The sequence below is a fragment of the Oryctolagus cuniculus genome, chromosome 2, assembly GCF_964237555.1.
Source record: "Oryctolagus cuniculus chromosome 2, mOryCun1.1, whole genome shotgun sequence".
In the NCBI taxonomy this organism is placed as follows: domain Eukaryota; kingdom Metazoa; phylum Chordata; class Mammalia; order Lagomorpha; family Leporidae; genus Oryctolagus; species Oryctolagus cuniculus.
Window position 1 is genome coordinate 77,981,085 of NC_091433.1, and position 71,837 is coordinate 78,052,921.

Sequence of the window (71,837 nt, forward strand, 5' to 3'; positions counted from 1 at the left end):
CCATCAAGTTTAGGGGAAACAAAAATGGAACAGTTACAGAATGCCCCTTGCTGCTCTGAAAGGTTTGATCTAAATCTCAAAAGCACTTTCTATGGAGGAGGCCTGAATTCTTTTAGGCCTGAGTTGATGTATCAGGGGACAAGGATATAATGATACCTGGATTCACAAAGACTAAAGGTCAAAGGTCATGGTAACCAAGTTACCTGGGGAACGAATGTGCTCCTGGTTCCCTCCAGACAGGATTAGAAGTGCTGCCAGCTAGCACAAGAGTCGGGATCGGGGGTCTCAGGCCCAGCATTTTCATAGACAGTGACCAAGGTCAGAATTAGATTCAGGTGGTGACCAGAACTTATATGAGCTGATCAGCTGAGGAGGATGAGGCCTCTCAGGTTCTCATGCTTCTCATTTTCCATAGACCTCTGGCATCAAGATATTTCTGATAGGGGCTGGCATTGTGGCTCAGTGAGTTAAACTGCCACTTGGGATAACAGCCTCCCCTATCGGAGCGCCAGTTTGAGTCCTAGCTGCTCTGCTTCTAATCCACTTCCTGCTAACACACCTAGGAAGGCAGCAGAGGATGGTCCAAGTAATTGGGTCCCTGCCACACATGTAGGAGACCTGGATGGAGTTCTTGGCTCCCGGATCCTGGCTTCAGCTTGGCCCAGCCCCATCTGCTGTGGGCATATGGGGAGTAAACCAGTGGATAGCTCTCTCTCCTTCTCTCTGTGTAGGCCTCTGTCTCTCCCTCTCTCTCACTCTGTTTTTAAAATAAATAAAACTAAATCTTTTAAATAATATTCCTGATCAAAAGTGATTTTATTCAGTTACGTGTTTGTGATTTTGTTTCACAAGGGAGTTGATAGGCTCATTAAGCAGAGATCTCAGAATATGGGGGCCATCCTACCATGTTAGTCTTAATAAGAATCTGGACCATTCAGCCCAGTGTTCTATTAACAGAGCCAAGGAATGATGGTTCAAAGAAAAGCGTCATTGTTTTTCTCAATGAACCTAAAGTCAACATCACTTAGTGACATTTTAATGGAGCCACCATTCTCAAACCATCATTGTTCAAGACATTTTAATATATATTTTCTTGTTAATTTTTGTGTTAAATAGTTGCTGTAGTCCAGATATTCGTGTCTCTCCAAAACTCATACATTGGAACCTACATATGTGATAGCTTTCAAGAGGTGAGGACTTTACCAGGAGATTATGTCCAGAGGGTGGAGCCCTTGTGAATGAGATTAGTGCCCTAGGAAAAAAGAATGGAGGCCGGCGCCGTGGCTCAACAGGCTAATCCTCCGCCTTGTGGCACCGGCACACCGGGTTCTAGTCCCGGTCAGGGCGCCGGATTCTGTCCTGGTTGCCCCTCTTCCAGGCCAGCTCTCTGCTGTGGCCAGGGAGTGCAGTAGAGGATGGCCCAAGTACTTGGGCCCTGCACCCCATGGGAGACCAGGATAAGCACCTGGCTCCTGCCATCGGATCAGCGGCGGCGTTTGGAGGGTGAACCAACGGCAAAGGAAGACCTTTCTCTCTGTCTCTCTCTCTCACTGTCCACTCTGCCTGTCAAAAAAAAAAAAAAAAAAGAGAGAGAGAGAGAGAATGGAGCAGATGCCTCTTCCCCTTCACTGTGTGAAGACACAGCAGCAAGTCTCTGTCTAAGATGCAGAGTGGCCATGCCAGACACCAAGTCCACAGGCACCTGCGAAGAATTTCCACCAGAGGTACTGGTGCCCTATGCTAGATGAAATAGTCCTGGATGGTGTTCATGTAATTAATTTCACTTGAGTTTGAAAGACTCGGCTCTCATTTGGTGATGAAGAATTGGAGAAGAGGGGCTGGCGCTGTGACATAGTGGGTTAAAGCCTTGGCCTGAAGCGCCAGTATCCCATATGGGCGCTAGTTCTGGTCCTGGCTGCTCCTCTTCTAATCCAGCTCTCTGCTGTGGCCTGGGAAAGCAGAAGAGAATGGCCCAAGTCCTTGGGCCCTTGCACCTGCGTGGAAGACCTGGGAGAAGCTCCTGGCTCTTGGCTTCGGATCGGCGCAGCTCTGGCCATTGCGGCCATCTGAGATGGCCAGTGGATGGAAGACCTCTCTCTCTGTCTCTACCTCTTTCTGTAACTCTGTCTTTCAAGCAAATAAAATAAATCTTAAAAAAAAAGAATTGGAGAAGAGATGTGCATCCTTCTCTTTGGTCTGTGATCCTAAACATATCTAAAGCATGCAGTGGACAAAGACTAAAAAGTTAACTGTAAAGCACATTAGAAAGATGTTCTCCCAAAAAAACAAAATAGATGTTTTCCACTCATCTTGTCTCTCTCTCTTTCTCTCTCCTTTTTTAAGATTTTATTTATTTGAGAGGCAGAATTATAGACAGAGAGAGGGAGAGACAGAAGGAAAGGTCATCCATCCACTGGTTTACTCTCCAAATGGCGGCAACAGCCAGGGCTAAGCCAGGCAGAAGCCAGGAACTTCTTCTGAGTCTCTCATGTGTGCAGAGGCCCAAGCACTTGGGCCATCTTCCACTGCTGTCCTAGGTGCATTGACAGGGAACTGGATTGGAAGAGGAGCACTGGGACCCGAACTGGCACCCACAGGGGATGCTGGAGCCGCAGGTGGAGGCTTAGCCTACTACACCACAGCGCTGGCCCCTCTCCTGACTTTCTCAGCCACTGACCTGGTTGCTTATTTTCACTTGTCTTGATTCTCAGATTTGTAAATTTTCATCTCCTGGTTATTCTTATTCAAGTAAGCTGATACTACAATTTCATTTCTACTTATCCCTCTGAAATATAATTATTATCTTATTAAATCCTGCCCTTGGAAACTGTGTTAGGGCTTCCATTCCACATCGTTAATTCCATAGGCTTCACTCTCCCCTCTAATCATGGTACAAGTGAGCATAGCCCTCCCAAGGAGAAGTTGAGCATTTGAGAAAATATGGTTTTGGTTGCACTAGAGTTTCTCTTTTATATATTCGACAATTTTTTGTTGTTGAGGATCTATTCTATGTTCTGGGCAGTGAATATTCAGTAATGAATAATGAAGCTAAATCCCTTGTAGGATTTGTATTATTTGGGGGAGACAAACAATAAATAAAACATACAGTAAGTTCGGAAGAGATGCTAAAGAAAAAAATCAGGAACGGCGGTAGGGAAACGAGGTGAGCACCACAGAGTGGGTGACATTTGCACAAAACTCCAGGAGAATGGAGGAGGCTTCTCTGCCTATCAGAAAATCATCCCAGGCAAGGGAGACAGCAGGTCAAAGGCCCTGAAGAGGCCAGTGTGCCTAGGGAAGAGTGGAGGAGGGGTGGTAGCAGAAGATGAAGTCAGAGAGAGGTGGGGGGTGGAGACAGAGCAAGTGCTGACTTCTGGGTCGCAGTCAGGAGGCCGGGGATTTTCTTCAGAGTGAAATAAAAGCAAACACTAGGTTTTGAGGAGCACATTGTTTATACTCTAAGATGAACAGCCTGGATGTTGTGCTGATAAAGGAATGAGGAACAAATGCCAAAAGCAGAGGCTGCGTAGAAGGCAACCGTTGTCATCCAGGCAAGATTGCTGGTGGCTTGGGCGAGCGTGGTAGTGGGGAAGCATAAGATCCGTCAGGTTGGGCTACAGCCTGAAGGTAGAACCCTGAGGATGGTCTGATGGACCAGATGAGAAAAGAAGGAATGGAGGATGCCTCCAAGAGTTTTTGACCCATCTAGGCAGCCCACCAAAACTTCTCAGAACTTCAAAGACTGTGCTGACTTTTCTAGGAGTTTAGGAATCATTTAAAACAATCATGCTATTGGTAATACCATATCATAAATTCAAAGTATGAATGCTGGGGCCAGTGCTGTAGCATAGTGGGTAAATCTGCTGCCTTCAGTGCCGGCATCCCATATGGGTGCGGGTTCTAGTCCCAGCTGCTCCACTTCTGATCCAGTTCTCTGCTATGGCCTGGGAAAGCAGTAGAAGATGGCCCAGATGCTTGGGCCCCTGCACCTGCGTGGGAGACCAGGAAGAAGCTTCTGGCTCTTGGCTTTGGATCAGCACAGCTCTGGCTGTTGCAGCAAACTGGGGTGTGAACCAGTGGATGGAAGACCTCTCTCTTTCTGCCTCTCCTCTCTCTGTGTAACTCTGACTTTCAAATAAATAAATCTTGAAAAAAAAAAAAAGAATACTTTGTGTTTCTTGATTTATATATACTAAAATTATATGGTGTGTGTACATGTGTGTGTGTGTGCAAGCACGTGTTTTGCAGGTTGAAAGTGTAAGGCCACCACAAAACACACCTAACACCGGAGTAAGGGAGTTTTATTATTGGGGGGGGGGTGAGGACCAGACAGGCTACCTCCCCGTGCAGGAGAGAACAGCAGCCTGTACTGGAAGAACAGGTCTTATATAGCTTTGCAGAGGAGAGGAAGTGGGAGCAGGGAATCCATTAGGGTGGGGGTGGAGCTGACGCTTGTGGTTGGGCCATTTGGTCACCTGATTTCTAGTAAGCTAGGCTAGGCTTAGGATACAAGCTTATTGTACAAGATGGCTACGGCGCAGAGCTTAAGATGGTAAGATAAGACAGCACCATTTTACTAACAGTAAGTCTGAGCTCAGGATGGCAGCACGGCCAGATTCTAGCGAGGGCAGATGGCTCACTTCTTGCTGTGTTTTCACGTGATGTATGTGATGGAGGCAGCTCTCTGGCCTCTTCTCAAGACAGCACTGATCCTATCGGTGAGGGCCATGACCTAGTCACCTCCCAAAGGCTCCATCTAACACCAGCATATAGACGGATAGAGGGATAGATAGATGGATGGATATCTAGATATATAGATATAGATATAGATATGATGTGTAATGATCTGTTTCTACTTGCAGAATTATTTCCCATGCCTAAGGAATACTAAAGCCAGTTGTCTTAATTTTAAGACAAGAAATGCTGATGGCTTGGGCCAGGCTGGTGGTGGTGGTGGGACTCAGTGGGGTGGAGATGGGAAGAAGGGGTCAGATTCAGGACATATTCTAAAGTCCAAAAGACTTGTCTGACAGACCAGGTGGGAAGTATGAGAGATGGAGAAGATGTCTTAGCTCAGGATGCGATAACAAAGTGCAAACAAAGCTTACTGATGACAAACACTTGTTTCTTACACTTCTTGGAGGTGGAGGTTTGAGATCAAGGCATGGTCGACTGCTAGTGAGAGCAGATAGCTGTCTTTTATAGTGTTTTCCCATGACTGAACACAATGGGAGCCATCTCTGGCCTCTACTCCTATTCCCGAGCATTCCAGCCTCATGACTTAGGCTCCACTTAATACTGTCATATGGAGAATTAGATTTCAGCATATGAATTTTGGGGGGAACCTCCAGTCTGTAACAGAGGAGATGGGGAGAAATGAGTGTGCGAATGCTAAGTAAGCTGTTGTCACTAACAAGAATGAAGAAGATGATACCTCAACAATGATCTCATGTCTTCTTGGTGCCTTGGTGCTGGTGACACTTCAGGGAAAAAGCTGGGCAGGCACCCCAGATCTCAAGAAGCTTGCATTGTTGGGATGCACACAAACAGTCCATACTCATGTATAATAGATCAGATGATGGTAAGTGCTGAAGGCGTGGGCAGCAAGGAAGGACAATGGGCAGTGCCAGGGGAATTCATCTGTGGCCAATTCTTAGAATTTGCTAAATAATATATGAGGTTTTATTTCTTTTTAATAGCTCGATCCTGGGAAATGCATTCATTTTATCAATTTGACTGCCAATGAAACAGAATATGAGTTATACACTTAGCATTTCTAGAGTCTTCATTAGAAAGGGAGAGTTAAGACTGATACCCTTCCAGCATTGTGGTGCAGTGGGTTAAGCCACAGATTGCGATACCAGCATCCCATACTGGGGAAGGGGTACGATTCTCAGCTGTTCCACTTACGATCTAGCTCTTTGCTAGTCCGGTGGGAAAGCAGCAGAGGACAGCTCAAGTGCTTGGGCCCCTGCCACCTACCTGGGAAACCCAGATGGAGTTCCAAGCTCCTGCCTTCAGCCTGGCTCAGTCCTGGCTGCTGCAGATATTCGGGGAGTGAACCAGCAGCTGGAAGATTCTGTCTCTGTCTCCCTCTCTTTGTCACTCTGACTTTTGAATAAATAAATAAATAAATCTTAACAACAACAAAAAAGAAAGGTGCCCTTAGCAAGGGCAGCGTCTCTTGAAACCCTTGGTCATAAATGCCATAGGGATAACAGGATATTTTAGTATTGAGTGGTAAACTGTACTTGGTTAGAAAGTAGTCAATGCAGGTAACTGGGTTTAGATATCTACTTAAGATCACTTCTATTTAACCTACCCTGCTTGTCCTCATTAGGGCTTTTCACTTGGAACGCTATTATAGCAATCATATACTATATTTTTAGCATCTTATATAAACTTCCCCCCAAATGCCTTAGTTATATAACCCCCCTCCTCATGAGGTTTCCTCCAGCCTCTCAGATTTACAGCAAGGGTGAGGAGGTGTGTGTGGTAGGGGGTCCCTGTCCAAGGTCTGCCCATGGTCATGACCCACAGACTGACAGACTGGTTCTCCCTCCTGGGAACAGAGCTCGGGCCATGCCCATGTTGTGTGTTTCTTGGTACCCCCCCCCTATTCTCAGAATGCACCTTATGCTGTTAGATTTTCATCAGGTGCCCCATTGCTCTGTTCCTGGGTCTGGGAGACTCAAACAAACCCTAGGGCTGGGCCCCACAGGCAGAAGGCACCTTGGAGGCAGTTTCACTTCTCTCTATTTACAGATGGCAAATGTCACCCAGAGAAGCCAGGTGACTTGTCCCCAGGCAGAGAGGCAGAAACAGGCAGCACCAGGGTTCTGGATTCCCTCTCCAGGATGTTTTCTCTTAGACCAGGAGCTACTCAGATCTCAGTTTTCTCCTAGGCGTAGAAAAGGCACTGATGACGGGAGATTTGAGAGTTTACCGTCCTCACTGCACTGAACACAATGCTATCCACTGGCATGAATGAGGAAGAGGACACGCTTTGTTGCTCGGCTCTTTAAAGCTTACATTCAGTCTCTCTTTTTCAATGATAAGAATGTGAAGAAACAAATGGCAGAGTCAACCATCGCCAGAAAAAAAGAAGGTTCCAATACAAATCTTCAGCTGACTTATGAGCAAGAAAAGCACTGTGTTATGTTATTCTTAAATAGGAGTTTACCGAACTATATCAGGAAGAGTCTTACCGTGGGGCAGTGGGCGGGAGGAATAAGCAGGGAACGTGGTGATAAGCATTTTCCAAATTAGGAAACAGATACGCTTTTCTTCTCACTCTCTTACATAACTGATCTATTTTAGAACACAACACGAAAAAACTGAAATGAAATACAAATCGCGGGATTTTACTACTTCGTTAGCTAAGAATGACACAAGTTAACACTCCTCAGAAGAGAGAGGAGAACTCGTCCTCCATCTCTCCTGCTTTCCCGGGCTGACTTGCAGGATTCCCTCTTTTCCATCACAGCCTGCTGGCTGAGTCAGAGACCAAAGCCTACATTTTAAAAAATGAATGAAGACACTAATTTCTCTGTCTCTTTTGAACTGGAAAAAAAAAAAAAAAAGGGCAGTTGCATCAAAGCGCAGGTTCCTTTCTGATGGTCCAGAATGCAGAGTGACCTGTTAGGGTGCCAGCGACTGCTTTGCTACACTTCCTGATTCAGAAGAGGTTGTGCAGCATCCAAAGGCCACAGCGGCTGCACAGCCTCTTACATAAATAAGTTACATAAATGAGAACAAGTTATGTAAATGTATAAACCAGCAAACACGAATCATAGCCATTCACAAATGCCAAGGAGAGCTCAGCAAGATTCCTCCCACAGTCCCAACCTCCCCTCCCTGCCCTGCCACAGTCCCAGTACCATACTAATTGTGCCATTTTATTTCACATCCGAATCAGATGTGGTTATTTGTCCTATCTGTCTATTAGGGAATGAAACTCCAAAGGACAAATGATATTTTTCATGATTTTCTGAACCACACATTTTACTTTGAGGGGAAATCCCAGAATGGATTTAAACTAGTGTTGAAAAGACATCTGAGTGTTTATCAATTCGCTCAACTCACTGTATGATCACGATCACATTTATTAGCTGTTTACCACTGCACGTTTGGCAAGCTGCTGTTACGGACAAGAATGCATCCCGTAAGTCAAAGGGCACGTGCATAGGGATACTCAGTCTTTGGGATTTGTAGCTTCAAGCTGGTCTGTGGGCATGTGACTCAAGTCATCGTTCTGCTGGCTGAGAGGTCGCAATTCAGGGGGATTAGGATTGGATTTAAGTTCATGCCTGTGAATACACACCGAACAATTAGGCCACGGGGCTTGGATCCCACTACAACTTGCTGTAGGCGCAATGTAAATGAAAAGTGACCTTGTGTGTCTCTGCACCTTGTGTGTCTCAGTATTTTCTCGGTCAGCTTTTTGTTCATTCCCTTTTGGGGAATGAATCTATAACTATTATCAATACCATAACATAGCAGTTAAATCCTCTCTCTTCATTACTTGTGTGAATTCGGACAAGTAAACTTTTCTTTTCCAACCGTCTGCAAAGTAACTAAAAAGTTTTAAGTCTCTTCCAACATTAACAACCCAGAACCCTATATTCAAAACTATAAATATTTTCAATTGAGAGTTTTACACTCGCTGCTGTCAACTTCCAGGAAGTATAACCCATTACCTACAAGTGGGATCATTTCTTTTTGTTCTGTCTGTAAAGCTGCAGACCCAACTCGGGATGTAGGGAGAGAGTACCTGCCGTGGGCAAGGCATCTTTCCTTGGGGAATACAGACTTCCCCCAGCTGGAAGGGGGATACAGCCGGCACCCCAAGAACCCGCGAGCTAGGAAATGAGTTTTGAACTGGAAAGGCCGCGGCCACTTGGCACCAGAAAAAACTGGAGGGAGCTGCGGACTTTTGCGTTTGTGTCTAATGTAGACCGACGGTAGTCGAGTCACGAAGTCGTCAGACGGCACTTGTCGCGGGCCCGCCACCTCTGTAACCTGAGGCATACACCTAAGACGCCACCCTGCACCTGACGACCCGGACTCCGCGCAGGGCGAGGGCGCAGGTCCCCAGCCCGATGGGGCAGTGCGTCGGGGGAGCGCGGGCGGCGTGGGCCTCCGTCCCGCGAGGAGGGGGTCCACTCAGCACAGCAGCGCCCACCGAGCAGAGGCGAGGGAGGGGGCCGCTGCAGGCGGGGTCGTCGGCGGGGAGGCCAGCCCCGGGTGGGTGATAAAGGATCCTTCGGGCTTTGTTTAGTAACACGCCAGGCCCTGCTCTCCCGAGAAACCAATTAGATCCCCGCTGCGGGATCATCTGACCTGCGTCCCCCACCCGCAGGGGGCTCGGAAGGGGCGGGGCTAGGCGGGGCCGGGCCGGCGACTCCTCGGGAACGCGGCCGCGGGTGGTGCGGGGGAGTCCCGAGCGCTGGACCCGGACCTGGGCCCGCCCCTCGGCAGAGGCCCCGCCCCACGCAGGCCCCGCCCCCGGGGCTTCCCGGGCGCGCGCCGCCCCGCCGTGTCCGCGCGCCACGCCCCCCTGCTCGCGGGCCGCGTGCGGAGCCGCGCGCCCCGTAGGCTCTGGGACCGTGGCGGCGGGCGGCGGCGGCGGCGGCGGCGGCGGCGGAGCAGCCGTCCGCGGGCCATGTCTTCTCCGGCCGTGGCGAGGGGCTCTCCGGGAGGGAGTCGGGAGACGGCCCTCAGGCCCCGGAGCCGAGGCCGGTTTTGGGAAGTGGGCGGCGGCGGCGGCGGCGGCGGCGGCGGCGACCAGCTGGAGCGCGCGGCCGCGGAGTCGGAGCGCTGGGAGCTGCTGCTCCGCCGCGGCGAGCTGCTGGCGCTTGGCGGCCACCTGAAGGGAGCGCTGGAGGCGTACGCGGCGGCGCTGCGCCGGGGGGCCCCGGTCAGGCCCGAGTGCCTCGGCACCCTGGTGGACTGCCTGGTGTTCAACTACCGGCTCCGCCACGGGCTGGGCTGGAGCGCGGCCCCGGCTGCCGGCGCGGGTGCGGGCGGGCTGCTCAGCTGCCTGGGCTGCCGCGGCTTCCTCAGCGAGCCGGTGACGGTGCCCTGTGGCCATAGCTACTGCCGCCGCTGCCTGCGGAGAGAGCTCCGCGTCCGCTGCCGCCTCTGCCGGGACCGGCTGCCGCCCGCCGCCGTCGCCAGTGCCGCGGGTGCTGAGGGGACCGGCCCGCGGCCGCCGCCTCTGGCCGCCGCCATCGCGGCCTCGGACTTCAGAACCAGCGTCGTCCTCAACCACCTGGCCGAGAAGTGGTTCCCGGGTCAGCGCGAGCGAGCCCGGGCGGCCGGCCGGCTCGGGGAGCTGCTGCTTCAGGGGCGCTACCGGGAGGCCCTGGCCGCCGCCTGCGAGGCGCTGCGAGCAGGTGACGGCGCGGGGATGCGGCGCGGGCCCGACCGACCCCACCCTCCTTTCCCGGGCGGGCCGGGTACCCAGAGCGGGTCTGCGCCCTGGGGCAGGCTCGCCCTGCTTCCCCGGGGGCCGCTGGGCACTCGGCGTGCGGGATCTCGGGGTGCTCGAGGGTGTGGGAGGGGGCGGCGCCCGGGGTGCTTCGGTCACAATGGGGATCGCCCTGGGAGCCCACTGTGACGCGGCGCGGGGAGGGGCGCGCGGGCGCGGGGTTCCCTCGGCCGCGGCCTGGCGCTCGGGCGCGCGCGCGTGCGGCGCGGAGCTGCGGGCCCCCGGGCCGGAGGCCGCCCTGGCGCGGGATGGGTGGGAGCTGGGGGAGCCCGAGCGGCCGCCCGCTTCCTGCCGCGCTCTTTCCGGGAATTGGCGGCTCGGGCCCGGCAGGGCCGGGCCACCCCGGGGGTGGGAGACGACATCGCGGCGGGGCGGGGATCCCCAGCCGAGGTTGGGCGGGCTAGGTCTACCTTCCCGACCCGCAAAAGTCACCGGGGCAATTGGAAGCCGCGGGAGGGCAGAATTGCATAAGCTGGGGTGGAGGGGCGTTGTGTAACGGGTGACGTCCGGTGGGCGTGGCGGGAGCTCGGCGCCCGCACCCAGTGCCGCGAGGCCCCTCCGGCCGCGGTGGTCAGCTCCTACCTGGAAGTGCCCGCGGAGTGGGTGCATCTTGAGGCGTCCACCTGCTCTTCTCAGGTCACGCCGGTTTCATTGTGCTGACTCCGGAATACGCCCAGCCCAGGGCAGGGATGCAGAGGTAGTCTCTAACCCAGAGTTACCGCCTCGCTTCCGTTCGCCTTTCCACTTAAGATCGAGCCCAGGGGGAAAGGCCGTGTAGGGCTTTTGTCTCTTCCTTTGTCTCCAGGACGCACCCTCGGCTTCCCAACTTCAGTTAGCACTTTTCCCAAGGCGGTTTTACATTGTGCCAGACGCGCCTGTAAAACTTCCGTTAGAAAAAATGAAGTTCTTGGATCAGTTCTTTTACTAGGGGGGGGGTTTCACTACCCCCTCCCCAAGGACATTATCCAGGGCAACATATCTGGCAGTGTCTAGGGACATTTTTGGTCCCCACCTCTTGTAGGCGTGATGCTGGTCCCGGCACTGTGGGCACTGTGCGGCTGACCTGCCACCGCCAAGAATGCAGGCCCCAGACGACCATCAGTGGCACTGTGGGCGACACTTGTATGAAGTGGATTGCAAGATTTTCATGTCGCTGTGTTGGCAGGAAATAATGCTTGGGGGAAATAATCCCCAAGGAAATAGACATGAAATATTAAACTGACTTTGGGTGTTAGGTAAGTTTAGACACTGTGGAACTGAAAATACCCTCCTGTGGGTGCTTAGTCATATTGAACCAGTGACAGTGTCTTGAGTTATTTAGAACCTTCAGAGTTCACAGCACAAACTTGCCATGTTTTTGAGGCCTTTTAGTGTGTCTGTGGAGGAGGCAGTTGTAAAATATGGTAATAGTCTCAGAACAAAAGGAAAATAATTGGGTATTAAATTCTGATACACCTGACTGCCTCTTGTGGGCAAATAAGCCAGAATTGGCTGGATAGAACACCTATCACAGACCATGTGAGAAAGCAAGGGCTGGAGCAGTGCAGTGACTTGCCCCAGTCACACAGCTGGCTGCTTGGAGAGGCAGCTGTGTGTCCCTTTCTAAAGTGGGCCTTGTGTTCATCTGGTCTTTATAGGTCATCCACTCAAGTGCTCATGCACATTTCCCAGGAGGGTTTTCTATCACTAGTATAAAATAGAGGATAAAACTCACCAACAGCACTATTCAGTATCTACGCCTGACATGGTGATATGACATTCTTTTAAATTAGGTTCTTTATAAGCTTTGAGGTCCTATTCCTTGGAAGAATAGTGAACACATTACAGATTTAAGTCTAGCTTCATGTTCTGTGACTAATATTTTTTTGAAAGTTTATTTTGTTTATTTGAAATGCAGAGTGATAGAGACAGAGTGAGCCCTTCCATCCTCTGGTTCACTCCCTAAATGCCCTCAGCAGCTGGGGGCTGAAGTCAGGAGCCAAGAACTCTATCTGGCTCTCCTATCTGAGTGGCAGAAACCCAAGTACTTGGGCCATCAAATGCTGCTTCCTGAGTGTGTAAGCAGGAAGCTGGATGGGAAGCAGAGGTGGGATTTCATCCCCAGCATGCAGATACGGGATGCCAGCACCCCAAGCAGTGTCTTGCCTACCTGACCAATGATGCCAACCCCAAAGACTAATATTTAGTTAAGGAAGCTTCTGGGCCTTGTATGGAAAACAACACACACACACATATACACACACACATGTGTACATATGTACATACATATATAATTTTTTAAACAGAAAAATACTGAAAGACCTACTCTCTTTTTTAAGTTACATAAACTGCACATAAGGATTTTGCTTGTTTAGCTACTTAATCCTGCTTTTATATTACTAGAACCCAAGTCCCAACTTTCACCTCATTAGGCCTTTGAAAAATTAATTCCAAACTTGAAAATGTGCCTGATTGGTATTAATGATGACACGTTTCTTTACCTTTTGATTTCTTGGTGTGAAGTAGGAGGAAAAAGATTAGAGTTAACAAATTATAGTCAGTAAAGGGCAGACTTATAAGTGATTTACAGTTTATGGGTATAAATAGAAACATTAACTAGTAGAGTTGTGTCTATTTGTATAGTTGTTAGGTTTTAACTTCTTTGGAGTTGGCAAGTTGGTGAGATAGGCACCTGAAATGTATGTATATCATTGTACAGTTGTTGTTATTAATGAAACTGCCATTGTTGGTAAGGAAAAAGACCTTCACTCCAATTTCTTAACACAATTCTTAAAATGAATCAAGTAAATGCTGTTAACTAGAAAAAATAGTCTGCAGTAAGCCCACACACATTCTAACGTATCCCTGTCAACAGCAAAGGAAAGCTTGAAAACCTTTGCCAAAATCACAAGTTTCCCATTGGGATTACATAAGTTCCTGTTGAATTGAAATATATTTAGATAACATTTAATCCATTGATCTTTTGGTATTAACTCTCAGATGTTTCATAACTTTCTTTTAGTATTCAAGGATATTATGTAAAAGTCTTGTCTGCATTGGAGCTTTATACTCGACTTTAGTGAATGATCCTACTGTGTAATGCTGTCTTCCTTTTCTTTTTAATGTATGTTTATACTGCCTCACCTCCTGCCTGTGTTTACCCCAGTCCCCAAAAGAAGACAACAGAACAGTATATTTTTCTGTATGACCTGGAGTAAATAAAGGTCATAAAGGGGAAGACATTTTATCTAAAATATTTGGGGAAGAAAAATTTTGTCTTTACTATTATGTGTCGTTTGACTATTAGCCAGTGTTTTTACAATCTTTATATCATTTGATCTCCACAGAGTCCTGTGGAGTCACACTGTCCTCAGAAGGAAAGTGAGGCCCCTCGAAGGAGAGTGAAGTGTAGCATAGTTATTAAAGCTGGGCTGGCTTCAAACAGGCTGCCTCTATCTTCTCTCTGATCCCAGGCATGTTGCCTCACCCGCTCTGTGTTTTCTTTCTCCATCCAGAGAGTGAGAATAGTGTCTACCTCAGAGGGTTGTTGTGAGAATCACACAGGTTCAAACATGGATTTCTTCAAATGGCACCTGGCACAGTCAGTGCGCAGCAAATATTAATTAACATACTTTTTAAATGTACAACTTATAGTATAGATGAAAGATGGCTTAGTGAAAATTTAAATCCAAATCTTGTGATTTTAAGTCTTCTGTCACATTAATAATATAACCAAAGTAGAGGTAAAATCTTGACTTTAGTTTGCACATATTAAACAGCAGTGATATTTTAGCATATATCATTTTTTTAAAATTTGTTTTGTTCAGACTAAACCCAAGGGAGGCACAGAGCAAGGTCATTGCAACTGTTATGTGGGGACTCTGTGGGGATTTCACTGTCTCTAAGAGTACACCTTTATTCCCAGCCCTAAGTTGCTACCATATGTTTTTCTGTTGTTTTATGGTTTATTTTATTTTACTTGAAAGAGTTACAGAGGCAGAGGAGAGAGAGAGAATGAGAATGTCTTCCATCTTCTGGTTCACTTCCCAAATGGCTGAAACGTCCAGAGCTGGGCTGATCCAAAGCCAGGAGCCAAGAGCTTCTTCCGGGTCTCCCATGGGGGATCAGGGGCCCAAGGGCTTGGGCCACCTGCTGCTGCTTTGCTAGGCCATAGCAGATGGCTGGATCAGAAGTGGAGCAGCCGGGTCTTGAACTGGTGTCCATATGGGATGCTGGCACTGCAGGAGGTGGCTTTTACCCGCTACGCCACAGCACCGGCCCTATCATATATCATTAAAATACAGATACTATAAAGCTTAAATTATAAGATTAGTCAAACTATAGGTAAATGTGAATGTATTTGAAGAATATCTTTAGCAACTTGATCAAGTTAAAAATGAAGATACTTGAATTTAATCAATAATATTTGTGCTTTTGCTTATTGTGCAAAGAACTTGCAACAGTAAACATTGATATTTATATGGTGCTTTATAGGTCACAGTATTTTCACTTCCATTTTCTTAATACTTACAAGAAGATTTGAGATAAGAAAGCAAAGGTTGGGACCCGTAATTAACTAGAGGACTGTAGAGGACAAAAGCCCCAAGGATTTTAGAACTTTCTCAAGGCAAGTAAGTCACTAAGTTAGAAGTCAAAGCCAAAATATATGTTGCTTCAAAGCATAAAGTTGATGTAGAATTAGCATATGAAGCATAATCTTACGCATTCTTACCATCACTCAGCAAATATTTAGTAAATGCTTACGGTATACTGAGAGTTTTAGGTGCTGAAAATACAGAAGTGTGCAAAATAAAGTTTTGTCCTTATTGATTTTGCAGTTTTAATTTCTATTATAAATGCAACAAATTGATGATGAGTCTTTCCAGAAAATGGGGCTTACTGCTTAATTGGCTTCTTATTAGCAGAGTATATGCAGAATATCTATCTCTGCTTTTTTATAAGATGCTTTAAGGATTTTTGCCATGCTTTAGGGCTACTAAAAAGACCACTTATAATGGCACATATTATTGATGTAGAAGATGAAAAAACTCGATTCTCTTTTTTTTTTTTTTTTTTTTTTTTTGACAGGCAGAGTGGACAGTGAGAGAGAGAGACAGAGAGAAAGGTCTTCCTTTTGCCGTTGGTTCACCCTGCAATGGCTGCCGTGGCTGGTGCACTGTGGCCGGTGCACCGCGCTGATCCGATGGCAGGAGCCAGGTGCTTCTCCTGGTCTCCCATGGGGTGCAGGGCCCAAGGACTTGGGCCATCCTCCACTGCACTCCCTGGCTATAAATGATTATTAAGTGCCCTTTTAAAATTGAGTAACTTCCATGTTTTTAATCTTTTTATTTATCAAATAATGCAGAATTTATCAAAATTCAGTTATCCTAGGTTTTTAATTTATACATTAACTTTTTTTATTCAAATTCACTTTTATTTAGTTGAATACTTTAAAGAAGGATTTATTTTATTTATTTGAAAAGTTGCAGAGAGAGACAGACAGAGGAGTCTTCCATTCCCCCTGGTTCAGTCCCCAAATGGTGGCAAATGGCTGGGGCTGGGCCAGGCCAAAGGCAGAATCCAGGAGCTTCTTCCGATCTCCCACGTGGATGCAGGGCCCAAACCATTTGGGCTGACCTCCACTGCTTTCCCAGGGACATTTAGCAGGGAGCTGGATTGGAAGTGGAGTAGCCAGGGCTCAAGCCAGTGCCCTTATGGGATGCTGGTTTTGCAGGCTTCAGCTTAACCTACTACGCCACAGTGCCAGCCTCATTAGTTGACTGTTTCTAAGAAGCTTGAAGATATTCAAGTACAATTTTACATGAGTTTGTGTAGTATTTGCCTTGTTCATTGCAAAGGCACCTTTGAAAATTGGGAGGACACTTTTTATAAAAGATGAATGACTAAAGAGAACACTAAAATTCAAGACTGCTCTTCAGTTTCTTTTTCCTTGGTAAGACAGCATTGGTCTTTTGCTTCACCTTCTTCCTCGACCCCCTGTTCTGTCTTATTGTCCAGTTTACACTGCTGATCCCAACAGAAATATTTACCTTTGCTAAGGTTTATATGGCTAACAGACACTATAGAAAATATTCTTTAATACCTTGTATTAAGAGCTAAGCTAGGGCCGGCGCCATGGCTCACTTGGTTAATCCACCACCTACGGCGCCGGCATCCCATATGGGCACTGGGTTCTAGTCCTGGTTGCTCCTCTTCCAGTCCAGCTCTCTGCTGTGACCCGAGAGGGCAGTGGAGGGTGGCCCAAGTGCTTGGGCCCCTGCACCTGCATGGGAGACCGGGAGGAAGCACCTGGCTCCTGGCTTCAGATCGGTGCAGCGCTGGCCGTAGCGGCCGTTTGGGGTGGGGGTAAACCAATGGAAGGAAGACCTTTCTCTCTGTCTCTCTCTGTCTATAACTCTACCTGTCAAATAAATTAAAAAAAAAAAAAAGAGCCAAGCTAATTTCTTCATCAGCTTGTTTGGAAGGACAAGGACAACAGCTATTCTTGATTGAGTCACTCATGTGCCAGGGTGTGTGCCGCATTTTCTTATTCAGTCCTCAGGACAGTTTTTGGATATGGTGTTTATAGGTGAGCATTTTACTGATGAGGAGCCTGAGGTGCAGCATTACATGGTCTAAAGGATAGTTGAACTCAATCTTATGAATCCAGGATTTATTATCTTAATTACTGTGCTCAACTATTCCTGGACATTATTACTCAGTTATTAACAGCTTATCAGGCTTCAGCTTAACTGTGATAACCAAGTCCTACTGTACTAAACTTAATAAAGTAATGGAAGCAAAAAAATTTATTTTGTCTAGTCATTAGAAATTTTGGTAGCCTGACATATAAATCAGAAATAGACACTTCGAAGAATGAGAAAAAGGATACAAACTTGGAGTTTTGTGTACCTAGACAGTTCATATATAATTTTAAAGGTCAAACTCAGGAAATGCATATTGAAATAATGATGCTATTTTAGTTTGTTGTTTTTAGTAAACAAGCAAACACAGTTTGTGGAAGTGTAAAAGTTTTTATTTAAAGGAGGTCTAATAGAATTTATTGAAAGCTTTGTATATCTTTGTAAATTTCTACGTAGTCATTCAGCTGTGGAAAATGAGAAAGAAAAAAAGGTGATACCAGGGATATATTGATAGGTGTTGTAGTTTATACTAGAAAATGGAAGTAACTTAATTGCAGAGTAAGGACTTTTAAATAGATTATGGGTATGGTAGAACAGTTTGTGGCCATTAAAAATCATGCGGACTAGTAGTATATGGAGAAAAAAGAGGGTTATAAACAGTACATATGGGGGGCCGGTTCCGTGGCTCACTTGGTTAATCCTCCGCCTGCAGCACAGCATCCCATATGGGCACTGGGTTCTAGTCCCGGCTGCTCCTCTTCCAGTCCAGCTCTTGCTGTGGCCGGGAAGGCAGTGGAGGATGGCCCAAGTGCTTGGGCCCTGCATCCGCGTGGGAGATCGGGAAGAAGCACATGGCTCCTGGTTTCAGATCGGTGCAGCGCCGGCTGTAGTGGCCATTTGGGGAGTGAACCAACAGAAGGAAGACCTTTCTCTCTGTCTCTTTCTTTCACTGTCTATAACTCTACCTGTCAAATAAATAAAAAAAAATCCTTTAAAAAAACAGTACATATGGTATATCTTATAAAACCGGACATTAAAAATATAATCTACACACATGGAAGAAAAATACAGAATATATACTGCCATTGTTTTGGACTAGCCTGCTGCACTAGCTCCAACAGACCAGAGCAAACCAGAATGGAGTCCCTTGTGTTAAGTGCTAGATAATCAAACTGAACTTTGAAACTGGCCAGTTTCTTTAAAAAAAGAAGAAAGATGGAAAATCAGGAGATTCCGGTCAGTCTGAGTCAGCTGAACAAAGAAGTCTCCTCTGTTAGAAGTCCATAAGGAAGTAAGGACCAATCTGCTCTTCATCCTTTTTCTGTTTTCTCAGCCCTTTTGTTCCTATAAAGCTAACTTCCTCTGCTCAACTCATCTGAACACCCATTCTATGTTGTAGAATTAGTTGTTGCCTGTTTCTAGAATCACAAATGCCAATTTGCTCTTTAATCTCCATTTGTAGTGACTTTGTCTTCTGACGATACAAATCGAGAACCCCAACCTTAGTATCTTGATATCCAAGATGTCCCAAATCTGAAATTTTTTTTGAATGTCCTGTTGGCCAGCATTCAAAAAGTTTTGGGTTGTGGAGCATTTTGAATTTCAGATTTTCGAATCAGTAGGGTCTATGCAAATATTCCCAAATCTGAAAAACTGTGAAATCTGGTCCCAAGCATTTTGAATAAGGAATGCACAACCTGTAATGATACTGGGTCTAAGGAAAGAGAAAATGAGAGCATGAATTCAGCGTAAGGGATCAGATTTTAATTAATTTCTTCTAGTTTAGGAAACATTCATCACAGCCAGGATTTGAGGTGACAAAGACAGGACGTAATAGAGGGAGCTCAAAAATAGATTTTAAAATTACTCTAATAAATGCTGTGCATATTCAGTAAAGGAACATAATTATAATAGCAAACACTTAAATAATGCTTTCCGTTTTTAAATAATGCTTTCAACTTACTGATCCCTGTTCTAAGTACTTTGCGTGCCTTAACTGTCTTGAGTAATCCTGTGAGGTAGATGCTGTTATTAACAAAGCATAGATGTAAGCAACAAGAACTCTGGAGCCAGACTGCCTGAGTTACTCACTCTCTCTGCTCAATTTCCTTAGCTATAGAAACCAGGATAAGAGCGCACATTCAGCTTAATGGTTAAGATGCCCACGATGAACAGTGGAGTGTCAGGGTTTACTAATGCAGACTGTGAGAGGCAGACTGTAAGAGATAATAGCTCAAGTAATTGGGTCCCTCCCAGCCTTGAGAGACCTGGATTAAGTTCACAGCTCCCAGCTTTGGCGCTGGCCCAGCCCGAGCTGTTTCAGACTTTTGGGGAGTGAGCCAGCAGATGGGAGGTCTCTCTCTCCCTCTTCCTATTTCTCTCTCTCTCTCTCTGATTGTCAAATTTAAAAAATGGACAATACTAGATCCATATTAGGTTATTTTGAAGATTACAAATTGTTTAGAACAGCACATAAATAATATTTCTTAAAAGTAAAATTTTTAGAAACGCAGTTTTGTAGCTAAGGAAAGAGATGATTTATAATTTTTCCCAAGATCGTTGAGTAGGTGGAGGAGCCAGAAACTGAATCCAGCCAGTCTAACTTCAAGGCTTATGCTCTTATGGAGGTAGACCCAAAGGAAGGCATTTTGGGATGAGATTGCAGAGCTAGTCCTGTGGTATGAGAAAGTTATCCACACAAAAAGGAGGTGGGTGAGTAAGGAATGGTATGGTAAGGGAGGAGCCCTATGAACAAAGGAAGGAGGCATGAGATAGGATGATATCCAGGAGGCAGAGTGAGCAGTTAGGTATTGTGGACACTTAAAGTGGGCGGTTAATAATGATAGGAAGTAAGCTGAAGAATGGACAGGAGCCAGCCATGGAGAACTCACTTGCTGTATTGTTCTACCTTTTTTTTTTTTTTTTTTTTTTTTTCAGCATAGGTTGAGGGCATAGGTAGGGTAAAACTTGGGGCAGGGAAAATGGACAGCAATGATATGGAAGATTTAGGGAGCCTGACCTAGGGCTACTAGCAGTAGGATTGGAAAAGAGGGGAGACAGATTTGAGAAGTAGTTTGAGAGGTGAAATTGACAAGGTGAAGGAAGATTCTGATTTGGGAAGTCAGAGAATATCATGAAAACACTCTTTTTCAGTGGAGAACATGCTTAGCTTGAAGAAAAGTATATAAGGCAATGAGAAATTTGTTGAATCTGAGGTTAGGGTGAAAAACCAGAATGGAAGATAAAGATTGAGGATAAACCATGATGAGAAGTAGCAGATCTCTCCCTGGTCCTAGTGGACAGGAAAAAAAGACCAGAGATAGTAAAGAATAAGATGACAGAGTTAATAACACAATCATTAATACTTGACACCATTATCACAAACCACATAGTCTTCGTTGTTTGTTGTTGTTGTTGTTACCTTTTTAACAAACTGGAAGGGTGTGAGATGCTGTGCCTGTGATAGATTGAGAGCATCCAACTGATGGGCAAGTGCAAGATTGGGTGACCTATTTACTCCAGGGTCCTCAAGGTCAGGTGGAGAGCAGGCTTTAAAATGTTTGTTGACTTTCAGGCTTGACTTAATGACACAGGAGCTGATTGCTGTTTTTCCGTTGCTGATCCAAGGCCAGGAGCCAGGAGCTTCCTCCAGGTCTCCCTCGTGGGTGCAGGGGCCCAAGGACTTGGGCCATCTTCTACTGCTTTCTCAGGCCATAGCAGAGAGCTGGATAGGAAGTGGAACAGCTGGGACTTGAACCAGTGCCCATATGGGATGCTAGCACTGCAGGCGGCAGCTTTAGCCGCTAGGCCACAGTGCCAGGCCCAGTGTATGTAAAGTATTGGAAATTGAACTCACCAGAAGAGATTTTTTTTTCCCTAATAGAGTCATTCAAAATAATTATTCACATTTGAAATTCTCTGTGAAAATATGACCTTCAAGGAGTTTGACAACAAAAGTTTTAAAATATGACTGTTTTCATGTTGGAGGGCACTTCGTCTCTTCTTACCCCAATACACACTAATGTCTTAGGGTCTTCTGTAGGGGTCTCAATAGACTGTTTCTGTGAACAGAGGAGGGGGACACAAGTCTTTTTTCACTTGGTCAGAATGGAGGATTTTTTTCCGTGTGTCCTTTGGTTGTCTTCTTGATTGGCACATATTAATTGTGTGCATATTAATTGAGTACAGTGTGATGCTTCAATACATTGTGTAGGGACCAGCTAAGAGTAATTAGCATCTCTATCACTTTTGTAGATTGACAAGTTTTTTAGAAAGGTTTTCTGAGTCACTTCTAATGTTACCTAAAGAAACTGTAAAAGCTGATTGAACAGGGAAAGCATGGATAAAGGGCAGATACTCAACTGTTCTGAACATGCATTTGAAGTGTAAAGCAGTAAGGATTTGCTGTATAAGAAAAAATTTAAAATAATAAAGAAACAAGCCCAGTTAGGGATTCAGAAGTGGAACGGCTGCTTGCTGCAGCCGTGGACTTCTTGCTGGGGTGCTGGTGCTGGATATCTGTCTGAAGGACTCTAGCGAGGATCTCAGCTGTGAGGGGAAAGCTGGCCTTCCAGGGCCCAGTCCTTCACGAACCACTGAGTTGGATGCCAATGCCTGCACTTGTTTGCAGACTATTCCGGTACTCACGGGTCTGTTTCTGAGTTCTCGTATTTCTCACATCAGTGTGACACAATGCTGTTTCACATTAAAATAATAATTTCTATTTAGATGGTAAGTCCCTCAAAGACAGAAATAAGGTATTATTTAATTAAATAAATAATAGTATTTTTGAACAGCTACAGTGTCTAGCTTTATGTTAGGAACTCTTAATTACTTATTGATTAATCATATTGGACTTTTGATTTCTGTGTGTTTTGGTTCATGGATAACAATTTTTATTTCTTTTTAAGAAACAAAATATTCTAGGTATCTTAGGAAGTAAAAACATTTTCATAAATTATTAATTTCATTCTTCCTTTACATTTTTCATTGATGTAAAATTGAGAGAACAATTTAATTGCAGTTTCAAGCATCAGCAACTGAAAAAGCCCTAATTTTATTGTTGAGTTATCTATAAAAAATTGATCATTTAAAGATGAGAATACAGGTGTGCATTTTGTGTGGGATTAATATGCTGCTCGGAATGCCTGACTCCCATATTCGAGTGCCTGGGTCCAGGGCCCAGCTCTGCTCCTAATTCTAGCTTCTTGCTACTATGCACCTTGGGAGGCAGCAGGTGATGGCTCAAGCACTTGGGTCATGGCCACCAATGTAGGACACCCAGATTGAGTTCTGGGTTCCTGAGTTTGGCTAGCCCAGCCCTGACTGTTGCGGGGGTTTGGACAGTGAATCAACAGGTGGGAGGTGTCTATCTCTGGCTCTGTCTCTCTGTTGTTCTGGCTTTCAAATAAATAAAAAGAAATGCAAAAAATTTCTGACAGGTGTTAAGACCCTTCTCATAATAAAAGCTTTATTTTATGAGCATAAGTTTTTGAAGGCTTCAGAGATGAGGAACTCTAAAAGAAAAGTCAAGTTAGCATCATCTGTAGATGTATTGTAAGTTAATTTCTTGTTTAGACTTCAGTTTTACAATGTTTCTGTAGTAATTGATCATAGTCATATAAGTGAACCAACTAAATGTCTGAAATGCTGAAAGCCATAGAATGATTTATTTTTGCAAGTGTGGATGTAGAGGATAGTGAAATTAACAACAAAGTGTTTTTCTTCATGAGTGTTTGAAACTAAATATATGTTTATATATATAACTTTTATATATTATATATGTATATAAAATTATTCTATATGAGGGGCAGAGAGAGGGCAGGGAAGAAACAGACAGTTCCCATCCACTAGTTCATTCCTCCTGTGCCCAAGTTGTCCAGGTTAGGATCAGGCCAAAGCCAAGAGCTAGAAACACAAGCCAGATCTCCCATTGGCTGGCAGGTACCCAACTTCTTGAGCCATCACTTAATGCTTCAAAGAGTCTGCATTAGCAGGAAGCTGGAATCAAGAGCTAGACCTAGAATTTAAACCCCGGCGTTCCAAAATGGGATGTGTGCATTCAAACCGGCAGCCTACTGGGCCAGCTGCATACCACTTCAATATATTTTGAGATGGTTGAATACCAAAATTAGAATTTTGAGCTCCTACCAGCCGATTCTTAACTTCTATCCTTTAGAATAGGACCACTATATGCCCTCGATAGATTGAGCCTTGGTCAGTCCCTTGTCACTATAGGATTTCTGTGTGCAAAAGTTGCACATGTATTCATTTTTATGAACAATGATTAAGAAGTAAAGTAATAAAGATTCAAAATTACTATTAAAAGGCAAGTCTTTTAAGCATTTAAAACAAGTTTTTAAAAATTTTTGTAGATTGTCTTAAAATTATTTTACTTAGGGATGATAATTCATATTGTAAGCATTTTCAGTATTTCCTCTGCTAAAATAATCTATTTAGAATAATGGTAATATCTAGGTAAGATTCAACATGTAAAAGGGGTTGTCCCTATTCTGTACTTGGCTTATAAAGTTTAGTTTGGTAGATATTGACTCTAGAATCACTAAATCATTTCTTAATGGAGTATGATAATACTTTGTGGATTATATGATAATCTTTTAAAAATAATCATATCCTTTTAAAATATTTATTTCAGAGCCCAGTGATTTGACTCTAAAAATTTACAGAGCAGAATCATATGCTGGTCTCCAAGAGTTTAAAGCAGCCATAGAAGATTTAAATGCAGTTCTTTTTCAACTTCCAAACTGGCCTGAGGTAAAATCACTGTTTTACATTTGCATAAAGTTTAAAATTTCACCTGTTGGGAACATGCATTCAATTATGGTTATAAGTTTTAGCAAAACAGATATTTTGCTTTAAGCAAAAATCATAACATTCTAGAAATCTGGAGTCAGTTCTTAAATGGATGATATAATCTGACAATTTTTTGAATTAGAAGAAACCATTGTGTCAAACTGAGGAACACACTGAATTCATGGCACAGGAAAAACAAGAGAGGCATTAAAATTTTTCAACAGACTACCTAAAAGGTAATCTGTGGGTGTGAAATTGACATTTTGAGATTCCATGATTTTTTTTTTTTTTTTTGACAGGCAGAGTTGGTGAGAGAGAGAGAGAGAGAGAGAGAAAGATCTTCCTTCCATTGGTTCACCCCCCAAGTGGCTGCCATGGCTGGCTTGCTGCACCGATCTGAAGCCAGGAGCCAGGCGCCTCCTCCTGGACTCCCATGCGGGTGCAGGGCCCAAGCACTTGGGCCATTCTCCACTGCCTTCCTGGGCCACAGCAGAGAGCTGGACTGGAAGAGGAGGAAGTGGGACTAGTAGTACCTGGCACCCCAACCGGGACTAGAACCCAAGGTGCCGGTGCTGCAGGCAGAGGATTAGCCTAGTGAGCCATGGCACCGATCTGAGATTCCATGATTTTTAATAGCCCTTGTCTGGACTGTTGAGAAACAGTGGTTTTTTTTTTCTTCATATCAGTTGTTGAACTTTTTACTTAGTGTAGGGTTAATCTTATGAGTATAAAGTTAACTGAAAATAGATCTTCATAAAAATTAAGAATGGAAATAGGAGATGGAGGAGGGTGGGAGTGTGGTTGGGAGGGAAAATAGAGTGGGAAGTATCATTATATTCCTGCATCTGTATATAGGAAATATATGAAATATGTATACCTTAAATAAAATTTAAAAAAAAAGAAAAAAATTTTCAGCAAAGAAATAACTTGCCATTTTGTGAAGGCAGATACAGTCTGGACTAGGAAGTTTGGATCAAGGAGGTTAATTATGGAAAAAGGTAAATCTTTGAGGCTGGAAAATTGTCATTATAATAGCAAGGGGGTGATTAGGCAGTTTTAAAAAGAACTAAAGAAATGTGTATAACATAATCTGTTTACTAATTTTCCTTTTTATTTAACTGCAAAGGCAATCTGTCTCCCTCCCATGTGTGTTGTTTAAGCTAGAAGTTATTTTATGTGTTTTTTTCCTATAACTCAGAGCTGTGCCATTAAGGACAGTGTAATAAGGATGCCTTAAAAATTATAAATTAATAAGGAAATGGATACAACAATCCCATGATGATGTGACTGTTGATACAGTCACATATGTATTAAGAATGAAACTGCAGTGGTTTGTGTGTATAGTTTTAAAACTGTTTAAAAGGAAAGAAACTTCGAGACTTACTATTGAAGTGATACCAGAAATGTGATTTTCTTCAGTTATTTAAATGGTAGCTAAAATTACTATTTGACAAGAATATATTTTAGGCCTCTCTGATGTTATTTAACACAACTCTGTGGTTTGTAAACCTCTCCATTCAAATTCTGTAGACTAGGCACATTTAAAGCTTGCCAGTTGACACTTTATTGGTAGACTGACTCACACACTGAATTTTTGTTTATCAGTGATCTAAATAAGGTTCCAGTTTTTGTCATGGAGCATGTTGAATTCCTATAATAAAAAATAAAAAATAAAGGAAAAATTTTGATGCATCTTAAAATAAGTATAATTCTGTATTGTATTTCTTTTGCTCCCTCAAACAATTATTATTAAATCAATAATCATTAAATAAGCAGTTTTTTTAAGGGGAGGGAACATAGTGTTTATGGTCTTGCTGAGCCCTGACTTGCTGTGGAACTTTGGTCGGGTCGTTGTCTGGGCCTCAGTTTCCCTGATGGTGCTTCTCCAGGGTAATGGGTAGATGTGCCTTTGCAGTTAAATAAAAAGGAAAATAAGTAAACAGATTATGTTTATGATTAGGCTTTGACCTCCTCAAGGTTATTTAATTCCAAAATCAGCATTTTTGAGCATGTTATTTGTTTTTCTTTTCTTGATAATGATTTTCCTGAAAATCAGTTTCATCCATAAAGGTTTTGTTTGTGTGCTTCCATTGAAGGTTTACTTCAGGAAAGGAAAGGTACTCCATGATGCTGGCTTCTTAGGTGATGCCTTACAGCTGTTTCTTCAGTGCTTAGCCCTTGATGAAGATTTTGCACCTGCAAAGCTGCAAGTAGAAAAGGTAATCAGTTTACCAACCATAATGTTTCCAGGCAGGGCTAAAACACAGATCTTTTTTTAAAATACTAATTGGAAAGTTACTATAAGTGAATAATCTAACTTCAGAGCAATTTGAGAGGTTTTCATGTTTGAATGCTTAGTGTATTAAGTTATTGGATGAAATCAGAACATTTCATTCACAGATATTTTGGTGCAATATTTTTGCTTAGTTAATTTAGACATTCCCTAATAATTTATCCAGTCCACACCAGACTGAGGTTTTTAATTAAAAACTGCTGTCCTGATGTTCTGCTCAGGACTCTATTAACCTGGCCTGTGTCTTTGGCTTGGGCTCTGAGCTTGGCTTTCTTTCCATGCTGCCAATAGTATTGCCCCAACTTGTTTTGCCTTATTTTTCTTAATGCTCCATATATCATTTTCTAACATGTGTGCTGCCTGTGGTGTGTTAGTAGGTGTTAATTAAAGAGAAGAAAAAAGAAGAGGGAAGAGGGGTTTCTGATCAAATGACTTTGGGAAATATTTGGTTAATACAAATTTAACAAGTTTCTTCAGAACTTTTTAGGGCCTTTTGATATGCTAGCATGAAAAAAAAATAGCCTTCAGCACAGATCATCTAGTGAGAGTAGTCTTTAAAAAATTCTTTGAGGGCCGACGCTGTGGCGTAGCGGGATAAACCATCACCTGCTTCACGGGTATCCCTTATGGATGCAGGTTCGAGTCCCGGCTGCTCCACTTCTGATCCAGTTCCCTGCTGATGCCCCTGGGAAACCAGCAGAAGATGGCCCAAGTCCTTGGGCCTCTGCCACCTACATAGGAGGCCTGGATGGAGCTCCAGGCTCCTGGCTTTGGCCTGGCCCAGCCCTGGCTGTTGTGGCCATTTGGGGAATGAACCAGTGGATAGAAGACCTCTCTCTCTTTCTCTCTCTCTAACTCTGCCTTTCAAATAAATAAATCTTGAAAAAAAAATTCTTTGAGAAAATCAACCCTAATAAAAGTTCAGGTTCCCTGTGCTGGTGCTCTCCTCAATCTTCTCAAAACAGGCCATGTGATTTGTCACCTTGGTCGTGTTTCTGGGTTTTTGTCAAAATTGCCTGGAGTGCATGTTGAACATTCCCCTAGTCATAGGCCTTTGGAATCATCATCTCTGGAATGGAGGCATCATAATAAGCATTCCAAGAGATCCATATGTACCTTAAAATAGGAGAACATTTTTCTCAGATCCCAGCAAAGATGCTTTACAATATTTTGTTTTTCTCCATATGCTTTTTGTAAATTGTGGTATAATTTACATGTAATAAAACACATAGATTCTATATAGTTTGTTGAGTTTTGAGAAAATGAATGTACTTGTGTTAATAGCATTCCAGTCAAAATAAAGGATGTTTCTGTCACCCTAAAGCATGCTTTCATCTCCTTCCCAGTAAATCTTCCATCATCTTGCTCCCAGAGGAAACTACTGTTACATTTCTATCACCATAGAGTAGTTTTCCTATTCTAGAGATATGAATGGGATCATCTAGTGTGTACTCTTTTTGTCTGTGGCTTTCTTCTTTTTGCTTAACTATTTTAAAAATACATCCTGTAATTTTTTTCTTTTTGTTAGTGACTGTATATTTCATTATATGAACAGACCATGATGTGGTATTCAGTTAGTAGTGATTTGTGTCTGGATTATTTTGTTTTGTTTTTAAAATAATTTTGAATAAAGCTGTTATGAACATTCCTGTACAATTAATTTTGTGCACATGTGTTTTTACATCTCTTTGGTAAATTCCTAGGAGTGGAGTTGCAGGGTTATAGGGTAGGTTTGTGTTTGACATTTTTTTTTTGACATCAAAGGAAATGTAAAATAAATAAATATTAAATATTTGTTTATTTGTACAATTTTATTTCTGTTGTGTATATTTCCTTTCATAATGATTTGTGAATTACTCTGATTCTTGTGTATTTGAGAGAGTATACAGCTGAAAAATGAGACCTCCAAATTTAGACATTACGAAATGCTCTGCAGCTTGTTTGACAGCCAGAAAAAGATCAGAACCTTTCTCATAGTCTTTCTAGCCAGGGTCTTCCCCCATGTTAACTTGCCCCTTCTCTTTGAGAGTTCAGATTTATTTCTGATTTAGACATCCAGAAATTGTGATTCCGCAGCTGTGGCCTAGTTAAACTCCTACTGTTACAGAGCAGCTGCTATGTGGTGATTGCCGCATAGGTTAGTTGTCAGTGAGAAGCTAATGTAAGTATAGGGAATTTCAGAATTCTATAGTTAGAGGTCCAGGTTCTCTAGTTCACATAAGTAGTCTAATTCCAACTTTAAAATCTGCATTGCTATGAGCCATGAACTGTTTTGACTAGGATATGGCTCACAGATATTCAGAGATGAACCTTTTTGACATCACATAAGATCCTTCTTCTTATAATCCTTGTATTAAAAGGTCTGCCTTTTCCTCAGTTACCTTCTCAGTCACCTAACCAGTCCCTGGTTCCCTTCAAAGTCTTGAATCATTTCTTTGAGGTTATTTGATCCCCATTGAGGTATACTTTGGTTTCATAAAAATTTTTAATTTGTTTTATTACCTAACCAGTTCTTCTCCTCTGCTTATTAAAATAATGTCTAGAAAAAAATCTTAAAAATCTTTTGTTTAAGATTTATTTTTATTTAATCGAAAGGCATAGTTACAGAGTTGGGGAGAGAGAAGGAACAGAGAGGTCTTCCATCCACTGGTTCACTCCCAAAGCCAAGATCCAGGAGCCTTTTCTAGGTCGCCCACATGGGTGCACAGGCCCAAGCACTTGGGCCACCCTCTGCTGCTTTCCCAGGTGCATTAGCAAGGAGCTGGATCAGAAGTAACGCAGCTGGGACTCAAACCGGTCTCCTATGGGATGCTGGTGTTGCAGGTGGTTGTTTAACCTGCTGTGCCACCACTCCAGCCCCACCAAGCAATCTCAAAATCCCTCTTAGGTAAATTTATATTAAATTATCCTTAACCCAAAATTTCACATTTTCTACTACTTTTGTAATATTTCTCTTACAGATTTTGTGTGATTTGTTATCACCTGAAAACTTAAAAGAAGACCTAAAGGAGTCTTCCTGGAGTTCATTACCATGTGTTAAAAACAAACCTTTTGTTTTCCCTGTGGTAATGGGAGAATCTCAATCCCCCAGTGAGCTCAGCCCACAACAGGTAAGGGGTGAGAAAAGCTTGTCATGGTTTTAGCACCAAGTAAATATTCACTTTTAAAATTTCTTTTTTTTTTGATTTTTTTTAACTTTTATTTAATGAATATAAATTTCCAAAGTACAGAATATTGATTACAATAACTTCCCCCCCATAACGTCCCTCCAACCCGCACCCCTCCCCTTTCCCACTCCCTCTCCCCTTCCATTCATGTCAAGATTCATTTTCGATTCTCTTTATATACAGAAGATCAGTTTAGCATACATTAAGTAAAGATTTCAACAGTTTGCTCCTGCACAGAAACATAAAGTGAAAAATACTATTTGAGTACTAGTTATAGCATTAAATCTCAATGTACAGCACACTAAGGACAAAGATCCTACATGAGGAGTAAGTGCACAGTGACTCCTGTTGTTCACTTAACAAATTGACACTCTTGTTTATGGTATCAGTAATCACCCTAGGCTCTTGTCATGAGCTGCCAAGGCTATGGAAGCCCCCTGAGTTCACTGACTCTGATAATTTTTAGACAAGGCCATGGTCAAAGTGGAAGTTCTCTCCTCCCTTCAGAGAAAGGTACCTCCTTCTTTGATGACCCATTCTTTCCACTGGGATCTCACTCGTGGAGATCTTTCATTTAGGTTTTTTTTTTTCCCCCAGAGTGTCTTGGCTTTCCATGCCTGAAATACTCTCATGGGCATTTCAGCCGGATCCGCATGCCTTAAGGGCTGATTATGAGGCCAGAGTGCTGTTAGGACATTTGCCATTCTATGGATCTGCTGTGTATCTCACTTCCCATGTTGGACCATTCTCTCCCTTTTTGATTCTATCAGCTAGTATTTGCAGACACTATTCTTGTTTATGTGATCCCTTTGGTTCTTAGTCCTATCATTACGATCAATTGTGAACAGAAATTGATCACTGGGACTGGTGAGATGGCATTGGTACATGCCACCTTGATGGGATTGAATTCGAATCCCCTGGTATGTTTCCAACTCTACTGTTTGAAGTAAGTCAGCTTGAGCATGTCCCGAATTGCACATCTCTTCCCTCTCTTATTCCCACTCTTATATTTAACAGCGATCACTTTTCAGTTGTTTCAGCACTTAAGAAGAATTGTGTATTGATTACAGTATTCAACCAAAAGTATTAAGTAGAACAAACAAAAAAAATACTAAGAGGGATAACATATTAAGTTGCTCATCAACAGTCAGGGTGAGGGCTGATCAAGTCACCATTTCTCATAGTGTTCATTTCCCTTTAACAGGTTTCCTTTTTGGTGCTCAGTTAGTTGTCACCTATCAAGGAGAACAAGTGGTATTTGTCCCTTTGGGATTGGCTTATTTCACTCAACATACTGTTTTCCAAATTCCTAACAGGGATCACTTTTCAGTTAAAATTTAAACACCTAAGAATAATTGTGTGTTAATTACAGAGTTCAACCAATGGTACTAGAACAAAAAAAAATACTAAAATGGATAAAGTATTACATTGTACATCAACCGTCAGGACAAGAGCTGATCAAGTCACTGTTTCTCACAGTGTCCATTTCACTTCAACAAGTTTCCCCTTTGGTGCTCAATTAGTTGTCGCCAATCAGGGAGAACATATGATATTTGTCCCTTTGGGACTGACTTAATTCACTCAGCATGATGTTTTCCAAATTCCTCCATCTTGTTGCAAATGACCGGGTTTCGTTGTTTTTGACTGCTGTATAGTATTGTATTAAAATTTCAAATACTAGACTCTACTTAAGTTCTTTTAATCTTTTCACTTAATAGGATTTTATCTCTGACCTTTTATTTTATGCTGAAACCTTATGTGTAAAAGATTTATTATCACAATTTTAGGTCACCTATATGTCAGAAAACTTTTAATTTCAGAATTTTTAGTCTCTTAGAATATGTAAAACACTATATGAGAAGACTGCAAAAAGTTCATAGGAAATGGAATTACAAAATGTTTATTTTGGTGCAAAAAGTTTTGAAACGTATAATTTTTTATAATAAGCATTTTATGTGAACTTTTTGAAAGGCCTTCATGTTTATTTTAGTTTCTTCAGTTTCTTACAGATACAACTATATTAATGTAACTGCTTTTAAACCTCTTTGTAACATAGTCAGTTTGATGTCTAGTACTAAGTACTGGCAAAAATCATTTACTAGCCAAGAATTTAGAATTAAAAGTTAGTGCAGTTAAATGGGCGATATAAAGCTCTGGAACTTCATTTCAGTTAGATTTTTAGCAAGAGGGATAAAGGATAGCACAGAAACAGTGGCACCTTTGTTTATTGTGTTTTTGTAGAATGAAGAAATACCAGCGGTCACTTCGGAGCCTGTCAAAGGCAGCTTAAGCCGTACTCAATCAGCACAGGCTATAAATTCAGCAGACATGTCTGCCAGAGGGGACTGTCTGAAAAGAGTGTCTTCAGAACCTTTACTCTCTGTTCAGGAGAAAGGTGTTCTGCTGAAAAGAAAGTTGTCTCTTTTAGACCAGGATGTGATGGTCAATGAAGATGGGAGAAATAAGCTTAAGAAACAAGGAGGTAAGCATTTCCCTAACTCTTCCATTCAATACCTTTGTTCAGAAGGGCCCTTCAACTTTTTCCTGAACAACAAATCCTATTTGTTTTAATAGAAAATCCCAGTGAAGTCTGTATGTTTTCATTAGCTGATGGGGACATCCCAGAAGAATTAATAGATGTCTCGGATTTTGAGTGTTCTCTCTGCATGAGGTAAGTATATAAAATTTTACAGAGGATATTGATTTACATAAAATATAGTATGGATCAAGGTATTAATAGTAAAAATAACAAAACTGGAATAAAAATCAAAATGTGAATTTTAATCCTAGGGTTGCCTTTCACACATTGGGCAAATAACTGAATCTGTACCTCAGTTTTTCTTATTTAGAAAATGGAGTCAGTACTTGTGTGGCCTTTATCACAGCATTGTGGGAATCAAATGAGTCACAAAAGAATCTGGGAAGGTGTAAAGTACTATGAGATTACTGATACCACTAACACTTGGATATATACATGGTTTTAGATTTGCCTAAGAATTGTAATTTTATATCTTATGTATATGATCCTATCTTGCTTGTGTATACAATCATAAAATCCTTTTTCAATAACACTGGAGAAGGATTTTCATTGTGCAGCATGCTTATTATTGTAAAGCACTAAATGTTTTAAGAGAACATTTCTTATTTAGATAAATTATGATTGACTCAAAGGATTCATGAATTTAGGAGCCTGGGACTAGTCACGCTAGACTGATAGGAACTAACTGTTCCTGAGTCAGTCTCTTAATTCTACGCCTTTGTTTCTTCATCTGTGATTGCAAGGGATTAGACCAGATAATTCTTAAACACCTATAACTAACAGTATTCCTAGGAAATTCACAAGTATAATATTTAGGAAATAATTATAAAGTTAGTAAAAGTAGCTTTTTATGTGTTGTTCATGTATCATGTCTACTAGTAAGCCTAATATTTACAGCTCAGTTGTAATATTTAGTAGGTTATTCTCTTTTATGAATTTTATATACTGTGGCTTTTACAAGCCTTTTAAAATCATTAAGTTGATAAAATGAAAATATAAAGGCTGTGAAAAAGCCAGCTAATTATTAATAATGTATTTTATACTCTTTGAGATCTGGTGTGTATTTTGCATATACTGCCACATACGTTCAGTGGCTATTGCATTAATCAGGGCAGTCTGCCAGCCCTCCTACTGCCTCCTTGAATTAACATTAATTATCATTAATTCAAACTTTTCCGATTGATAGTTTAATGTGAAAGCTAATATGTATTTTGGTTGATTTCAGGTTGTTTTTTGAGCCAGTGACAACCCCGTGTGGACATTCGTTCTGTAAGAATTGTCTTGAGCGTTGTTTAGATCATACACCATATTGTCCCCTTTGCAAAGAAAGCTTAAAAGAGGTAAGCATTTGTATACTTATATATATCTGTTTATTGGTCTTGAATTTGGCAACGTAGTTTGATTTATTGTCAGCCATACAAAGAAACGTTTTTATGTTCAGAATGAATTATATATATGCTGAATGACCAAACAGGGTAATAGTCTATTACTCATATTGTCATGTTGGAGAAAAATGAGAATGAGAGAGTAAAGGAAAGAAGATAGGTCCTAGAGGCCAAACCCCTTGCACTCAGTTTTTTATAATGTAATTTCTTATAATAATAATTTTTAATAAAGGGGTAGTTACCTAGTCGGGATAGGCTCAGTTTTAATGACAATAGTGTTGACAGAATGCTACTACCCTGCCTCCCACTCTCAATAATAGGCTGCGTGTGAGGCCTATTCCAGTTCTCTTCACTCTGTAAACAACTCCATCCTGTAGAACCTACTGCAGGATGGAAATGTTCTCCATCTTTACTTTCCAATGTGGTAGTCAATAGCCACACGTGGATATTAAGCACTTGAACTGTGGTCAGTTTGACTGAGAAATTGTATTTCAAATTTTGTTTAATTAACTTAAACTTAAGTGAGAACATGTGACTTAGTAGCTCCCACACCGGGCAGTGCAGCTCTACAAAGTGGCAGACTGGACAGAGAGAAAGGCACCGCTTCCCTACCCCTACTCCTAGTCAGTGATGAGTGCTAATACTCCGTGATGGAAAAGCTGCCAGGTCTCAGTGGGTATTGTCTGTTACTGCTGGGAAGACAGCACCCTGTCAGTCATGCTGGAGTGACTGGAAATCTTCTGAGGTGGGGCTGCAGCCTTAGGATGTGGAACGGCAATTGCAGACTGGGAAAGGGATTCCATCTCTGACAGGATTGTCTACAGAAAAACCTCTTAACAAATAAGAATAAAAATTAAGAAAACCATTTTGAATGTAAATTTGAATGTAAATAACTGTAAAGTTATTTCCTGTATAGAAAACATAGCTCTGTACAGATAATTGTAATAGCATAGGTATCGTTACGTGTCAAATGTACAAATAGAACAAGCTGATAAGTGTGTATATACACACACAGACACACCCACAGAGTGTTCATAGAGTAAGAAAGCGTAAGCTTATTCGTAAACACTTTGCTAGTTACACTTTCAACTAATATGCTCAGTATTTTCAGATGAAGAATTTTCAATGTGCTATTTTAACTGGCTTCTCGGCTGGCGCCGCGGCTCACTAGGCTAATCCTCCACCTTGCGGCGCCGGCACACCGGGTTCTAGTCCCGGTCAGGGTGCCAGATTCTGTCCCGGTTGCCCCTCTTCCAGGCCAGCTCTCTGCTGTGGCCAGGGAGTGCAGTGGAGGATGGCCCAGGTGCTTGGGCCCTGCACCCCAAGGGAGACCAGGAGAAGCACCTGGCTCCTGGCTTCGGATCAGCATGGTATGCTGGCTGCAGCGTGCCGGCCGCGGCAGCCATTGGAGGGTGAACCAACGGCAAAGGAAGACCTTTCTCTCTGTCTCTTTCTCTCACTGTCCACTCTGCCTGTCCAAAAAAAACAAACAAACAAACAAACAAACAGGCTTCTTAGTTGCTGTTTAGTTTAATTATTATGCTTTTTTTCAGATAAAGTATTAGACTCATTGCTTTAATTTAGAAATATTTCATCTTTTAAGATGTTTGGAAATGGAAGAAAAATATATTAAGCATACTTTTTGAAAATGTAACGAACATACTGTTTAAAATGTTTATCTTGTGTCCAACTTTGAAGACATGTTATTTAATTTGTCAAATCTGAATGTATATAATATAGCAACACATAATTAAATAATGTTGGTATGCCCTACAGCTATATTTTTCCTATTTGTCCTTTTATTTTACTCATTTTTTTCCATTTAAAGATATCTGAAAGATGATTTTTACAGCAGCACAGTACTTCAGTGTTTTAACCATTTCTGTGTTGTTACATATATAAGCTGTTTGGTTCTCTGTTTTTTTGTATATCATACTTTTATGACCATCATTTAAAATTAATGATCATATGCATGTTTAGGTTAAATTCTTGGGAGGTGAATTACTGGATCAATAGTCTTTTTAATAAAGTCCTGAAAACCAATTGCCAGGTTACCTAGCACCCCTGAAATGTTACACAGGTTGAGCTTCCCCAAATTTCATTACCTACTTATGAATTCTGAAACATTTTTAATAAATTAAGGGAAATGGTAGTAGGATTGCTTTCATAATATTTGAGATTTGATTAATTTTATAACAAATTTTAAGCACCCTGCTCTAGGGTACCTTTCTCCAAAGTGTAATTCACTTTCTAAAGGCAAGGTCCTAGCCAGCAGCATCTGTTCCCCCCCAAAAATCTGTTAGAAATACAAATTGCCAGTTACTCTCTCAGAAACTCTGGGGTGGGTCTCAACAAACTGCATTTTAACAGCCCTCATTCACGCTGAAGTGTGAAAACACCGCTGTAAACCTTCCCCACCTCTCCCACTTTCTCATCTACTCTTCACAGGATAATGATAAAAACCCTTGTTTTGCTGGCCATCTAGTTTAAAGTATGGCTTCTCTTTATCTTGTGATTGTCTCCCAAGAGTTTTTCCTCACTACTTTTATGAAGTGAGTATGGATTGGGTACTTTTCTTTGTACAAGGTTCGGCGTACACACTGGCCTGGCCCCTGGCCCTAAGCAATTTTGAGTTTAATTTTAGAAATGTAATATCTCCATATCAGTAAAATACAGTACAGGGAATAGAATATGCCTTTCATGTAGTAAAATATGGGGTTCTAGGGAGACAAAAAAATAGACGACTTTATGAGAAAGGTAACATTGGAGCCAGACTTTGAAGGATAGGCTTTGCATAGGCAGGAATGACACCAATGGCTTTTATCAATTAGAATAAACAATGTTGCATAAATGCACAAGGACCACAGTTGTCTAGAGTATTTAGGAAGTAGTGCCAATGTATCATTTTGTAGAAGTGAAGGTGGAGGGATCGTACAGAAAAAGCCCTGTCTTCTTAAGGGTCTGAATGATAGCAGGTGACAGTGGAAGGAGAATCTGGAAGGAGAGTTATCTGGAGACTGCCTCTGAAACTGGGAACAAAGCGGTGTTGATTTTCTTCAATAAGGCAGATGCATTCTTTTCTTTGTTCCCCATCTTTTTGTTTCCCCATGCAAGTGGTAGTTTCAGTACCCATGAGCTGTCAGATGGAAGCCAGCCTTTACTGTGGGAGATGGCAGGGGCAGGGCTTCTACTGAGGAGGAATCTGGTCAGTTCCTTCATACAGTGCTTGGTTCGAGTTGCCACGTTAATGCTGTTGAGCAGAGCCTCTGACAGGTCTGCTCGCCTAGCTTCGTCCATTGCAATGTTCCCTCTCACTACTTACACTAATTCAGAATCAACTGTATACAAATGTAATAAAGGCTTTAACATATATTAGTTCAATTGTTTTGCCTGTTTTATACTGTAGGAAAACAACTACTGGAATGTAAAATCATATTGTCTTTTAGTATCTAGCAGATAGGAGGTACTGTGTCACACAGCTGTTGGAAGAATTAATAGTGAAGTATCTACCTGATGAACTGTCTGAGAGAAAAAAAATATATGATGAAGAAACTGCTGAACTCTCACAGTAAGTTTCTTCTCATAAAGTCAATCACACTCTAACCCTACCTTTAAAATACTGAAGAGGAGCCTTCTTATTTAACTCAGTCTGGTCAGAGCTGGGCAGCTTCCCCTGTCCTCACAAGACAGAATTTTAGTAAAGTTCTTCTGGTGTCATCCAGATGTTGGCTAAGGTGTTATTGCCTTGGCTTTCTGGGCTGAAGCAGTATTTGAGGTGGGGGAGGATTTTCTGTGGCTACATCAGGCAGTGGAATGGGGCATGGAGGTGGACCTGGAAAGGCGTGGTGTTGGTGAGAGCAGCTCTCATGTGTGGTGCAGGGGCGAGGAAGGCTGTGCAAACAGGACCAGGAGATTTTTACCCAGCTAAAGATTTGCAGGGGCATCTTAGAAACCTTGAGACCTGAGATTGAAACTGGAAGGGGTGACCTAGGGACCAAACATGCACTTTATAACATTCCTGCCAGGGAGCAGAACTGAGTTAGTGTCAGGGGAGTAGAGCCCCCGAGGGTAGTAGTACCTGCCACCATGAGAGGACGTGGTAACTAACTGGAGTCCGGCAGGCCTGGCTCTGCTTCCTGTGGGTTTGTCTGGGACTGTTCTCCCTTTCTTGCCCTTATCGTTCTTCCCTCTTTGGCCAAGCACTTGGGGCTCTTTAAATTTCTTTTACAGGTTTTTAGCTTCTTAACTCTGTTTCTCTAACTTTATTCTAACTGAACACACTAAAGAACAAAATTGTAATGTTAGCAACTTTTTTCTTCCATTCTTTTTCAAAGCACAAATTCAATATTTTGTTTCTCACTTTCTAAAAACATTGTGCTTCCAGACTTTTTTTCTCAGTATGTCCTTCAGATGTCTTCAGTGGGCCAGTGGCCTTGAATAGAGGAAAGATTTCCAAACCTCATTTTACAAATTTGATATGGATTTGGCTTCCCATGAATTGATATTTCATTGCGTGATTTTATGATGGAAACTATTCTGATGTGAGGATGACGAACCTTTTTGGCCAGCACTTAGAAAGCTAGATTTAAGACAGCTGCATTTATGCATTTGTAATCTCAAAACCTAATGGTCCTGCCAGACCGCCCACAGCAGAGTGGTATAAGCCAAGGACAGATGAAGTAGGAACTGAGGAAAACTGAATTGGGGAGGGAAATGAGGGGGAGTCTTGATGCTCACGCACAGGGCTGTTTTGTTAATACATGTTTTAAATATGGTTTTATTAAGTACTATGTTTACATAAGTAATTTGTGATTTTAAAGAAAAAATAAAAAACATAAATAAGTAGGAAAAGAAAGCCATCTGCAACCTGAAGGAATTTACTCTTAGCCTATATCCTTCCAGACTTTCTATAAGTAAGTTTTATATACACTATATAAAATATTTAAAAGTTGGGATCATATTATTCATATTGTATAACTTTCTCTTCTCACTGATAGAATCTCTTTCCTAAGTCAGTATTATACACATCATCGTTTAATGGAAACGCTATATAGTCCTGTACCACATAACAAGGTTTCAGTTGATGGTAGACCCTGGTACAACAGGGATCCTGTAAGACTATCGCCTGGTGACATCTTGGCTGCCTTAGTTTGTGTAGGTACACTGTGTGATGTTTGCACAAAGACGAAATTGCCTAATGACGCGTTTTCCAGAACACCCCTGTCATTAAGCAATGCATGACTGTATTCCATTTTATGGCTATGCTATAATTTATTTACTAGCCTCTTTATGCTTCCAAGTTTTGGCTGCTACCCACAGTGCTATGTGAATACTCATGTAGTACTTACAGAATTATTTCTAAAAGTAAACCTACTGGTTCAAAGAACATGAATATCTTTTAAGTTTTTGATGTATATAGCCAAATTCTTCTTAATCGTGGTTGTACTGTTCTACCATGCCTTCCACACTGCCAGTTTTTCTTACACTCTTGCTAAAACTATTTGTTGCCTTTATCTCTCTCTTACTTTCTACTTTTCTGGCAATGAAAAATGGTATATCATTTTAGTTATGTGGAGGAAATGTCGTCTTGTTGAATTACTTTTGATAGTGTGAAAATATTTTACTGCCTACGAATTTTTAGTTGTTTTTTTTTTCTGTTGTGGGAGCTCACTTTTTCTAATTGTCATCTAAATATGACTATGAATGTTTTATGGATAAAAGACATTAACTTGGTCATATTTTATAAGTATTTGAAACAGGTTCTTAATATAAATATTAGTTATAGTCAATTCCCTTTTGAGTCATAAAGAAACAGTTCTATGTAATAACCTGGCATCTCAAAATTCACACTTTTATAAATAAAATGTGGCAGATTTTATATATGAATATTGCATCAATTTGAACTTAGTAGATGGGAGATTGAATCTTGTTCTTGACAGGAATTACAGTAACCTTATTTAGAACTGATTTCTTTTTGTTTTACATTAATTGAGTATTGTTGGAACCTTCACTTGTTGTTCTTGTATGTTCTGATGTAAAATAATGAGGCTTTTTCTCCTTCAGCTTGACCAAGAATGTTCCCATATTTGTTTGCACTATGGCCTACCCCACTGTGCCTTGCCCTCTTCATGTATTTGAGCCAAGATACAGACTGATGATTCGAAGAAGTATACAGACTGGAACCAAACAGTTTGGGATGTGTGTCAGTGATACACAAAATAGGTATGCTGTTTGTGAATTACATAGTTGTATTTCTTTAGGAACTTTCTTTGAATAGGGATGAGATTTGCATGATTGTGTTTGAACTCTTGATACTAATCGAAGTTTTTCTTTCAGTTTTGCAGATTATGGTTGTATGTTACAAATTAGAAATGTGCATTTCTTGCCTGATGGAAGGTCTGTGGTTGATACAGTTGGAGGAAAGAGGTTTAGGGTTTTAAAAAGAGGAATGAAAGATGGCTATTGCACTGCAGACATTGAATATCTGGAAGATGTTAAGGTATGAAAAATGTTCTTTCACAGCACACAGATTGGTGTTTTCTAGGCATATGAATCAGTTCTTTCTGTTAGACCCTGATCATTGATAGTTGGGAGAATTAGCTACAAGTTACTGTTTTGTTTTTTAAAAAGTAGGTATTTATTTTCATTTTATTTGAAAGGCAGAGGGACAGAGAGAGAGCTCTTATTTGCTGGTTCTCTCCCAAATGCCTGCAACAGCCGGGGCTGAGTCAGGCCAAAGCCAGGAGCCTGGAACTCAATCCAGGTCTCCCACATGGGTGGAAGGGTCTCAAGTACTTGGGTTATCACCTGCTGCCTTTCAGAGTGCACATTAGCAGGAAGCTAGAAGTGAAAACCAAGACTCACGCCCAGGTTCTCCAGTATGAAATGTGTGTCCCAAGCAGTATCTTATGGACTGCACCAAATGCCTGCCCTCAAGTTACCTTTTTCTTCTTGCTCTTAAGTCATTATATATTATAAGAGAACCTGGGAGAAGGAATCTAGGTCTTCTTTTCTAGAGACTTAATAACCAGCATGGTGTGTACAATGCACATGAACATATTTACGCATGTACGTGTGTATATATGCACAGTAGGTCCTTAACAATAGCCACTGACTAAGGTGAACTGTCAACCCATGTACATTTTTAAAGATTGCTAATGTCTGCTCTGCTTTTTGAATTTATTAATAGTCAAAGCTAATATAATCAGCAGATTAAAATTTGATCTAAAGGTAAATACATAAAATCCTTGTGGAATTATTTTTGTGTATTAAGAGTGTTCTTGTGCCCAAGATAGCCTTACTGATAAAATACAGTTACGTGTTAAATTAAAACTCTCGGGCTTCACTGATACAGAATTGTCAGTAGATATATTGGTGAAATCTTACCAGAATGGGGTTATTATTTCTTGGATAGGGTTAATGTGGGCCTTTTGATGTTTCTAAAATAATTCAGCAAATGCAGTTAGTTTAGGTGTCACAAAAACAACTTGTGATATCAAATATCAAATGGAAGACAGTTTCTTTTGGCAGGGCTCTATTAGAAAATATATATCTTATACTATCATTGTTCACTGATCAACCCGTCATCACAGTCAATATTTATCAAGTATTGACACTGGGCATTTCATAAGCATTAGTTCATTGAATTTTCACAGTTCTGTGAATTAGCAGATGAGGAAAGTATGGTTCAAGTATTCATCACTTTGCCCAAGATCCTATGGGTATATCACAAAAATGACTTAAAGCCAACTCTCTGGCTCCATGTTCTGAGCTTTATCATTATACCATATTGCCTATCTGCTGATCAACTTGATTAGCTTCACATTGCTTGTCATATCATAAAGAAGAGGTGAGGATACTGTGCTTTGTGCAGCATGCCAAAAGTATTGTGTGAATTGAAACTTTGAGTTTATTAACATAGTGTATGCCTTAGGACTGGTTAATGAATTCATTTGCTAAAGGCATTGTTCTTTGTTAAACTGATAATCACTTTAGTTCTTGGTAAATTTACATTACCTTATTATATAATTATATGTGTAATTATATATATTAATTATATTCATGTTGTTGGTTTTGATGACAAAATCCCTTGGGTATGTGGCCAAATATATACATCTCTGTCTCACATTCACACACACACACACACACACATATACATACACATAGATACTTCAAAAAAGATCATGGAGGCTGGCACTGCGGCTCACTTGGCTAATCCTCGGCCTCCAGCACCCTGGGTTCTAGTCCCGGTTGGGGCGCCGGATTCTGTCTCGGTTGCCCCTCTTCCAGTCCAGCTCTCTGCTGTGGCCTGGGAAGGCAATGCAGATGGCCCAAGTGCTTGGGCTCTGCACCTGCACGGAGACCAGGAGGAAGCACCTGGCTTTTGGCTTCAGGTCGGCGTGCTGGCTGTAGCGGCCATTTCGGGGGGGGGGGGGGGGGGGTGAACCAACAGAAAAAGGAAGATCTTTCTCTCTGTCTCTCTCTCTCACTCTGTCTGTCAAAAAAAGAAAAATAAAGTTCATGTAAAGTAGAATTTAAAAATAAGCTTATTTTGGTGCAAAAATTTTTTTAAATCTGTGCTAGTTTTTTCATAGTACACATTTTCTATGAACTTTTTTGAAGACCCCCTTGTACACATTTATGTGCACGTATGTACACACAATACACATGAGGGGACTTCGAAAAGTTTATGGAAAACTCAAAAAATAAATTTATTTTGATGCAATTGACATCCATGCATAGTTTTTTCATAATATACATTTTCAATGAACTCCTTGAAAATACCCTCATATATATATATATATATATATATATATGATATGATAGAATAGCATATTGGATGCATTACAGATTTGAAATCTGAGTTCTCTATGTCTTTGTGTTCTTACGAATGTCTAGCAATTTTTTCTCTCTCTAGTGTCTTCATCCATGTGATTTTTTTGTTCATTCTGAAACAGTGTCTCAAAATATTTTTTATGTCAGTGTTTTTTCTTATTATAATCATTCTGTTTTCTGTTACTTATGAAATTACAAGTTAGTAAAATTCATAACTTTTAAAAGTTTTGAAAATGTTTACCTGCTTTCTTTGCTGGCTACTTTTTCCGTCTCAGGGTTATGATTCTTGTCGTCCTTGCTTTGTAGGTCCCACAGTTTACTTCCTTGAATTTTTTGAGTGTGTAAAAGCAGATACTTCTTTTTTCTTTTTTAGTGACCTAAGTCATTAAATTTATTTCTTGCTCAGGTCCAGTCCAGTGTAATGTAGTAGGGGCCCATATATTGTATTGTCTTTCCAAGACAAAGATTCTTCAATTACATGTCTTTTCTACCTTTTCAAAATTTGTTTCTGTTGTGGTAAAACTTGTAAAACATTAAATTTAACATTTTTTATAATTTAGAGGTTTTTTATTTTTAAATTATACTTACTATGCCATAAATTCTTAGGGAATGGGTTCCAGCAGCTCATGCCCCTTTTCAGTGGTTCTGACAAATGGAGCTTTCCTGGGTGGAGCAGGCTGGGTCTTTAGTTGAAACCAGTTGCCTTTCTCTTTGGTTTCCTTCTTTTTCTGATCATTTTCCTTCACACATTTCAGGAAGCTATCATGGCTCTTAAGAGTGCTTAATATACTCAATATGGACATTAATTCTCTTGGCAAGAATCTTACCCTTAACTTTTTTGTTTACAATGCTAACAGCATGTTGGGTAACGTTGTGGACTCTTGCAGTTTTGCCATGGTAACATTTCTGGGGCACTCCTTTTTGAACAGTACCTATTTCCTGCTGTCTACAATATAAGCTTTCTTGTAGGTGCACATCTATGTGGCCAAAGGAATGACTCCTGTGTTCTCTAAAAGGCCCGGAGAACGTGTGTCAGTACCTCTCCTTGTCTTTGTGTCTATCATCTTGATGAATTACTGGAAGATGGCTCTTCCATTGAAAGGAGGCCACAAAATTTACCTTTTAACCAAAGAGTTCAACATTCATGTTATTGAACAGAATGCAGATGGTTTTTAAAGTTTAATTTTAATTGTCATTTTAAATCTTCTAAAATAAATGTTCTTTTGTCTCTGATGTGCTATAGTCTTAGCTTTTATATTTCAAGATGTTTTTAGAATCCCTTTGTTGTTTTTGTATTAGTCATGCTTGAAGTATGAGTGGCTGAGTCAGGCCTGGTATTTGCTCAGATGAGTTAATGTATGTACAGCCAAGCACTGCCCAGCACGTAGCAAGCGGAGTACACGTGTGTTAGGGAAATCAATGTACAAGGGTGTGTTAATGTTAGACCTTCCCGCCTGTGTTCTGTGGCACTACTTTTGTGGATCTCAGCTGGAGGACTGAAGCATTTAATTTTATATTGGCAGCTTGGTGGCCCAGCAGTTGAAAGGGTGCTCCAAGAGGTTGTACAGGTAGCCACAGTCCTGGGACTTTTCAGCAGAAGTTGATTGTTGTGCAATTTATCTGCTAGCTGTTGACTTACTGGATTCGTGTGCGAAGTTATTTGTTGCTCTTTTTTGATTGTGGTTGTGCTCTAACTTAGTTTTCCTGGTTAAAGCTGTAATTTTACCTGTTCTCCTGATATTCACGCTCTGCCATGTCTGCATCCTGATGCTCCATCTTTCCTTGTATTGCAGCAACTGCATTCTACTTTCTTCTGCACTGCTTTAAAAAGGCAAACAGAATTCCAAATTTCTGAAGACCTTTGGACCAAAACTCACTGTCAATCTTAGCCCTCCCACTCTGGGGGCTGTTAAGTAGGATTCTACAGTATTACACTGCTAAGTTAGCAAGGCTTGTGGAGGTCAGGCCATGCCATGTTTCTTCAGTTTGGCACATTATCTATGTGAAGCAGAAATATGTGCTATTATAGTGTAAGAACATACTGTAATAATTCTGCGTGGAAAAAGAGCCTCCCAGTTCTTCTGAGACTTGTTGGCATTTCTATAGGATTAGTGATATGGACGGGGGAAATTAGACACAGAAGTCTCATTGCCTATTTTCTTTCCAGGTTGAAAATGAAGATGAAATAAAGAACCTCAGAGAGCTTCATGATTTGGTGTACTCTCAAGCCTGCAGCTGGTTTCAGAATTTAAGAGACAGATTTCGAAGCCAAATTCTTCAGCACTTTGGATCAATGCCTGAGAGGGAGGAAAACCTTCAGGTAAGATGACTTTGATATTGCTTCCAAAGGTCTCTCTTTTTTGTAAGCCCAGATTAGTAGATTTTTAAATTTAACTTCCAATTGCCTTTAAAAGTATTTATTTTGAGAGATAGATAGATAGATAGATAGATACACACGCACACACACACAATAAGAAAGAATTCTCCCACCTACTGCTTCCCACCCTAAATGACTGCAGCAGCTAGGGCTGGGCCAAACCAAAGTCAGGATATGGGAATGTAATCTGGATCTCCCACCTGGGTGGTAGCAACCCAAATACTTTAGCCGTCACCAGCTGCTTCCAGGGTGTCCATCAGCAGGCAGCTGGGATTGGGAGTAGAGCCAGGACTCAGACCCAGACACTCCAGTATGGGAGTGGATGTCCCAAGTGGCATCTTAACTGTAGGCCAAATGCTACCGCGCATTTGCCTTTTTGTGCAGCATTTCCATTGGCTTCCTGCCTTCAGGATCATGGCCTTATTCTCCAGAATGGTGATGTCCATTACATTTCACATAGCTAGGAAACAGATGTCAGCTCAGATACCTGTGGGAGGCAGCGCTGCATGGGGAGAAAGTCCTTAACTGACCATTTTCTGGAAGGAACAATAAGGAATTTATAGTGGGACATAACCATCTAGTCAGCTGTGACTGTGAGAAAACCATACCTTCACACCTTGGAGCCAGTCAGCTGTTGCTGTTATTCTTTAACAGTTGAGAGATATATCATCTTGCATACACAAAAAAGTCATTTGTCTCTGGGAGTGGGTGTTCAGTGGTTCAGATGCCTGTGTTCCACATTAGAATACCTCAGTTACATACAAGGCTGTGGTTCTTGACTCCAGCTTCCTACCCATGTCCCTTAGGCGGCAGCAGTGGTAGCTCAAGCAGTTGGCTTCCTGCCATTTATGTGGAATACCTGGGTTGAGTTTCTGACTCTCAGCTCTGGCTCCTCCCCACCTCAGCTGTTTCAGCCACTTGGGGAGTGTCCCAGCGTAAGGAAACTCTCTCTGTGTCTGTGCCTCTCAAATAAATACAGTTTTAAAACAGGTGTATTTTTTTCATGTCTCATTTTATTACCAATATTCTACTCCATAGCCTCTCAATCCATTTTCTGTGTCTTCATATTTAATACTTCACTCCTCCTGAAACTTTTTTTTTAATGGTCTTTCACAGATACTTGGAGTTTACATTGAGCTTAATTTAATTACCGTGTATCAAGCACTTTCTGTACAAGCAGATCTGTGTAGAAGGCAGTGAAGAAGGCATGAAAGAAGGGCTGCTGTGCTGGGAACTCTGGTTATAGACTCATCAAAGCACTCACTTTCAGACCTGAGCATCCTGACTCGCATAGTGTTTGTGATCAGAAAGTGATAGATTTCGTAAAGGAATAGCTTCAAGTAGGTAGATGAAAATGGAGAGATAATAGATCTCATTGTGAACCATACTGTCTCTCATTCTGATTGCCAAAGTTGTTTAAAATCTGGCTGAATCCCAGTTGAATCCTTCACTTAAACTTGAAATTTCAGCATAAGACCATCTCCATATTGAGTACAGTGCTCATTCTGTATCTAGCGTATTATCAGTCGCCACACATTTGTTTTATTCTGGCTACCTGGTGCTGATTAAACATGACAAAAATAGGCTCTGACAAGAACGAAATTGAATGAGTAAATTTTAAGCATTAAAAATAGCTTCTAGAAAAAGCCAGCATTACTTTCCCATGACCTTCACCACCCTCGTCTTTTATCACCCAGCTGTCTACCATTGCTCCCTGTCAGTCATCCTCTATAAATCAAGATTCAGTCAGGAACACTAAGGCAGTCATTCCACAGTCCAGGAACAAAATGTTTAATGAAGGGTGCACAGTTCATACACACTGGAAGAGCTGGGTGGGTGCAGGTGATGTTGTCTCCAGCAGGGTCCAGGAGTCTGTGCACAGACCTCTGTCTGATATTCCGTCTCTGTCTGACGGTTCTCGAGAGCTTGCCGGGGAGCTGCTATGGTTTTAGAGATCCTGGGGAGTTTCCACCAGTGTATCAGTCTGCAGCCTTGCTGCAGGTGGTTTTCAAGAATTCTCTGGAAAACTGCTGTCCATGCTTTGCAAAGTCTCTGGAGAATAGCTTCTCTTCCAATTTCTGGCTCTCACAAGAGTGCCTCATGTTGGTCAAGTCTAACTTGGAACCATACAGGGTAGGGAACTCTGGGAAATGTTGTTTCTGACACTACTGCAATACAGAATGAATTGAGAACAGATAATATACTATGTAGAAATAAAATCTGGTCCTAAGGGAAGCTTATTTAGATCAGTGCCAGCATAGCTTTATTTGTCATTCTGAAGCTCCATTTTTCAGGGCCAATGAAAAGCACTTCAATATGTAGTAGGATGGCTTATAAATTTGCTTATGTAGATTTCCTAGTTCTGCACCCTTCATTAAACCCTTCATTTCTGGACTGTGGAACTACTGCCTTAGCTTTCCTGACTGCATCTTGATTCTGCAAAATGACTGACCAAGAGCTATAGTTCTTTCTGTATCCAGTAGTCAGTCCCTGTACCATCAGAGGGACCCTATTGCTAGAGGTATGTTTATTTTCAAAGTAAAAGAAACAGAGACACCCCTTTTTTTTGTATTTTTCTTTAGGATTTTATAATTCTTTGAAGAAATTTTAAAGTATCAATTAACTTTTTTAATGCTTTAAATACATATTTTAAGAAGACAGTTCTTAACTAAGGGTGCTTTTACACCACAGGACATTTGGCACTCTCTAGAGAAATTTTTGGCTAGCACACCTGGAGAGGTGCTCCTTGCATCTAGTGGGTAGTGGTCAGAGATGCTACTGAGTGTGCCACAGTGCACAGGACAGCCCCACACCACCAAGGGATTATCTGTGTCAGTAGCCTGAGCTCAGGAAGCCCTGCTTTGAGGCAGTACTGTACAGGGGAAAGGGTGTTGTCTGTGGAGTCGGGTCTGGCTTTGAATCTTGACTCTGCACACAGGAGTCTAGAGATCTTGGGCAATTTGTATTACATTTCTAAGTGTCTTCAGTGTGTATGAGCAGAATAATAGCCTACCTTACATGATTGTTAAGGGAATTTGAGATAGGACCTGCTACATCTCAAAGTGCTAAGTAGTAGCTTTTTGGTGGTGTGTCAGTGTTGTTATGTTTGCACTTGTTTTATTAATACTGTAAACTGTTGATTGTTCTCAGGCAACCCCTAATGGACCTGCATGGTGTTGGTGGCTTCTTGCAGTTCTTCCTGTAGATCCCCGATACCAGCTGTCAGTGTTGTCAATGAAGTCTTTGAAAGAACGGTTGACAAAGATTCAGCATATACTGACCTATTTTTCTAGAGACCAATCTAAGTAACCCACTGCTTGGATCTTACTTCGAAGTTACCCTGATCTGGCTGTGTTGACGGCCAGATTGTCCGCTGCCTTTGCACATCCAGTGCTGGTTTGAGAAATGTAACGAAACTTTTTTTTTCTTTCAACCTCCTGAATCATGTGGTTCTGCAAATGAATACCTTCAACTAGGATTTAGACCACTAAGAACCTGCACAGGAAAACACGCACTGAAGTGTGTTCAACCTCTATGTTGTGATGAAGTTGCACTATGTACCCTATTCTAAAATGAGATAAAAACTCTGTATGTATGTGTGTGTGTGGGTGTGTGGGTGTGTGTGTGCGTGCGTGTATGTGTGGGGGTTGTGTGCATTTTCTCTGGCTTTAAAATTTTAAAAGAAAAAAAAAAGCCATAGAGAGCAGAACTTGCCGAGGGTCATTTATTGTCCAAGTTTACAACAATGGTGACACAAGTGTTTGCAGATTGAATTTGCCTCAGATCTGTCTGTCCTAATGCTTATATTTGCACAAGTATGTACCATACGACATCGAGTGTCATCCCTTGTTGGAAATACTGCTCTTGCTGAACTGTCTTGACCATTGACTCTGACACAGTTTCTTATTTATGTAAATATTTGTATCCCAGTGGCCGCCAGGCACTGGGTGCAGAACCTAGAGCCAGTTTTCAGGAACAATTGCAAACCTGACATGGTACTGTGCATCTATTCATACAACACTTAAAACTGTGAAAATATGGTTTACATTTAATTGTACATAAAGGTAAATGGAGAACTCAATTCAGTACCAGTTATTTTGTGCATTTTAGGGGGCTTTTCATGTTAACTGCCCATCTATGTAATTTATAGTTTGACATGATGTGTTTGTTTAAAAAATTACATAGTATAAACCCACTAAGGATCTGGAAGAGGAGAAGAAGCTTAATGTAGAACTAAGCTTTTAAAGTGTGTTTTATTTTTTAATTCTGGTCTTGGTGCAAATGTTAGTTATGCCTTATTCACATCACAGCTAGATCACCATGCTGTGACATGGTTTATATTCACGCTGCCCTAGATACTTTTGTAATTATTTGTTGCAAAGTTGTGACTGTCCCTATTAACTTTCTTTTATGTAAGTAATTTGTAAAAGTTTCTTACAATTTTTGCTTTTGCTTATTTAATTTTGAATAAAAGCTAAATTCATAATAATATTTTTTCTTAATATTTAGGACAGTGTAAAAAATTCAGTAGAAGAATCAAACTGCATTTAGCAAAGAACACGCGCATTTTGTTCATTCTGTGGTGACACGAGACAGATGCTGTGGTCATAAAATGCTTTTGGTTATTTTTGGAGCAGAGAACACAGTGCCTTCAGGAGACTTTGAAAGGCCCTAGAACTATCCTCGAAAGCACACTTTTTCAACCTTTGAAAAATCCACATCTCACGCAGGGGTGGGGAACGTCCAGTCCACTGGTCAGTACAAAGCCTGTGAAATCGTCTGGTCTGGGTCTGCCAAGGCAACCAAGCTGGACTCAGAGTTCAGTAAATCTGTGGCAGGCTGGCTTTTAAGTTGATCATTTGGTGTGACCTGAGGATGACGGTGTTCCTCCATACGTGCTAAACTCACTGGAGATTCCCCTTGTGACATAGACATGACTGCTTCCACAAATGATTTTCCGGATATAAATATCTTTTAATATTGAATTTTTTTAAATAAAAAATGAGTTCAAAAATGACAATCCAGAGGACCACCCTTGCCCCTGCAATTATGCTAATTAAGAATCTGTTCAGAAGTTCTGCAGAAAACATCTGAAGAATGGGCCACTCCTCACAAGTATCTTATCGGTGGTTTCAGAGGTGTTGGGTTTTTGATTGTAATAAAAAGCCACCAAATGCCAGTTAACAGTGCTTTGGTATAGTATGAATGAGGCAACCTGTATAGTTCTCAAAGAATATTAGGTGGCAGTAGGAGTCTCCTGCTGCCAAATCCATATCGTCAGTGTATCCTGTCTGTGTGTGTGCACACATATATAGATGGGGTTCAGTGGTTTCCGTGTATATGTAAACTAATGGGTATTTTCATTTGACCCTAATTTTGTGATAATCTGTCTGTGGATTTTAAAAAATTCTCTGGAAGCTTTTTTCTTACTGCACCTTCCATATAACATCCCCCCCCCCCCCCCAAAAAAAAAAAGAAACAGCAAAAGAATCTGATAGGTGTTTTTCTTGCTAGCACCTAAGTTCCATCATGAATACAGCAGTTCAAGCCCAGGTAGCCAGCTGCTACCCCTCTTACACATCTGTCTCGACATGTTCCTGTTCGCAGCACAGTGTGGTTGCCTTCACTCTGGTCTCCAGAGCACTCTCCTTGCACTTTGCCGTGGCACTTAAGAGAAGTGACCACATTAAGCACAAAAGCCCTCTCCTGAGAATTGTGACTGTTGTTTAATAGTTTCGACAAATTTAAGGTCCATGTTTAGAAAGCAAAAAACCTTTGGCTTCATTTCCTTCCCAAATTAAAAAAAAAAAAAAGTGACACTGAAGAAAATCAAATAGAATGGCATTGTGAAACCAAAAATCTCTCAAATGGTTAATGCTTTGCAGGAATTCCTGAGTTCTTGAGGAATTCAGTGTGATGTGAGGGAAGCATGGCTTTGCAGAAACAAGAGCGCAGATCAAAAGCCAGTAGCCACAGAGAACCCCCAAACTTCTCAAGAAGATCTTGACACTCTGGTATAGCTGTTCTGGGCAAGGCTGGGTCATTTAACCCTCTCCCCAGCTTAGACTGAGCCGTGGGGAGCAACAGCCATTGTTCTCAGGCCAATGCGTTGAGTGTGGGTCTTGAGCCAGGGAAGATTCAGGAAATCTTCAATAGGTACAGCTCTCCAGGGAGATGGGGAGCCCTCATGTGCAGGGAGGAAGGTAGTGGCCTGCCTCATCGGGCAGCATATCCCAGAGTTCCCCATGGTCTGCAGAGGCAGGCTACCTTTGACAAAACCAAACCCCGAATGATTGATCCCAGACAACGGAGATGAGTATTCAGTGGGACCCTAGACATTTGAGGGAAGAGCATCCTAGATGAGAACTGAATGTCAGATTTGAAGATGTTGCTGTTCCCTAAAGAGACTGAAGAATAAAAATGTTCCTTGGGTCAGCTTCGTGGTGCGATGGATTAAGCCTCAACAGTGACACCAATGTCCCATGTTGGAGTGCAAGACCACAATGATGACACCAGCGTCCCATGTCAGAGTGCCTGTTGGAGTCCTGGCTGCTTCCCTTCTGATCCAACTCCCTGCTGATGCACCTGGGAAAGCAGTGGCAGATGTCCCAAGTGCTTGGGCTCCTGCCACCCACGTCCTTGACTCCTGGCTTTGGTCTGAGAGCTCTCTCTGACTGTTGCAGACATTTGGGGAATAAATCAGCAGATGGAAGACTCATATTTCTCTCTCTCTCGATGTTCCTCAGCCCTGTTACCATAGAAGCATTCAATAAAAATTTTATTGAATTAGTGAGTGGATCAAGGAAAGAAGCTGGGTAGGTAAGTTGAGTAGGAGAATGGATGCAGATAAGGGATGGATCAGTGGGGCAGAGGGTTAGATTGGGGTTCTTTCCAGAACAATGGAGAAATCAGAAGAGCCAGAAGGAGAGAAAGACGGAGGCATGGAGAATTGATTCAAAGGTTCCTTCCCCCCACCCCCACCCCAAGGAGTTATTTGAAAGAACATCAGAGAGAGAGAGAAATTTTCCATCTAGTGATTCACTCCCCAAATGTCGCAAAGGCTAGGACTGGACCAGACTAAAGCACTGGAATTATATTCAGGTCTCCCAGGTGGGTGCAAGGGCCCAAGCACTTGAGCCATCCTCTTCTGCTTTCTCAGGTGAATCAGCAGGAGGCTGGACTGGAAGTGGGGCAGCTGGGATTCAGAACAGTGCTCAGGTAGCAGCTTAACTTGCTGGGCCACAACATGGGCCCTGATTCACAGTTTGCACATCTAGTGTTTTTGGGTTTTTTTGTTTGTTTTGCTTTGTTTTGTTTTGTTTTTGTTTTTGACAGGCAGAGTTAGTGAGAGAGAGAGACAAAGGTCTTCCTTCCATTGGTTCACCCCCCAAATGGCCGCTATGGCTGGCGCGCTGCGCCGATCCGAAGCCAGGAGCCAGGTGCTTCTCCTGGTCTCCCATGGGGTGCAGGGCCCAGGGACTTGGGCCATCCTCCACTGCACTCCCGGGCCACAGCAGAGAGCTGGCCTGGAAGAGGGGCAACCAGGACAGAATCCAGCGCCCTGACCGGGACTAGAACCTGGGGTGCCAGCGCTGCAGGAGGAGGATTAGCAAGTGAGCCGCAGCGCTGGCTACACATCTAGTTTTTTGATAATAGAAGGCCAAATAAATAATACAAGTAATTTCCTCAGAGCTCAAGAATAATGAAATACTACATTTGAGGGGAAAAAATAAGGCAAACTTAAACAGGTAGCTCGAGGACAAAATAGCAATAATTTAGTTTCCAGCATTGACCAGCAATGATATGACTGGCTCAATGATACCAATTTTCCTCCTAAGATGATGTTTAAATGCCAGTATTTTTAAATTGTTAATATGTTTTGTAGATATGTAGTAAATGAATTCTCTTGCAGACCTGCCTCCAAGGAGCTTTAGGCTTTTCACCAAAATTAAATCTGTCCTTAGAGATTATTACCTGGGGGGAAGGGAGCATATTGTGGTGATCACGATTAGGATATTGAAAAGAAAATAGGCTTAATTTCAACAGAATATATGCTTAATTTCCAATATGGTAGGGGTCATTTAATCGTTGGGAGAAATCTTAGGAAGTAGTGTCCTCGTACAGATTCGGAACCAAAATCACTAAGTGGTGCAATAATTGGTCAGGGGATTGCATGCCCAATGTGTGGCGGAACTGGCTCTAAACCTGGGTGTGCCGGCCCCACGACTGCCACCCAAGTCGTAAATCAGCTGCCGGAAGGATCTGACCAGGACCCCGGACATCGGGCGGGACCTCTGTGGGGTCCTACAGCTGAGGAATTAGGTATTTAGGTATTAGGTATTAGGACTGCCCTTTATTTTGGGGAGCAAAATAAATTGATAATATTTCTGGAAAATAATATTATAGCTGGTATTTATCAAGGATCATTACAATGTTCATAGTCTTTTTAACCTAATTCAGTATTGGAGAAATACCCTTAAGGGGATAATTTTTTAATTGCATATATATGATGATACTGTGTTCTTTTCAGTCTCTAGAACAGCAAAAACTTAGACATAAGCAATGCCCACTATGAGAGGTGACAAACAGAAGACACTGAAGTATTATTCAGGCAGCAAGAATCACTGGAGACTTACGTGTGAAAGTGTGCAGTTCAGAACTGTCATCAGGGGTCCGGGCTGGGGCCTAGTGGGTAAAGCCGCCGCCTTCAGTGCCGGCATCCCACATGTGCGCTGGTTTGAGTCCAGGCTGCTCCACTTCCAATCCAGCTCTCTGCTCTGGCCTGGGAAAGCAGAAGATGGCTCACGTCCTTGGGCCCCTGCACCCACGTAGGAGACTCAGAAGAAGCTCCAGGCACCTGGCTTCTGATTGGCCCAGCTCCAGCCATTACAGCCATCTGGGGAGTGAACCAGTGGATGGAAGACCTCTCTCTCTGTGTCTACCTCTGCCTCTTTATAACTCTGCCTTTCAAATAAATAAATAAACCTTAAACTAATCATATGGCAATTACCTACTGTATGCATACAGTTAAAGAGTAGATGGTTCTATTCAAAAATGAAATCAGTAAGATTGACAACACATGTATTTTTCTTTAGCGATCCTGAGTGTCTCTCTTGTAAAGAAAGGCAGTCATGTATCGCTAAAGTGCTGTCTTCAACCACATCACTCTTGGGTTCTGAAATCTGAGAAGCAAATAAGCCTTTCTGAACACTGCAGTTACAATGATACATTTCCTTATAATTGATACATGCAAAGGTTACTGGAAACAGTAAAATGGGAACACATGATTCAGCGGGACCTTAAAAATGTCCTCAAACTACTCAGTATCATCCCTTTAGTGGCCAACAATAGGAAATAGGAAGAGGAGTCAAAGCCAAAACCTTTTCTACTGTTGAGTAACTTAAACCATGGGAATAAAAGGTTTTTTTTTTTTAAGATTTTATTTATTTATTTGAGAGGTAGAGCTGCAGACAGTGAGAGGGAGAGACGGAGAGAAAGGTCTTCCCTTCGTTGGCTCACTCCCCAAATGGTTGCAATGGCTGGAGCTACGCCAATCCAAAGCCAGGAGCCAAGAGCTTCTTCCCAGTCTCCCAGGCGAGTGCAGGGGCCCAAGCATCTGGGCCATCCTCCACTGCTCTCCCAGGCCACAGCAGAGAGCCAGATCAGAAGAGGAGCAGCTGGGACTAGAACCAGTGCCTATCTGGGATGCTGGCGCTGCAGGCGGAGAATTAACCTACTGTGCCACAGCGCCGGCCCCATGAAAGTATTCTCAGAATAAGGTTAATTTTTTTGTGTGATGGGTATGAACTGACTTGATAGGGCTGCCATCTTTACGTCACGTGGGGTTCACATGTTATTACTCCGTGTTGCTACATCTCAGAGGATATTACTTTAGTGACAACGGAGGTACTCAAAGAATGAAGTTTAAATTCTGACTCCCTTTCAAACTAGTTGTTGGGGTTTGGGTAAGTCTTTCAGTACATGTGAGCTTCAATTTCCTCTTCAAAATGGAGATTAGAGGCTGTACAAAATATGCAACAGACTAAGAGATACTCAAATGACTATAATCAAAATCTGTGACAATGAAGCTCTTAAGGTGAGCTTTTTTTTTAAGATTTATTTATTTATTTATTTGAAACGCAGAGTTACAGAGAGGCAGAGGCAGGGAGAGAGGTTTTCTATTTGCTCTTCACTCTCCAGATGGCTGCAGTGGCTGGAGCTGGGCCAATCTGAAGCCAGGAGCCAGGAGCTTCTTCCGGGTCTTCCCATATGGCTACAGGGGTCCAAGGCCTTGGGTTATCTACCATTTCCCCAGGCCATAGTACAGAGCTGGATCGGAAGTGGAACAGCTGGGACTTGAACCGGCGCCCATACAGGATGCTGGCACTGCAAGCGGTGGCTTTACCCACTAAGCCACAGTGCTGGCTCCAAGGTGGGCTTTTTTTTTTTTTTTCACTAAATAAGCATGCTTAGGAATGATAGGGATACAGAAGTGCCTGAAGTGGAGGCATTTCTATGCTATGCAACCTGGAGTTTTAAACAAATCTCAACAGGGACAAGTGTTCAGTGCAGTGGTTAAAATGCCTCCTGGGATGTGTGCATCAGTTATCGGAGTACCGGCTTGAGTCCTGGCTCCTCTGCTTCTGATCCAGCTTCCTGCTAATGTGACCTGAGAGACTGCAAGGAATCATTCACGTACTTGGGTCCCTGCCCTCCATGTGGGAGATCCTGGCCTCAGCCTGGCTCAGCTGCTGGCATATGTGGGCATCTTGAGGGTGAACCAGTGGATGGAAGCTCTCTCACTGTCTCTCTCTATTTCTGTCTATCTTTCAAATAAGATGAAAATAAATAAATTTTAAAAGTTTTTTTTAAGCTCTGTTTAAAAAAAATCTGACCTGATGTTGCCTAGCTGTTCAAGTTGGCATTAACTGGATACATTTTAAATAGTAAACATAGAGTCTCCAAAAATCAATCAATTTTTATAGGAGTAGTGTTATTATAGGAATGGGTGTTTGTGGGGGGCATTGTGGCACCGTGGGCGAAGCTGCCGCTTGCTCTACCTTCCTCTCATGTCACAGTTCTGGTTCAACTCCTGGCTGCTCTACTCCTGAGCCAGCTCCCTTCTAACATGCAACTTGGGAAGCAGTGGATAATGGCTCAAATACTCGGGCCCCTGCCACCTATGTGGGAGACCTGGATAGGGTTCCTGGCTCCTGGGTTTGGTCTCGCCCCACCCTGGCTCTTGCAGGCGTTTGGTGAGTGAACCAGTGATGGAAGATCTCTGTCTCTGTTTCTCTCTAGGTCCCCACTCTGTGTTATGTGTGTGTGTGGTTGGTGGGGGGTTGGGAGAAGGTTTTGTCACTCTGCCTTTCATGTAATTGAAAATAATACAAAAAGAATGTACATACCATAGTAAGTTACTCTATGTGTGTATTCAAGGAGGTCGAGACAAGGAGAAGTTTTTAAGGGTAAATTGAATACAATTATGTAAGATATTTTGCAACAGTAGCGCTCGGCTGCAGGGATCCATGACCAGGTGGTGTCAGTCCAAGGTTAAGCAGGCGGTGCTGGACAGCCGTCCCTGCGGAAGTGTTTTCTGTGTGAGGATGCAGAGGTCTCTGTGCCAGGTGGTCGCTCTGGCAGAGCCTTTAAAAAAAAAAAAAAAAGATGGGCATCCTCTGCTGCTCTCCCAGGCACATCAACAGGAAGCTGGATTGGAAGTGGAGCAGCTGAGACTTGAGCAGGCACCCATATAGGATGCTGGCGCTGCAGGCCAGGGCTTTAACCCACTGCGTCACAGCACCGACCCCTCTGGGAGAGCATTTGGTCACCATTCTTTTCTCAGGCCTGTGCACATGAGATCCCTCATCTATCTCTCCCTTCCTTCCCTTCCATCTCTCCTCCCTTCCTCTCTCTCTCTCTCTCTGTCTCTCTCTGTCTCTCTCTCTTACTTTCTCCTTTCTTTCAGGCCTTACACACACAACTCCAATTTTTGCCTTTCATTTATTTTTCAATATTTAAACTTGTGAACTCATACATAAACATTGTACAGGTGTATGGGGTCCCATACGGTGCCTTACTACATGTCTATATAGCGTTCGAATCAGGGCAAACATACCTATCTCCTTAGATATTTATTATCACCCTAGAACATGACTCCATTTTGATTCTGACAATTTTCATACCTAAAAGAACAAAAAGCAAGAAAGCCGGGGAAGACTATATCATCATTACATAGCATAGTCGTAACTACACTTGAGCTTAGCCAAAAGGCCAAGAACCGATTGGCATAGTCATAACTGTTGTTTGCAAACAGGTATGAATATTATCCTGGCCTTCAGGGGTTCACTACAATTCGTTATTTTTTAAAAAGATATGTTTTATTTGAAAGGCAAAGTTACAGAGAGAAAGAGAGAGATCCTCCATTTGCTGGTTCACTCCCCAGATGGCCTCAATGGCCAGGGCTGGGCCAGGCTTATGTCTTGGGCCAGGAACTAAATCCAGGTCTCCCGCATAGCTAGCAGGAGCTCAAGCACTTGGACCATCTTCCACCGCTTTCCCAGGCACCTCAGCAGGGAGCTGGATCAGAAGTGGAGCTGCTGGGACTTGAACTGGTGCTCATGTGGGATGCTAGCATCACAGGTGGTTGTCTAACCCGCTGTGCCACAGCACCCTGTAGTTAAAGTTCTCACCAATGAAATAGCATTGTCCTTGAGTTAAGAGACGAGGATTTGCGTTTACTCTCCGTCTGCATGACTCAGGGACAGCTGGTGCTGCTTCAGGGCTCTGAATTCTGCAAGCGAGGGGCGATGTCCCTCTCCTTGCCTTCTGAGGGCAGAGTTGCGGCATCCAGAACTGCTGAACGATCTTGGGTGGGATGGTTTTGGTTAAATGGAGAAACCGCACTACAGCACCAGAATACACGGCCAGAGAAGGTATGGACATGTGTTCTCCTTAGATGTCGTTAAATGTTTTAGTCTGTTTCAAGTAGGTAGCTCAGTGCTTCAATTTCTGGCCTCAGAAGTTTAGCCTGGCAAAAATCCAAAGTCGCTCGCTCTTCCTATCTAATTAAAACTTAAACCAAGGAAGCATTTATGCAAATTTCTGGAAAGCTGAGAGGAGAAACCGTGTCTTGAGAATTAGTGATAGCGAGGAGGTTTTGGGGATGGAGACCTCCCTCTCCGAGTCTCATGAGAAAATGCAGACGCTTCTACCACTCCATGTTCTTCCTCTGGATCTGGGGGATCTGCCTTCGTGCTGCAACCAGGGAGCTGAGGACCTGGACAGTTGTATTCCAGGTTGGCGCAGATACCCTAAGAGAATGGTATAGAAACAGCAGAGTCCTCATGCCTGCAAGCAACATTACATCTTGGGATGTAACCAAAGACCTCTGATTTTTTTTTTTTTTAGATGTAGGATTTTTGCACAAGAGGATAACCTGGTAAAAATGGCAGTAGTTGAATTGTTTTTGCCATCCCGCCAGAAAGCATGTTCACAACCAGAATTTGATGTATTTAATGAAAATGAAGAAAGGCACCGATTCTTGCACATCTGAGCTTGCAGACTGAGACTGTGACCCTCTGTGGTTAGTCCAGGAACTGGGAACAACAGACATGGAAATGGAAAGCCAGTGATAAGGTCAAGACTTCACACAGGACATCCTGATTGGCCAAGACCTGTAGGAAGAAAAGCGAGTGAGGACTCAAAGATGGGCCAGAGGCCTCAACCCCACGGGACCATTAATCGTACTTGGAAATGAACGAGCTGGTTTGCAAGGGCACAGGAAGCCTGCTTGCCGTAGCACTTTACTGGGAGGAGGTGAGCTTTTTCAAGGAGCAGAGTGCTTTGGAGTTGATAATGATGCGTCCTAGACTTACCATCCTCTAGAGAGGAGAAGGTAGGAGAGAAACTGCATGGGAGATTTTTTTTTTCTGTGCTTTTTTTTTTTCCCTTGGGTGAGTTCAGGAGACACTCAAGAGATGCTAAGGGTCTGGCGCTGTGGCGCAGCAGGTAAAGCCACCAACTGCAGTGCCTGCATATCCCATCTGGGCTCCGGATCAAGACCCGGCTGCCCCACTTCCGATCCAGCTCTCTGCTGTGGCCTGGGATGGCAGTGGAAGATGGCCCAGGTCCTTGGGCCCCTGCACCTGTGTGGGAGACCTGGAGAAAGCTCCTGGCTCCTGAGTCTTAATGGAGTGAAAGCACTCCCAACTAATGGGAGCATCCAGGAATCAGCTGGGGCTTGGTTTTGTGCAGTCTTGTGTGCAAGGAAGAGAAGATGGTATGAAATGTCACCTGAGGGTAGGAATGCTGCAGGAGAGGCAAGTCTGCGATGCATCTGTCTTTTTACTGCCTAGGGTGAACATGTGTGCACTATGCACCCTTTGCTTATGTGAATATAATCACCTTAACCTTAACATAGGTGTTCAAAGTTTAGATCCGGGGATACTCAGACAGAAATCGGAAATTAACTTTTTCCTAACTGAGGAGAGCATAGAATTTCTTACTGAGGTAAAATTTTTCTGTCCTGTTCTTTAAAAAAAAAAAAAGTATCAAGAAACACCTATCTGAGGAGACTTCAAAAATTCAGGGAAGAATGGAATTAAAAGATGATTGTTTTGGTGCCAAATCATTTTGAACTCCACTCATCGTTGCTTTATAACATGCATCTCCCATGATCTGGTTAGCGATCCCATAAACTTCATCTCTCTGTAGGTCAGTTTGGTGATTTGTCAACTTTCCTGAATTTCCAAAAAGGATTTATGTTGCTCAAATCCATCTTTCCCTAAAGACACATACAATGCCACCTGGTGGCAAAGAGAAGCAATTGCAGTCTGTAATGTCCAGTGTTTGGAAATGTCTCTATTTTCTTAAACAATTCTAGAAAAAACGTGAAGGAAATAAGGATACTTGCTTGTAAATATCTAGATGCAGAACCCCTAGATGGCCTCCCTCTGGCAGCCAGCAAGACTCAAACATGCCGGAATAGTGGTGCCTAAACCCTAACAGAGCTGGGTCCCATTGCTGCTGCTGGTTTCCCACCACACTTTTGGCCAGGCCTCCAGGACACGGATTTAGATGGTTGCATATTTAGCTTGTTTTAATATAAGCACAGGTGCAATGCACAATTTTAAAAGAAAACCAATACAGACATAGACAAAGCAAAAAGTGGAATGTCCTCACCCTCCCTCCCCACCGTTCCAGTTCACCATCCTATAAAGTTCACTCTTTGGACATGGATGAGGCTAGGTGGAGATTTCTTCATACTGAGTTGGTAGAAAATTGAAAAAAAAAATAATGTCACAGGAAGCACCTTCTATATTTTCTCATTTGTAGAAATGACTTACTTAATACAGAAATACCCTATGTAAATGTTCAAAGATCCAAACTTGTAACAATTGACACTAAAAAATGAAGAGGTGCCCTTAAAACAATACCACACCAGTATTAAAATGTTACCATGGGGAAGGCGCTGTGGCACAGCAGGTTAACACCCTGGCCTGAAGCGCTGGCACCCCATATGGTCACCAGTTCGATGCCCAGCTGCTCCACTTCCAATTCAGCTCTCTGCTATGGTCTGGGAGGGCGATGGGGGGTGGCCCAGGTCCTTGGGCCCCTGCGCCCACATGGAGGCCTGGAGGAAGCTCCTGGCTTCAGATCGGCTCAGCTCTAGCCGTTGCGGCCATCTGGGGAATGAACCAGTGGATGGAAGACTTCTCTCTCTCTCTCTCTGCCTCTCCTTCTCTCTGTGTAACTCTGACTTTCAAATAAATAAATAAATCTTTTTTAAAAAGTTACCATTTAAATAGTATAGGTGGTACTTTTTTTCTTATCTCCACCACTATCTTTGACTAGTTTATCCCATATTTGGAGACCTTTTTATCACTGGTGATAAAGCATGAAAAGTTAGAGTTGGTTATCAAATTGTTCTATTAAACAGTTCTGTGGTCCTCAAGACATACACATCTATTACAATTATTTTCCTATACTGCACGAACATTACTGGCTGTGTACAGGAAGAAATTTAGAGCTACTGCCTAACTGACCAATTACCACATTATTGTCCATTTTTTTTAAAAAAGATTTATTTACTTATTTGAAAGGCAGAGATACAGAGAGAGAGCAAGACAGATAAAGAGGTCTTCCATCCGCTGGTTCACTCCTCAAATGGCCATAACAGTGGGGCTGGGCCAGGCTGAAGCCAGGAGCCGGGAGCTTCTTCCGGGTCTCCCAGGTGGGTACAGGAGCCCAAGCACTTAGGCCATCTTCTGCCGCTTTCCCATGCACATTAGCGGGGAGCTGGAGTGCAGTCCACTTTGTTTTCTTAACCACTCCCGAGTTCTCATCACCATCATTCCTGTGTTCCACCCCTGGCACGGGCTACACCTCCAAGTCAAGCCACTTGCCTCCCCACCTGCCTTTTTTGCCCTTGTACTTGCAACGTGCAGCCGGAGTGCTGAGCTCTAGAGCTCCCTGTTCGTGTTCTTTCTAGGGCTGCCGTGAGGCTGCAGCTGCTTCCCTGTGTTCATCCGTGCAGCGGATGTCTAGTCCAGCCGGGCTCCGTGTCTGCGGGTTCCACAACTACAGAGTCCACCGAGCCTGCGTGGAAAATACTGGAAAAAGCAAGCAAACAAAAAGGCCTGTGCTGCATGTGTGCAATTTTCCTGTCATCATTCCTAACCATGCAGTACAGTTATTTATATGGTGTTTACATTATATTAGTTAATGGAAGTATTCTAGAGTTGACTTAAAGTGCATGGGATGATGGTGTTGGCTATGTGCAAGTACTACGCCATTTTATGTAAGGGACTGGAGCAGGTGCAGATTCTGACAACTTCCAGGAGTCCTGGGACCAGTCCCCCACGGACGCTGAGGGAGGACTGCACGCGTCCCTCTTGGTGTCGGGAATAACGGTGAGTGACATCAAGGCTCCGCTCTTGGGAGCTCTCGTTGCAGAGGGGAAGATGAATGGAGAAGCAGGTGATTAGAGTTGGGACCAACTGGATGCCCAGAGCACTCCGTGAGCTAAGGGTTCATCCGTCTGGAGTTGAATGACGGGAGAGGACCCTAGTCTGAGTCTAGAGAGGAACAGTGGTTCACCTGGTGAAGAGGGAGGGAGCGCACTGGAGGTCTTCTCTTTTAACCGCAATGACTACTAAGGAAGACAGGCACACTTTTGGTACTGGGCATAAAACTGTTAGCTTATTAGGATTCTGCCAACCTGCTAGATGAAAAGGAATTCAAATACTGTCTAAAATGCCATCCCCTTCATCTAATTGGTACATGTGTTCAATCTAGCTCACAAATGCAAGGCAATGCACAAATCCACCTCTGTTCCAAACTTCATTATCAGAATATAAAGATGAGATTGCTTATTGAAAAAAAGAATGTGAAGAGTTGAACATGATTAGAAGAAAAAGAGGCTAGTAACTACCTTCTTTGTACAGTTTTTTTTTTAAAAGATTTATTCATTCATTTGAAAGAGTTACAGAGAGAGAGAAGGAGAGGCCCAGAGAGAGAGAGGTCTTCCATTTGCTGGTTCACTCCCCAGTTGGCCGCAGTGGCCGGAGCTGTGCAGATCTGAAGCCATACCAGAGAGCTGGACTGGGAGAGGAGCAACCGGGACTCGAACCGGCGCCCATATAGGATGCCGGCACTGCAGGCGGCAGCTTAACCTGTTACGCCACAGCGCTGGCCCCTATATAGTTTTGTTAATTTTTTTTTTTTCCAGGGCAAATGCAGGAGGGCAAATCACTATTTTATCTCTAGTAGCCTAAGGAACAGCATTTTTTAAACCAAATTCACATAGGGTGGTTGAGTTGAATGGACAAAACCATTCATTTAAGTGTCAAGTTGAACTTACCAAGAGAAGGATTTGTAGGATGACTCTACTTAATCTGAATGGCTCACTGAGAGGCATTTTCAGACAATGGAAAAGAGACTGTATAATGAATGAGTTTAGAAAGAGTCCAGTACCTCATTAGCATAATAAGCCATGATCATAGTTTTATAGAGAATATCGTCAGTGTCATGTTAATAAGTAGGCTGAGTTGTGTAGGATTTGAAGGGATATAAAGTGGATAAGGTCTATGATCCCCTAAATGGAAAGGAGTCACAGCAGCTTGGATAACTCCTCTGAACTCCTGATGAGGAGCATAGAGACTTCCCTCTTTCATGATGATGTGTAGAAAAATAGCCCAATGTATTACCAATGAGTCAATGAGTTCCCACTTTTGCTCTGTGTTGCGCTGTGTTCTTCATTCATCGCGCTGAGGCCCTACTGGAAAAAACGACTCAGCAGACTAAGGGAAAAAGTCAACATCCGGGCTTTCTAGGCAGGCGGCTGAGAACGCACGGGAGTCACACTGGAGCGGATCCCCATGACGGTGCCCTGTGCTGTCAGCTACATTCCAGCCACAACAACCCTACAAGCACTCGAGTGTTCTGACCGCCCGAAATCACTCCCAACACCCAGAGGGAAAAGGGACAAAACACAAATCCAATTCTGCATAATTAAAATGCTAAGGATGAAGTGACAGAAAACTTGCAGGAAAACATATAAAAGAAGGTACATGACTCTTGAAGGCAAGGAAGTCCTAGTTAATCCTATTTAATGATGGAACATTCCTGTATGAACAATGTGCCCTACACAAAATTAAGAGACGAAACGATCAGAATAAACACTGGTAACACGTAGGATGAAGAAGTCTCAGGCGATGGGGGTCTGTCCTCACTGCTGAGGTGCCAGGCGGAACCTATCAGAGCACCTGGTTCGAGTCCTGACTCTGCCTGGGTTGGAGTCCTGGCTCTCCTTAAAACCGGAAAGGTAGCAGGTGGTGCCTCCGGTGATGGGGTGCCTGCCGCCCTGGCTTCTGGCTTCTGGCTTCTGGCTTCTGGCTTCTGGCTTCGGCATAGACCAGCCCCACAGTTGCAGGCGTTTGGGGAGTGAACAACTGGAGGGCAGCTCTTGCTGTTTATTTGTCTCTGCCTCTTGAGTAAATGAGTAATAAATACTTTAAAAAATCTCTTTCCATAATATATAAATAGCTTCTTTTTTTAAAAAAGATGTATTTTATTTATTTGAAAGAGTTACAGAGAGAGGTAGAGACAGAGAGAGAGAGGTCTTCCATCCACTGGTTCACTCCCCAGATGGCCACAATGGCTGGAGCTGCGCTGATCTGAAGCCAGGAGTCATGAACTTCCTCCAAGTCCCCGACGTGGGTGCAGGGGCCCAAGGACTTGGGCCATCTTCTACTGCTTTCCCAGGCCACAGCAGAGAGCTGGATCAGAAGAGGAGCAGCTGGGACTAGAACTGGCGCCCATATGGGATGTCGGCGCTTCTGGCCAGAGCTTTAACCCACTGCACCACAGCGCCAGCCCCTATAAATAGCTTCTTTAGAATGGAAAGGGGCTCGCGCGGCGGCTCACTAGGCTAATCCTCCGCCTAGCGGCGCCGGCACCCCGGGTTCTAGTCCTGGTCGGGGCGCCGGATTTTGTCCCGGTTGCCCCTCTTCCAGTCCAGCTCTCTGCTGTGGCCTGGGAGTGCAGTGGAGGATGGCCCAAGTGCTTGGGCCCTGCACCCCATCGGAGACCAGGAGAAGCACCTGGCTCCTGCCATCGGATCAGCGCAGTGCGCCGGCTGGGGCGGCCATTGGAGGGTGAACCAACAGCAAAGGAAGACCTTTCTCTCTGTCTCTCTTTCTCACTGTCCACTCTGCCTGTAAAAAAAAAAAAAAAAAAAAAAAAAGAATGGAAAGGATTGATCAGCCAATAGGGATGTTCAAAGGATAGGAATGGTCCATTTGTAGCACAAGAACTACAAACGATGAGTAGATAAAACTGTGCAAACTCAGTAACTTGTTAGGAGGGTGCAAATTAAGATAAAAGTAAGAGGCCATTTTTAACCTAAAGATTAGAAAGCAACTTAAAAATCATTAATACCCTGTAGGGGCTTGGGCCGCCTCAAACTTTGCTAGTAGAATGTACAACATGGGAGGCAGGTACCCAACCACTTGAATCATCACCTGCTACCTCTCAGATTTTTAGCTGGAAACCCCAAATTAATCTGTCTTCCTTAAAAATGGGAGTAACTGCCAATTAAGAAAATCACTCACGGGATCTGTGTCTCAGTGGTGCCACTAGATGGCGCTGCAGGACGCTGCACCTGAGCAGCTACAGCTTCAGAAGGGAATTGGATAGTTTTTGTGTCCTTAAAGACTTTTTTCTCATTTGGACAAAAATTGTGCTTTTACATATGGCCATATGTTTCTTAGGAAGTTTTTATCTTATTTTTGTAATAAAAACATTATGTACATATGTATGTAGATAGATGCAATTTTTTTTTTTTTTTAAGACAGAGAACACTCTGATCTTGGGTTTACTCCCCAAGTGCCAGCAGTGGCCAGGATCTGGCCAGGACAAAGCCAGGAGCCAGGAACTCAAACCAGGTCTGCATGGGTGACAGGAACCCAACTACCTCCCAGGGCACATGTGAGCAGGAAGGTGGAAGCAAGAATGGAGGTGGGCCTCAGACCCGGGCACTCTGAATGGGATGCAGGTTAGGCAGACATTCTTGGAAGTAGACCATTTTGAAGCTACCTTTGGAGGCTGAACCATGAATGAATATTCTTACTAATATTTACAAGATGTGAAATGGCAGATGAATTATTTTATGTCTCAGTTCTCTCAACTGTAATATGATCGAGTAACAACTATACTTCACATTTTTGTGAGTTACAAAAAGAGTGGGCACACAAAAATGTTAAAAATGATTATATCTTCATGATGATATGGAAAATACAGCTCCTGGCACCATTAATTTTAAAATGATTTATTGACTCACTCCCACCCATATCTTATTTTGAATGGTAAAAGGGATTTTTTTAAAAGTGCAATAATAAATATGTTTTTAAGAACATTGGAAATGGTAATATACAAAGGACCTCTGGATTCTTGAGTCAATGACCCAACTGGACTTGCTCTCTGGAGAATGGGTTCAGATCTCGCCCACTCCACAGGTCACAGCACGGACATCCTGGGATGGTCTGCTCCAGGTCACGCTGACTTCCTCGTCCGTGGGAATCGTCTGTGATCCTTCGAGCCTATGTCACTGACATCTGCATTTTCCTTTGAGAAGTCTTGACCGTTCCCATTCTTACTCGAGATCCATTGGAAACCACAGTGTCTTCAAGACGAAAAAAGAAAAACAAAGGAAAGAGAAAATAAAGTACAACATCAATACATTTCTTAATCTGCTTACCTTAGCTTGATTTATATTCTTATTTACAATCAAGTGAACCTTAACTCATTCAACAAAGTGAACTCATACATTTTTAAACCACGCCATATTTTTTTTTTAAGATGGGACTGTTTTTGCCTGAGAAACACACAAGAAAAGTAGCTTAGTGTTGATGGCATACTATTGCGGGAGAGACCTGAACTCCTGTGAAAGAGAGGAGCTGGGATTTGAATGTGAGGAAGGCTGAAGTTCGCGTGCACCTGGGCTCACATCTGGGTCAGGGTATGGAGCCAGCTCTGGGTCGCGAAAGGCAGGGAGGAAATGGCACGGATATTTACTTGCTAAACACTCAAAAAACGTAGACGGTGAATGCAGAGGGGGCCAAAAGTCGCTGTACACCAGGCCCTCTGCCTGCGTGTGAAGACAACTGCAGGAGCCCCAGTGCTCTCGCTGCCTGTGACAGCTTTGAACTCGTCTCACTTGGATTCAAGGGATGAGCTACTTCTCATGTTGGAATTCCTCTCGTAGGACAACTATACATACAAGAATTCTCTGGTTTAAAAACATAACTGGGGCTGGCGCTGTGGCGTAGCAGGTAAAGCCGCCTCCTGCAGCACCGGCATCCCATATGGGCGCTGGTTTGAGACCCGGCTGCTCCACTTCCAATCCAGCTCTCTGCTATGTCCTGGGAAAGCAGTGGAAGATGGCCCAAGTCCCTGGGCCCCTGCACCCATGTGGGAGACCCAGAAGGAGCTCCTGGCTCCTGGCTTCTGATTAGCTCAGCTCTGGCCATGATGGCATGAATCCAGGTTTGATGTGAGTCTTGGCTTTTATCTCTTGCTAGTCATTTGAGAAAAATTCTTAACCTCTATAATCTCAGTTTCCTTATCTCTAGAACAAAATACTGAAATAGTAAAAGAAATGAGGTTAATGACATTTGCCTGAGTTCAGACGAGATGATAGCTGTGAAGGCTTCGTAGAGGCCAGCACAAATGTGAGAGCTTTGCCACCGTAATTATGATGGTAAACTTTAAAATTCACAGTGCCAGCCAACACCGGCCTGTCACTCTTGAGGCTGTACCTATGGTGTCCCCTCATCTTCACCGTAATTCTATAGGGCAGTACACATATCATGACCATTTTCTAGAGAGGGAAACTGAGGCAGAGGAGAGAAAGAGATTCACAACTGACAATAAGGCCACAGCCCTGGTGGGTGTCAGAGAAAGGGAATTCGACTCCAAGTTGCAACTTGGATTCTTGATCAGTTCTAATCCTGAGAAACCTAATGCAAGGTGGGTATCAGACTCCATTTGACCGTAAGTTGCAATTAGTTCTACTGTAGCTTCTTCAGCCATATTGTGATTTTTTTTTGGCAAAAGTAACCAAAAAGACAAATGTATTCACAATTCTGAAGCAAAATACATGGTTTCATAATTTTTCCCTAAAAGTTATGTATTAAAAGAAATCAGGATGCCTGCCAAAAGGAGCTTTGATTCAAAGAGAAAGTCTGGAAGAGAAACGTAGCCAGCTTACGCATCGTTCCAAAATGGAAGAAAATCAAAACCCCAAATAAAAAGAACAACACAAAGGAAAAGAAGCCGCATGCTGATGTGTTTGTGTGGGCGTCCTCAGCCTCTAGGAGACCTCCCCATTCTCACTGCCTCTCACCCCAGCCCAGGCAAGCACTGAGGAGAAATGTCTGTGTGGCAATCCAGCTCAAGCCCCCAGCACAAGGGCTGTGTTAGGGACAGCATGATTTTATGGCAGACTCTCAAAAGCAGCAGGCAACAATTTAATTAGCTCAGAGCCAATAAATCTCCAGGAACCCCGGCGAGTCACTAAACCAGGAGCCTCCCCAGCAATTATCAGTGAGAGATGATTCGTGTAAACCGTGAGGCCCAACACTTGGCAATATGTAACAGAGGATGTTGATAGGCCTTTGAGAATGACGAGTGATGAGGAACGACAATGAGATGCAGCAGAATTAATTTCGCTAGAATCCTTGATTTAGAAAAAACACAAAGGGGCATAACATATAGGAAAACCCCAACTGATCAATGGTCAAATGATAGACAATTCCCAAAATAACTTCACAGCACTTTGTAAAGCTGTTGTTGTTTAAATGGAAAGCAACTGCATGAATATTTCACATAGGAACAGTACTAATCCCAGTGGGAATGGGTCACACTCGTGTGACTCATCTCCGTACTATTTATAACTATTCATCATCTCATTCCTTCGCTTGAATAGTTCCTTATGCTAAGCAGGTCTTGGAATCCATCCCCATATCTTATTAATGATGCAAAACCTTGCTTTGGGTGAAGAGGTGATTTTCAGCTCTGATTTGAGAATCTGTGAAGAGTTTGATCATAGAGTCTCATGAGATAAGCCGGCTGTGTGTGCAAACCAGGGTCCCTGCTGTGTCTCGCTCAGGACACACACTCCACCTGCACACATACTTTAGACACAGTGCTGTGCAACTAAAATCCAGCAAAAGCATCCTTGTGCTTCAGGGCTTCTCAACTATCTACAACAACCCAGAACCCTACGGTGAGGCAAAGAGAGGATTTCTCTCTAGAAAGTCACAAAAATAAGTTTACATTTTCAAGAGCAGTAGACTAATGCAGTGTTTTTTCACAGCATTTTTTTTTTTTTGACAGGCAGAGTTAGACAGTGAGAGAGAGAGAGACAGAGAAAGGTCTTCCTTTTCCGTTGGTTCACCTCCCAATGGCTGCTGCGGCTGGTGCACCGCGCTGATCCGAAGCCAGGAGCCAGGTGCTTCTCCTGGTCTCCCATGTGGGTGCAGGGCCCAAGCACTTGGGCCATCCTCCACTGGCCTCCCGGGCCACAGCAGAGAGCTGGACTGGAAGAGGAGTGACCGGGACAGAACCGGCGCCCTAACCGGGACTAGAACCTGGGGTGCCGGTGCCGCAGGGGGAGGATTAGCCTATTGAGCCGCAGTGCCGGCCGTGGCATTTTCCTAAGATTACACTCGTTGCTTCTTCTTTTTAGGATTCACTGTTTTTGTCCTGCTGACCGTGGGTTAGGTTTGGCTGTGAGTGATGGTATTTTAGTTTGTTTCCTGTTTCTGTCACAAAATAAACAGAATACCTGAAGCTGGGTACTTATAAAGAAAAGAGATTAGTTTTGTTTGTAGTTTGGGAGTCTGAAGTCCAAGACGGAGTGGTCCCATTGGTTCAGCCTCTAATGGGAGCCCCCTTAGTGATGTCACAATAGGACAGATTAAAGGAAGAGGAACAACCCTGTACTGAAGCAGCCAAGGGCATGGGTGGCCTCAGTGCCTGAAAAACACTCTCGGGAGAACTAACTTACTCTGAGAGACCAGCATGAATCCCTTCCAAGGGCACTGTCCCACTAACACAGCCTCCACACAGTCTTTCCCAGTCTCCACCTCCTCAAGGTTCCACACCAGGGACCAAACCCAGTGTATGAACTCTGGGGACAAACCTTAGCACATGGAATGTTCAAAACAATAACTTTTTTTTTAAGATTTTACTTATTTATTTGAAAGTCAGAGTTACACAGAGAGAAGGAGAGGCAGAGAGGGAGAGGGAGAGTGGGCAGGGGAGAGAGGAGAGAGAGAGAGAGAGAGAGAGAGAGAGAGAGGTCTTCAATCTGTTGGTTCACTCCCCAGTTAGCCTCAATGGCCGGAGCTGTGCGGATCTGAAGCCAGGAGCCAGGAGCCTCCTCTGTGTCTCTCACGTGGGTGCAGGGGCCCAAGCACTTGGGCCATCTTCTACTGCTTCTCCAGGCCATAGCAGAAAGCTGGATCAGAAGTGGAGCAGCCAGGTCTCGAACTCGTGCCCATATGGGATGCTGGCACTGCAGACGGCGGCCTTACCTGCTAAGCCACATCGCCGGCCCCACAACTGCTTAAATAAGATAGAAGAGTCCACATAGGTGGTAAAGGGTTTACTCAGTGTCCCACATTGACCCCGAGTCCTCTCTCTTGTGTTATGGCATCTGGAATCAGTTTTATGGGCCAGGAGGATAAAAGCCATTTTCCAGGCAGCAGGATGGAGAAAGAGTTGAATAAGAGGAAGTGGGCCCATTCACATAGTATCTTCAGAAAAAAAAAATGGTCTCATTAAAAAAAAGAAGAAAGAAAAAAAAGAGGAAAAATGGTCTCTGTGATGGTTCCAAAACATAGTCATGACATCCGGATGCTCCCACCCAGAGGTGGCACTTCTGCACATTTATTAACATATATTTATTTTCACTTTATTTGAAAGATGAGAGAGAGAATGAGAGAGAGAGACAGAGAGAGAGATCTTCCATCTACTGGTTCACTCCCAAAATTCCCAGTGACTGAGGTTGGACCCAGACCAGAGCCAGGACTCTGAAACTCACTCCAGGTCTCACAAGGGACCCAAGGCCTTGAGGCATCCCTGCTCTTCCCAGGTACACATTAGCAGGAAGCTGAAGTTGAAAGTGGGGCCAAGACTGGAACCCAGGCTCTCTCACATGGGAGGTGGGCACCCCAAGCAGCGTCTTCACCATTTTGCCACATGCTGCCTCCTTTCCTGAGTTTTAAAGATGCCCGGCACTACTTACTATCATGGAATTTCTTTTTTTTTTTTAAGATTTTATTTATTTATTTGAGAGGTATAGAGTTACAGCCAATGAGAGAGAGAAAGAGAGGAAGGTCTTCCTTCCGTTGGTTCACCTCCCAAATGGCCGCTACGGCCGGAACTACGCTGATCCAAAGCCAGGAGCCAGGTGCTTCCTCCTGGTCTCCCATGCAGGTGCAGGACCCAAGCACTTGGGCCATCCTCCACTGCCCTCCCGGGCCACAGCAGAGAGCTGGACTGGAAGAGGAGCAACCGGGACTAGAACCTGGCGCCCATATGGGATGCTGGCGCCGCAGGTGGAGGATTAACCAAGTGAGCCACAGTGCCAGCCCCCATGGAAATTTCTTATGAAAATATGTGGTTTTCTTTATTTTAATCACAGTGGCTATCCCTTTAGCCTATATAACCTGAAGAGAAGAGATGCTGTATTTCATGAATATTTAGTTTTTAAGAACCACACCAGTCAAACTTCATGTGTTTTCAAAGGCAAAAAAAAAAAAAAAAAAAAAAAAAAATCAGGGGAAGTGACAAACCTTAAAAAGAAAAAGCACTTACTGAATCCGAGGTAAATGTCTGCACTCTTTAAGGAAGCCCCACCTTATCTTTAGGTCTAAATGCATTGATGCTTTTATCTGGAAGAGGACTCTCTTGGAAAACCAGGGATTGACTGCAGGTGCCGTAAAGGGCGCCGCCTGTGTTGGGCATGAATTTCTTTAGCAGGTGTTTCTTTTGTATTTACCAAGTGGGGACAGGAGTGACAAACATGCCCCAGACAGAGTTCCTGTCCTCAGGAAGCTCACGGGACACTGACACCCAAACTCACAGTTGCTACACGCGGCGATGGGAGCATTTAAAAGCAGTGATGTACACACTGCAACAGAGCACGGCGGAGAAGCGGAACAACTGGCAAGGCAGGAGATTCCAGAAAGCCTCCAAGAGGAGGGGCCTTTGATTCAGCCCAGAAGGACTCCTTCTCAGCACATCTCCCAGAGCCGTCGTGCTCAGCCAGTGTCTCCTCCTTTCCTGCAGTCCCTTCGTCCAGTGTCTTCTATAGCTGCCTCACCCCTGACATCTGGAAAAGTAAGGCGGCAAAAGCAAACCCCTCCGTGGAGCCAGCTCGCTTCCCGGGTCCTGCATCTGCTGATGGACACACAATAAGCCCGGTGAAGTTGCTTCCCAGTGAAAACCATCAAGCCAGCCAAAGTGACCCCAAAGCAGTGCAGTGTCCACAGGAATCCTTCATTTATGTCCGCTGTGCCTTTTTGTCCCTCCTTCCCCTCCAAACACAATAGGTACTCTATAATCATTTGCTGCTTGGAATTAATATTCCAAGATTATCAGCCCGAGATTATAAAATGAAGCCACTGATTGATGAGTAACACCTACGCATCCACAATTGAAATGAATGAAAACTAATTTAAATGAGGTTAATCAACATGAACGAAATGCCCTCCTGCGAGAAGGTTAACCCAATGCAAGCTGA

General features: G+C 43.0%; 1 protein-coding gene across 3 annotated transcripts; it reads left to right on the plus strand.

Annotated features, from left to right (window-relative positions):
• Positions 1–9,555: 9,555 nt before the first annotated feature.
• LONRF1 (LON peptidase N-terminal domain and ring finger 1) lies at positions 9,556–49,013 on the plus strand. 3 transcript variants are annotated; one of them, XM_070068512.1, is made up of 12 exons: positions 9,556–10,397; positions 23,771–23,889; positions 26,025–26,147; positions 29,182–29,331; positions 31,777–31,870; positions 31,963–32,059; positions 33,153–33,267; positions 36,759–36,880; positions 39,376–39,534; positions 39,649–39,811; positions 44,315–44,467; positions 47,675–49,013. In XM_070068512.1, the coding sequence occupies exons 1-12, from the start codon at positions 9,665–9,667 to the stop codon at positions 47,831–47,833; spliced, it is 2,187 nt and encodes a 728-aa protein (XP_069924613.1). In that variant the 5' UTR covers positions 9,556–9,664; the 3' UTR covers positions 47,834–49,013. The 3 variants fall into 3 exon arrangements, with proteins under 3 accessions (XP_069924613.1, XP_069924612.1, XP_008272285.4); XM_070068511.1 differs by lacking the exon at positions 47,675–49,013 and adding an exon at positions 45,641–47,668 and having other exon boundaries at positions 31,630–31,870; XM_008274063.4 differs by having other exon boundaries at positions 9,558–10,397; positions 31,630–31,870.
• The last annotated feature ends 22,824 nt before the right edge of the window (positions 49,014–71,837 follow it).

Bases quoted from the DNA above. Each gene is read 5' to 3' on its own strand.
- LONRF1 (XM_008274063.4), top strand. From the start codon at position 9,665: ATGTCTTCTCCGGCCGTGGCGAGGGGCTCTCCGGGAGGGAGTCGGGAG. The intron at 29,332-31,629 runs GTAAGGGGTGAG...GTGTTTTTGTAG, and splicing joins GTGAGCTCAGCCCACAACAG to AATGAAGAAATACCAGCGGT. The intron at 32,060-33,152 runs GTAAGTATATAA...GGTTGATTTCAG, and splicing joins GAGTGTTCTCTCTGCATGAG to GTTGTTTTTTGAGCCAGTGA.